This window comes from Oncorhynchus gorbuscha, unplaced genomic scaffold (assembly GCF_021184085.1).
Source record: "Oncorhynchus gorbuscha isolate QuinsamMale2020 ecotype Even-year unplaced genomic scaffold, OgorEven_v1.0 Un_scaffold_1977, whole genome shotgun sequence".
In the NCBI taxonomy this organism is placed as follows: domain Eukaryota; kingdom Metazoa; phylum Chordata; class Actinopteri; order Salmoniformes; family Salmonidae; genus Oncorhynchus; species Oncorhynchus gorbuscha.
In genome coordinates this window covers 1-62,500 of record NW_025746605.1, presented here as the reverse complement: position 1 = coordinate 62,500, position 62,500 = coordinate 1, and the positions used below count along the sequence as shown (strand labels likewise).

Below are 62,500 nucleotides of genomic sequence, written 5' to 3'. Positions count from 1 at the left end.
TGTTGATGTTAGGGACATATCAACTTGCCACCTGTTTTGGGAACAACAGATTTCTCAGATGTGTCTGTTCCTCTAGTCTTGACCTGAATTAACATCCACATCACTTCTGCCCCCTGGTGGTGAGAACTGTCCAGTGGAAACTGTTTCCAATTTCTTTTGTTTATTTATTTAGTTTTATTATAAGATGTTTAATATAAAACACAACATGTAAAGTGTTGGTCCCGTGTTTCTTGATCTGGAAAAAGAAGATTCCAAAGCTTATTCCTCACATTTTGTGCACATCCCTGTTAGATTATCTGGCCAAGAGAAATGCTCACTATCCACCTGACAGGTGCTGCATATCACGAAGCTGATTAAAACAGCATGATCATTACACAGGTGCGCCTTGTGCTTAGGACAGTAAGGCTACACAACCACATCTTTCCAAGAAGTCACACTAAATACATTACCACGTCTTTCCTACAGAGGTCCCTAAATACACTACCACATCTTTCCAACAGAGGTCACTAAATACACTACCACGTCTTTCCTACAGAGGTCCCTAAATACACTACCACATCTTTCCAACAGAGGTCACTATAAAGACTAAATCTACCAACAACCACTGAACCTCTAAATATTTTTACATAACCAATAAATGAGAGATGTGAAGAAAATAAAATGTAGATGATTTCTGTTCTACCTCGGGTCATCTCAACGTGTGGGCCTTGCTACCAAGCCTGAAAGTAGTTTACAAACATCACTCAGCTGCTGCTTATCTTCTTCAGTGGTTGAATATAGAATTAAAATAACTAGAAGAATCTTTACCAGCGGCTACAGTGGTTTAAAAACATATAATATCCCAGATGTTCTGTTTGTAAGTTTGTACAAATCTTCTAAAAAAACAGAGATAGCATTTCTTCTATAACACCATTATCCAACACCATCTACAAAAACAGCAAAATATTCTTTATTGGAAAAAATAATAATAATCTAGTCATAGCAAAAGAATTACACATGGCACGGCTCTGAGAAACCACAGGTGAAAAACAAATGAAACAGACTTAATGGGCAACGGGAAACAAAAGGCATGTGTTGGTATATAATATATAGATATATCCACTGTGCAGAATACGTCCAAATCAACTCTTGTCGTGTTGCAAAACATTTCTTTAAATGATAAAAATAAACATTTCGGGTAACTTTCCCCATTTTCCCGGGTAACTTTCCCCATTTTCCCGGGTAACTTTCCCCATTTTCCCGGGTAACTTTCCCCATTTTCCCGGGTAACTTTCCCCATTTTCCCGGGTAACTTTCCCCATTTTCCCGGGTTTTCCAGGAATCCTGGTTGGAAGATGCTAGATTTCTTCCTTGTTCCCTCCAACCTGGATTTCTAGAGAATATGGGAATTTGGGAAAAAGTTACTGGAATTTTGCAACACTAAGTCATCCACAATTCCAACAGATGACAGGAATGTTATGGTCAGGAGAGAGGACATCAACAACAATGTGATTGATGATTTTGTAATGTTTCATAACCAAGAGAATCCAGGGTTTGGACCATTGAAAATAGACAACACTCTAAATATGTAGAGTACCAATATGTATACAGAACAAAAATATAAATGCAACATGTAAAGTATTGGTCCCATGTTTCATGAGCTGAAATAAAAGATCCCTGAAATTTGCCATACGCACAAAAAGCTTATTTCTCTCATTTTGTGCACAAATTCATTTTACATCCCTGTTAGTGAGTATTTCTCCTTTGCCAAGGTAATCCATCCAGCTGGCAGGTGTGGCATATCAAGAAGCTGATTAAATCAGCATCATCACACATGTGCACCTTGTGCGAAGAAGCTGATTAAATCAGCATCATCACACATGTGCACCTTGTGCTGGGGACAATAAAAGGCTACTATAAAATGTGTGGTTTTGTCACACAACACAATGCCACAGATGTCTCAAGTTATGAGGGAGTGTGCAATTGGCATGGTGACTGCAGGAATGTCCACCACAGCTGTTGTCCGAGACTTGAATGTTAATATCTCTACCATAAGCCGCCTAAAGTATTTTTGTGTTTACATGTTGCGTTTATATTTTTTGTTCAGTAGTGTCGCAAAAGAGGAATATTTTACATTCAAACAGAAATGAGGAGAAGGAATTAATGTTCATCTTTCATCAAGGCCTTGGAAAAACCGGACAAGTGACCAAAAAGAGACGTGAGACGAGAAACAGAGGCGGTATTAGACATAACAGAAGTGATATTAACAGGAAGTCACCAAGTGCCTGAATTTCAGCCTCAGTCAGATAAATAACAATGTGATATACTGAAGGTCTAATGCAGTAGCTGGAATCATACCAGCTTAGCAGACTTAAATCAGGATTATAAATAATATACATTATGTATACATGTCAACATTCTCCACCCTACTCTAACCACCTGACAGGACATGTGTGGACGACATCCTGTCACTGTTTTTGGTTTGACTGGTGCTGAGAGCTACAGTAAGTCCCGCTGAAGGCCAGCGAAACAGGAATTCAAATGACCTCACAGGACGTGAGAGCTGCTTGCATATTTGTTTTTCCTAGGAGATTTTACGGAGTCAATTGTCTAGATCGTAAAAATTCATCAAAACAACATTTTTATTTTTGGTGTTAATTTAAGGTTAGGCATCAGGTTAGCAGTGTGGTTACGGTTAGGCATCAGGTTAGCAGTGTGGTTACGGTTAGGCTTCAGGTTAGCAGTGTGGTTACGGTTAGGCATCAGGTTAGCAGTGTGGTTACGGTTAGGCATCAGGTTAGCAGTGTGGTTACGGTTAGGCTTCAGGTTAGCAGTGTGGTTACGGTTAGGCTTCAGGTTAGCAGTGTGGTTACAGTTAGGCTTCAGGTTAGCAGTGTGGTTACGGTTAGGCATCAGGTTAGCAGTGTGGTTACGGTTAGGCATCAGGTTAGCAGTGTGGTTACGGTTAGGCATCAGGTTAGCAGTGTGGTTACGGTTAGGCATCAGGTTAGCAGTGTGGTTACGGTTAGGCATCAGGTTAGCAGTGTGGTCACGGTTAGGCATCAGGTTAGCAGTGTGGTCACGGTTAGGCATCAGGTTAGCAGTGTGGTCACGGTTAGGCATCAGGTTAGCAGTGTGGTCACGGTTAGGCATCAGGTTAGCAGTGTGGTTACGGTTAGGCATCAGGTTAGCAGTGTGGTTACGGTTAGGCATCAGGTTAGCAGTGTGGTTACAGTTAGGCATCAGGTTAGCAGTGTGGTTACAGTTAGGCATCAGGTTAGCAGTGTGGTTACGGTTAGGCATCAGGTTAGCAGTGTGGTTACAGTTAGGCATCAGGTTAGCAGTGTGGTGAAGGTTTAAAATAACATTTTACGAAGATGAATTGAAGAAATGGAGGGTTACTGACTTTATGGCTGGGATAACTAGTATCACGCCCCCAAAATTTCCTAGGAAAAACTCATTTGCGAGCTTCTTAGCTTACACTTCTGGGGCGTGTTCATTAGGGTACACCATTGAAAATAGCTTTGAACAATTTAGGTTTACGTTCCAAAAGTTATTGGACCAGTACAGTTCAGAGAACACTCAGCACCATTAGGCTGTACCAGGTCTTCAGCCCGGTTATATTTTCTACAAATGACTCAAAACCCTTCCTTCCATCCTTCCTTCCTTCATTCCTTCCATAATAATTGTTCTGATTTGAAAGGGTTTGTTGACAGAGATGTGATGGAGAGAATAAACCACACGACAGACCAGATATAAATCATCAAGAAAGGACTGAAGGAAGAATTCAACAGGATCTCTGTCTTCAGGGGGACTAGAGGAATACGGCCCTGTACACTGACCCAGGCAAACAGGGGAGTCATTTCATTGGTTCCAGCAGAATTATGAGGCGTGTCTCTACGAGGTTGCAATAAAATCGGGGTTAAGATTTGTGTTGCTACAAACTGTGAACATAAAACGGTTGATCAGATTCACTGTTTTCAATAAAACAGCACCAACTCTTTTATTGTACACATTAGACAGTCTAACAGAGAAGTCTTTGGAGACTGACTTCTGCCCTCTTTGAAGCAGAGGCCGTGCCCTCACTGTTTCCTGCCCACTTCCTGGTTACGACAATAGAATCCCAGGGCCACGTTCAGCAGCCAAAACGTTGCAGAAAGAAACACCAGAAATAGAGCCAACATGATTCCTTATTCTACAGCCCGTCTTCCTGTCACAACACCCCTCTACATACAGCCTGTCTTCCTGTCACAACGCCCCTCAATGTACAGCCTGTCTTCCTGTCACAACGCCCCTCAATGTACAGCCTGTCTTCCTGTCACAACACCCCTCTACGTACAGCCTGTCACAACACCCCTCAACGTACAGCATATAGATATATTAATTGACGAGAGTCATTCCTGACCTGGGCACAGTGTATATATGTAACTTATACAACATCCATTTCTTTCAACAGTAAAATACACAAAAACAAAAATGTACTATAATTGTGACCCAAAAATAAATTGTGCAGACAGTTGATGAATACATTAGTTGATAAATAAACACCTTATAAAAACATACAGCTCTTTCGGCTCGATCGTCCTAGAAGCACATCACTGCGAGGAGATCAAATGTTAGTTACATCAACATTTCAATAATGGAAATTCTCAGACATAAACTGAAGTGAATCTTGCAGCGTCTTAACACTCGTCTTCCTATAAACCTTTAAGGCAGCGGTGGAATAGAACATTCTGGATTTGACCTTTGACATGTTATTTTTAACCATCTGACAAGAACAGTAATGATTGTGGATAAATAAAACAGTATTTCTCTGATCTGCTCGCAAACGTGCGGTAAACACCGTTGCAGAACATGAATGACCCACGAGCCAATCGCCTTGGTTACGGTTCAAGCTTTATCTTTGTTATAGTTTTTGGAGGGGGGGTGTTCGATATGAAAATGATAGTGGTCTTTGTGAAAATATGCTATAAGCAGCCATTTCAGCTTGACGGTTTCTTTGTTAAATGAAGATGTCAGGCTCACAGAGGCCCTGTAGCAACGCTGAACAGATTTGTTCCACAAACGTTTCTCCTGCATCCCTTCCATATTTAAGTTACAACTGTGCACCAATACTGTATTTTAACAGGCCCTTTAATATAGACCACAGAATCTGACTTTTAATATGAACAGACTTGCTACAGTGACATAAAGTCAGTATTTTGGCTAGATTTGAACCCACTTAAAGCTGCAATCAGCAGTAAAAAAAAACAATAAATGAACTCCCCGCCCCTGTTTTGGTAAAAAGCTGAGGGACTGGGCTGAAGAACCAGACAGGGCTATGGATGAAAGGACTGGGCTGAAGAACCAGACAGGGCTATGGATGTAAGGACTGGGCTGAAGAACCAGACAGGGCTATGGATGAAAGGACTGGGCTGAAGAACCAGACAGGGCTATGGATGAAAGGACTGGGCTGAAGAACCAGACAGGGCTATGGATGTAAGGACTGGGCTGAAGAACCAGACAGGGCTATGGATGTAAGGACTGGGCTGAAGAACCAGACAGGGCTATGGATGAAAGGACTGGGCTGAAGAACCAGACAGGGCTATGGATGAAAGGACTGGGCTGAAGAACCAGACAGGGCTATGGATGAAAGGACTGGGCTGAAGAACCAGACAGGGCTATGGATGAAAGGACTGGGCTGAAGAACCAGACAGGGCTATGGATGTAAGGACTGGGCTGAAGAACCAGACAGGGCTATGGATGAAAGGACTGGGCTGAAGAACCAGACAGGGCTATGGATGAAAGGACTGGGCTGAAGAACCAGACAGGGCTATGGATGAAAGGACTGGGCTGAAGAACCAGACAGGGCTATGGATGAAAGGACTGGGCTGAAGAACCAGACAGGGCTATGGATGAAAGGACTGGGCTGAAGAACCAGACAGGGCTATGGATGAAAGGACTGGGCTGAAGAACCAGACAGGGCTATGGATGTAAGGACTGGGCTGAAGAACCAGACAGGGCTATGGATGAAAGGACTGGGCTGAAGAACCAGACAGGGCTATGGATGTAAGGACTGGGCTGAAGAACCAGACAGGGCTATGGATGAAAGGACTGGGCTGAAGAACCAGACAGGGCTATGGATGTAAGGACTGGGCTGAAGAACCAGACAGGGCTATGGATGAAAGGACTGGGCTGAAGAACCAGACAGGGCTATGGATGAAAGGACTGGGCTGAAGAACCAGACAGGGCTATGGATGTAAGGACTGGGCTGAAGAACCAGACAGGGCTATGGATGAAAGGACTGGGCTGAAGAACCAGACAGGGCTATGGATGAAAGGACTGGGCTGAAGAACCAGACAGGGCTATGGATGTAAGGACTGGGCTGAAGAACCAGACAGGGCTATGGATGAAAGGACTGGGCTGAAGAACCAGACAGGGCTATGGATGAAAGGACTGGGCTGAAGAACCAGACAGGGCTATGGATGAAAGGACTGGGCTGAAGAACCAGACAGGGCTATGGATGAAAGGACTGGGCTGAAGAACCAGACAGGGCTATGGATGAAAGGACTGGGCTGAAGAACCAGACAGGGCTATGGATGAAAGGACTGGGCTGAAGAACCAGACAGGGCTATGGATGTAAGGACTGGGCTGAAGAACCAGACAGGGCTATGGATGAAAGGACTGGGCTGAAGAACCAGACAGGGCTATGGATGTAAGGACTGGGCTGAAGAACCAGACAGGGCTATGGATGAAAGGACTGGGCTGAAGAACCAGACAGGGCTATGGATGTAAGGACTGGGCTGAAGAACCAGACAGGGCTATGGATGAAAGGACTGGGCTGAAGAACCAGACAGGGCTATGGATGAAAGGACTGGGCTGAAGAACCAGACAGGGCTATGGATGTAAGGACTGGGCTGAAGAACCAGACAGGGCTATGGATGAAAGACTGGACTGGGACTGGAAGAACCAGACAGGGCTATGGATGAAAGGACTGGGCTGAAGAACCAGACAGGGCTATGGATGTAAGGACTGGGCTGAAGAACCAGACAGGGCTATGGATGTAAGGACTGGGCTGAAGAACCAGACAGGGCTATGGATGTAAGGACTGGGCTGAAGAACCAGACAGGGCTATGGATGAAAGGACTGGGCTGAAGAACCAGACAGGGCTATGGATGAAAGGACTGGGCTGAAGAACCAGACAGGGCTATGGATGAAAGGACTGGGCTGAAGAACCAGACAGGGCTATGGATGAAAGGACTGGGCTGAAGGACCAGACAGGGCTATGGATGTAAGGACTGGGCTGAAGAACCGATGTGGTGACAGTTGAGCTCATGAGGTATTTATCAGTTACATTTTTTCAAGAATCAAAACTGGATGCAGCAACTGTTGACGGACACTTCAACCCCAAAAGGTTTTTCACCAACAATGTAAAGACCTAGTTATTTTTGTTACTTTGACAAATTCATTTCTAGAGATTAATTCATTTAATGTGATTAGTGAATTATAAAAAATAAAAAAAACCTGTCCCTGATTTTAAGGTCAACCCTGTTACATGAACTGAACTCTCGTTTGAATATGTTGAAACTATTCCAGTCAACCCTGTTACAGTCAACCCTGTTACAGTCAACCCTGTTACAGTCAACCCTGTTACAGTCAACCCTGTTACTTTATTTGGCTCTTACTACAGTCACTGTTTTCCAGCATTTTGAAAGCTCTTTGTGCAGTCAGACACACAGTGTTAAAGTGTTTTCATTAAGGTCCATCAGTCAGATCTCTTCAGACTGGGAAACCTGTTTGTTTTTAAAGTTGAACATGTGCTCTTTTTTATTTGATTTATTTTCCCAAGTTACATTCTCCAACAGGGACTCATTTCGTGGAACGACCAAACATCTTTATCTAGCACGGCCCAGACCAGCTGAGCACTCATACATTAGCCTGGTTCCAGATCAGTTTGTGCCAACTCTTACGGTCATTTTCACACAAAAACAGATCTGGGATCAGACTCCTCTGTCTCCAACTCCTCATAATACAACATGGTACAGACTCTTTGTGCAGTCAGACACACAGCAGAGAATCATGGAAGATCCATCAGACTTGACCATCATAACGCCATGACGACCATTTAGAAAGCTCAGAGACACGTTGACCATCATAACGCCATGACGACCATTTAGAAAGCTCAGAGACACGTTGACCATCATAACGCCATGACGACCATTTAGAAAGCTCAGAGACACGTTGACCATCATAACGCCATGACGACCATTTAGAAAGCTCAGAGACACGTTGACCATCATAACGCCATGACGACCATTTAGAAAGCTCAGAGACACGTTGACCATCATAACGCCATGACGACCATTTAGAAAGCTCAGAGACACGTTGACCATCGTACCGCCATGACGACCATTTAGAAAGCTCAGAGACACGTTGGTCTGCCATCGTACCGCCATGACGACCATTTAGAAATCTCAGAGACACGTTGGTCTGCCATCGTACCGCCATGTCGACCATTTAGAAAGCTCAGAGACACGTTGGTCTGCCATTGTACCGCCACGACGACCATTTAGAAAGCTCAGAGACACGTTGACCATCATAACGCCATGACGACCATTTAGAACGCTCAGAGACACGTTGGTCTGCCATCGTACCGCCTTCACAATCACACCCTCTTTATCTTGGGATTCAAAACCTGAAATGTTCATCCAAGATTTAACTTTGAAGACCGTTAACTAACATCAACAAACATGATAATAACAACATTAAAGCTGCCAATGTTCGACTGATCCTCCAAGAGTAATAATCCTTCCCTAAAAAATACAAAAATAAAAAAAAGTCTCAAAATTGTGTCTGACCTTTAGAATGTTAACAACCCTACCAAGTGTCACAAAACAGTGGCCACTGACCTCTCACAGAGTTACTATAACAACCAGCATAACAAAATGGCCGCCTGTCGTGGTGTCTGGTCCAGGCAGTTACCGACAGTTTAAGTCACCTTCCCTGGTTACTGACAGCTCAAATCATAAATGGCCACCGACACCTGTTGTCCCCGGTTTCTGAAGTCAAAATGGCCACCGACACCTGTTGTCCCCGGTTTCTGAAATCAAAATGGAGACGGGCTGGGAAGTTACTGACAGGTCAAGTTGGGGTCATTGAGCCAGGCCCAGATCTGGATCATCTCCTGCGGTGTCCGGCTGTGTACCAGCATCAGACCCTTATAGGCACACGGGTTCCTCCTGTACTTCTCTTCAATGTCAAACGTCTTGAAGCCTTTATGCTTCTCCGGGCCCAGCCCCAGTTTCCTCAGACACATCCCTGTGTAGACGTCGTCGATGGGGTAGAGAGGTACGTGCTGCGAGGCTCCGTGCAGCCGCCTGGCCAGGTCCCCGGAGTACAGATACCCCCCTCCGCCTGCGTATGGCGGGTACTTGCCAACGAACAAACTCTCTGGGATGAAGTACTTCACCTTTTTATCCCTGTTCGGCCCCGCGTTGGTGATCACATCCCCTACAAACAGGTCCCTTGCCCGGGGCCCCGTGAGGCCCTTGAGGAAGGCCAGGATCCTCAACGTATTGACAAAGACGTCATCGTCCCCTTTAAAGACGAACTGAACTCCAGGACAGCGTGTGGTCATCCAGTCCAGGAAGAGCACCTCCTTGACGGTCAGGTTGAAGAACGAGTCCCGGTAGTCCCACTGGGGGTAGAGTTAAAACTATTATTATGCAACAACAAAATATACTACATACAGATTTGAGTATTTGGTTCATTATTCCACTGTTTATCCCATTGTATATGTCAGCACACTAAGAGTCTGAGTATCCCTGTGTCACACCAATACTGCAACATTAGACAAGACGTACAGTTGAAGTCAGAAGTTTACATACTTAGGTTGGAGTCATTAAAACTCGTTTCTCAAATTTCTTGTTAACAAAATATAGTTTTGGCGGTTAGGACATCTACTTTGTGCATGACAAGTAATTTTTACAACAATTGTTTACAGACAGATTATTTCACTGTATCACAATTCCAGTGGGTCAGAAGTTTACATACACTAAGTTGACTGTGCCTTTAAACTGCTTGGAAAATTCCAGAAAATTATGGCATGGCTTTAGAAGCTTCTGATAAGCGAATTGACACAATTTGAGTCAATTGGAGGTGTACCTGTGGATGTATTTCAAGGCCTACTTTCAAACTCAGTGCCTCTTGGCTTGACATCATAGGAAAATCCAGAAATCAGCCAAGACCTCAGAAAAAAAATTGTAGACCTCCACAAGTCTGGTTCATCCTTCGGATCAATTTCCAAACACCTGAAGGTACCACGTTCACCTGTACAAACAATAGTACGCAAGCATAAACACCATGGGACCACGCAGCCGTCATACCACTCAGGAAGGACACGCGTTCTGTCTTGTTGAGATCTACGTACTTTGGTGCAAAAAGTGCAAATCAATCCCAGAACAACAGCAAAGGACCTTGTGAAGATGCTGGAGGAAACAGGTACAAAAGTATCTATATCCACAGAAAAGCGAGTCCTATATCGACATAACTTGAAAGGCAGCTCAGCAAGGAAGAAGCCACTGCTCCACAACCGCCATAAAAAAGCCAGACTACGGTTTGCAACTGCACATGGGGATAAAGATCGTACTTTTTGGAGAAATGTCCTCTGGTCTGATGAAACAAAAAAATAAAACTGTTTGTGGGCAGAAGAGGCCTACAAACCTGACTCAGTTATACCCTTTCTGTCAAGAGGAATGGGCCAACATTCACCCAACTTATCGTGGGAAGCTTGTGGAAGGCTCCCCGAAGCGTTCGACCCAAGTTAAACAAATTAAAAAGGCAACACTACCAAATACTAATTGAATGTATGTAAACTTCTGACCCACTGGGAATGTGATGAAAGAAATAAAAAGCTGAAATAAATCATTTCTCTCTGATATTATTCTGACATTTCACATTCTTAAAATAAAATGGTGATCCTAAATGACCTAAGACAGGGAATTTTTACTAGGATTAAAATGTCAGGAATTGTGAAAAACTGAGTTTAAATGTATTTGGCGAAGGTGTATGTAAACGTCTGAGTTCCAACTGTATTACAGATCAAAACCAACATTATGGACCACAACATCACCACACAAATACCATATATTTAAACACCCCCCCCTTGTCGACTGATGAAGCGGTGTGTCAATCTAAGTAACATAATAACATGAACCCCCATCAAAATCTGCCAGTTTCAGGTATTAGGGGGGGGGGGGGTTCAAAATGTAAAAGATAACACATCTAACATTTCCTGAGCGTCTTCTAGCTCCTTGATATGGGACCGACACTGAGCGTCTTCTAGCTCCTTGATATGGGACCGACACTGAGCGTCTTATAGCTCCTTGATATGGGACCGACACTGAGCGTCTTCTAGCTCCTTGATATGGGACCGACACTGAGCGTCTTATAGCTCCTTGATATGGGACCGACACTTCAAAACCTTGTTCGTTAGGATTTGTTCTTTGCCCGTCTTCTCTGGTATTTATCAATGTGTTATGGGATTTGGGAGTAAAAGGACAAATTCAATATTTTATCAAATCATTTTAAAAATGTATATATTTTTTTATACCTATGACCAACTTAAAACAATTCTATGTCAGCTTATAACCCCCACCCCCTCCCAACATTTTAGGGTGTTTTTCCATAAAGTCCTCTTTAAAGTAACCGATCTCGGTCCTCTTTAAAGTAACCAATCTCGGTCCTCTTTAAAGTAACCAATCTCGGTCCTCTTTAAAGTAACCAATCTCGGTCCTCTTTAAAGTAACCAATCTCGGTCCTCTTTAAAGTAACCAATCTCGGTCCTCTTTAAAGTAACCAATCTCGGTCCTCTTTAAAGTAACCAATCTCGGTCCTCTTTAAAGTAACCAATCTCGGTCCTCTTTAAAGTAACCAATCTCGGTCCTCTTTAAAGTAACCAATCTCGGTCCTCTTTAAAGTAACCAATCTCGGTCCTCTTTAAAGTAACCAATCTCGGTCCTCTTTAAAGTAACCAATCTCGGTCCTCTTTAAAGTAACCAATCTCGGTCCTCTTTAAAGTAACCAATCTCGGTCCTCTTTAAAGTAACCAATCTCGGTCCTCTTTAAAGTAACCAATCTCAGTCCTCTTTAAAGTAACCAATCTCAGTCCTCTTTAAAGTAACCAATCTCAGTCCTCTTTAAAGTAACCAATCTCAGTCCTCTTTAAAGTAACCAATCTCAGTCCTCTTTAAAGTAACCAATCTCAGTCCTCTTTAAAGTAACCAATCTCAGTCCTCTTTAAAGTAACCAATCTCAGTCCTCTTTAAAGTAAATATATATATAAAAAATACTTTGCCCTTGTATGAGGATGCCACTGGGAAAGAAATTGCACAAGGCACACCTGTTCATTGAAATGCATTCCAGGTGACTACCTCATGAAACTGGTTGAGAGAATCCCAAGAGTGTGCAAAGCTGTCATCAAGGCAAAGGGTGGCTACTTTGAAGAATCTAAAATATATTTTGAGATGTTAAACACTTTTTTGGTTACTACATGATTCCATATTTGTTATTTCATAGTTTGTGTCGTCACTATTATTCTACAATGTAGAACATAGGAAAAGTAAATAAAAACCCTGGAATGAGTAGGTGTTCCCAAACTTTTGACGTTAACATGTCTATTATTGACACCCTGAGGACATTAACATGTCTATTATTGACACCCTGAGGACATTAACGTGTCTATTATTGGCACCCCGAGGACATTAACGTGTATATTATTGACACCCTAAGGACATTAACGTGTATATTATTGACACCCTGAGGACATTAACGTGTATATTATTGACACCCTGAGGACATTAACATGTATATTATTGACACCCTGAGGACATTAACGTGTCTATTATTGACACCCTGAGGACATTAACGTGTATATTATTGACACCCTGAGGACATTAACGTGTCTATTATTGACACCCTGAGGACATTAACGTGTCTATTATTGACACCCTGAGGACATTAACGTGTATATTATTGACACCCTGAGGACATTAACGTGTATATTATTGACACCCTGAGGACATTAACGTGTATATTATTGACACCCTGAGGACATTAACGTGTATATTATTGACACCCTGAGGACATTAATTTGTATATTATTGACACCCTGAGGACATTAACGTGTCTATTATTGACACCCTGAGGACATTAACGTGTCTATTATTGACACCCTGAGGACATTAACGTGTCTATTATTGACACCCTGAGGACATTAACGTGTATATTATTGACACCCTGAGGACATTAACGTGTATATTATTGATACCTGCAAGATGTCGCGGTGGTGAGCGTTCTCATAGCGCAGCATCTCCGACAGATCTGGGTGGTGGTCCACGGCCGTGGTGTTGCCGAGCAGGAACACCGTGACAACCGTCCGGTTGGCGAGGACGCCGGCTCGACCCCACGACTGGCGGATGGCCTGGCGGCGGTCAAAGTGAGGAGCGAGGGATTTGACAGCCAGTAGGAGGAAGGGCGGCTCCCCTCTCCGGGTCTTTTGGCAGACGTGAGGCTGGTCCACCACTAGAGGGTACGACCGACAGCGCATGTAGAGCAGGAAGTCTTTAAAACGAGGAGGTAGGGAATTGTAGTCTTTCACGTGAGTGGTGACTCTGTAATCCGGTTGGCACGGGTCAGGGTTCAGCCCCGTGTCGTTGAGCCAATCAGGGACAGGTCTGACATCATCATCGCTAGTGTTGTTACTATTGGAGGAGGCGAGGATGGGGTTGTGTTGGAGGTCCAGTCTCTGTTGCTGACGGTTCCAGTAGGCCTGACTAGGAGCCAGTTTGGACCAGAAGCGCTTGGAGGGGACAAGGACCTTGAATGGAGGAAGGAAGGACGAAATTAATAAATAAATTGAATATCCTAAACCGAGAACAACAAAACATACCTTTAAAAAAAGAGGATTAAAAAAGGCAATTCAACACTGATTTAATAGAAAGATGATTCAACACGTTTCAACAATTAAAGCCCTGTGCAGTCCTTTTAATTTCATATTTAAAATCACAGGTTTAATAAATCACGGTTAATTTCTGGAAAATAACTCCAAATATATTTTATTATTTATTTCCCCCCGAGCCTCCTCTTGCTAGGGGAATGCTGAGTCTGATCGTGTGGGCGTGTCCCTACAAGGAGGAGGATACATATGCAAATAAGAGATGACTGGTGATAGGTCAGAATAATCAGATCAGATTGTGATGCCATGCTGAGGGCCAAAAACTCCATCCCACCTGAACATGCAAAAACAATCCAAGCGTTTAATTTTACAAGCTTTTACACTAAAAGGGCATTATCATCATTTTCACAGTTTCAGTGTTATTTCATCCTCCAAGTGAAACATGGTTTGTGTGGAAATATTATTAAAAACACAAAAAAAAGTCAACAGGCCCCGACATGTTCGCAAAGCGTAGAATGAGGGACTCCCAGCCATTCCATCACAGGAGGTTGGTGGCACCTTAATTGGGGAGGACAGGCTCCTGGTAACGGCTGGAGCAGAATGATTTCAAATACATGGTTTCCATGGTTTCCAAGTGTTTGATGCCATTCCATTTGCTCCATTCCAGCCATTAGTATGAGCCGTCCTCCCCTCAGCAGCCTCCACTGTATTCCACGTATGATTGTGTCTAGACTTGACACTTAGATGTGACTTCTGCTATCAGAATACAAGGATCACATTGAAAAGACGGGTCTAAACGAGTGGCTTTGTGGTCTGACTGTGTTCCGATCTGGCTGACCACTTCAGGAGGTTTTGGACGTTGGAGGAGGGAACGCAACACCCTGCTTACATCTCAGCCCCCAATGGAGTGAAACGCAACACCCTGCTACATCTCAGCCCCCAGTGGAGTGAAACACAACACCCTGCTACATCTCAGCCCCCAGTGGAGTGAAACACAACACCCTGCTACATCTCAGCCCCCAGTGGAGTGAAACACAACACCCTGCTACATCTCAGCTCCCAGTGGAGTGAAACACAACACCCTGCTACATCTCAGCTCCCAGTGGAGTGAAACACAACACCCTGCTACATCTCAGCTCCCAGTGGAGTGAAACACAACACCCTGCTACATCTCAGCCCCCAGTGGAGTGAAACACAACACCCTGCTACATCTCAGCCCCCAGTGGAGTGAAACACAACACCCTGCTACATCTCAGCTCCCAGTGGAGTGAAACGCAACACCCTGCTACATCTCAGCCCCCAGTGGAGTGAAACAACACCCTGCTACATCTCAGCCCCCAGTGGAGTGAAACACAACACCCTGCTACATCTCAGCTCCCAGTGGAGTGAAACACAACACCCTGCTACATCTCAGCTCCCAGTGGAGTGAAACACAACACCCTGCTACATCTCAGCCCCCAGTGGAGTGAAACACAACACCCTGCTACATCTCAGCTCCCAGTGGAGTGAAACAACACCCTGCTACATCTCAGCTCCCAGTGGAGTGAAACACAACACCCTGCTACATCTCAGCTCCCAGTGGAGTGAAACACAACACCCTGCTACATCTCAGCCCCCAGTGGAGTGAAACACAACACCCTGCTACATCTCAGCCCCCAGTGGAGTGAAACACAACACCCTGCTACATCTCAGCCCCCAGTGGAGTGAAACAACACCCTGCTACATCTCAGCTCCCAGTGGAGTGAAACACAACACCCTGCTACATCTCAGCTCCCAGTGGAGGGTAACAGTATGGTGATTAACACAACACCCCCGCCTCCCCACCTCTGACCCCGCCTCTGACCCCGCCTCCCCACCTCTGACCTAACCTTCAGCACCGCCTGGCGCGCTAACCAGAATACATGTGGTGGTCCACCCAGGTCTTATCTCGTGTGCATAGACAGATTCAATACTACGGGTCACGTATGCCTGCAGGCCTCTTGCCTAAACGTTCCCAAGGTGTCCCCTCCTCACCTTGTTGTGTCCATTGTCCTGTCCCCTCCTCACCTTGTTGTGTCCCTTGTCCTGTCCCTCCTCACCTTGTTGTGTCCCTTGTCCTGTCCCCTCCTCACCTTGTTGTGTCCATTGTCCTGTCCCTCCTCACCTTGTTGTGTCCATTGTCCTGTCCCCTCCTCACCTTATCGTGTCCCTTGTCCTGTCCCCTCTCACCTTGTCGTGTCCCTTGTCCTGTCCCCTCTCACCTTGTCGTGTCCCTTGTCCTGTCCCTTCTCACCTTGTCATATCCCTTGTCCTGTCCCCTCCTCACCTTGTCCTGTCCCCTCTCACCTTGTTGTGTCCCTTGTCCTGTCCCCTCCTCACCTTGCCGTGTCCCCTCCTCACCTTATCGTGTCCCTTGTCCTGTCCCCTCTCACCTTGTCGTGTCCCTTGTCCTGTCCCCTCCTCACCTTATCGTGTCCCTTGTCCTGTCCCCTCCTCACCTTATCGTGTCCCTTGTCCTGTCCCCTCTCACCTTGTCGTGTCCCTTGTCCTGTCCCCTCTCACCTTGTCGTGTCCCTTGTCCTGTCCCTTCTCACCTTGTCATATCCCTTGTCCTGTCCACTCCTCACCTTGTCCTGTCCCCTCTCACCTTGTTGTGTCCCTTGTCCTGTCCCCTCCTCACCTTGCCGTGTCCCCTCCTCACCTTATCGTGTCCCTTGTCCTGTCCCCTCTCACCTTGTCGTGTCCCTTGTCCTGTCCCCTCTCACCTTGTCGTGTCCCTTGTCCTGTCCCTTCTCACCTTGTCGTGTCCCTTGTCCTGTCCCTTCTCACCTTGTCATATCCCTTGTCCTGTCCCCTCCTCACCTTGTCCTGTCCCCTCTCACCTTGTCGTGTCCCTTGACAAGGTGAGAGGGGACAGGACAAGGGACACGACAAGGTGAGAGGGGACAGGACATGTCCCTTGTCCTGTCCCCTCCTCACCTTGTCCTGTCCCCTCCTCACCTTGTCCTGTCCCTTGTCCTGTCCCCTTCTCACCTTGTCGTGTCTCTTGTCCTGTCCCCTTCTCACCTTGTCGTGTCTCTTGTCCTGTCCCCTCCTCACCTTGTCGTGTCTCTTGTCCCGTCCCCTCCTCACCTTGTCGTGTCTCTTGTCCCGTCCCCTCCTCACCTTGTCGTGTCTCTTGTCCCGTCCCCTCCTCACCTTATCGTGTCCCTTGTCCTGTCCCCTCTCACCTTGTCGTGTCCCTTGTCCTGTCCCCTCTCACCTTGTCATATCCCTTGTCCTGTCCCCTCCTCACCTTGTCCTGTCCCCTCTCACCTTGTCGTGTCCCTTGACAAGGTGAGAGGGGACAGGACAAGGACACGACAAGGTGAGAGGGGACAGGACATGTCCCTTGTCCTGTCCCCTCCTCACCTTGTCCTGTCCCCTCCTCACCTTGTCCTGTCCCTTGTCCCGTCCCCTCCTCACCTTGTCGTGTCTCTTGTCCCGTCCCCTCCTCACCTTGTCGTGTCTCTTGTCCCGTCCCCTCCTCACCTTGTCGTGTCTCTTGTCCCGTCCCCTCCTCACCTTGTCGTGTCTCTTGTCCCGTCCCCTCCTCACCTTGTCGTGTCTCTTGTCCCGTCCCCTCCTCACCTTGTCGTGTCTCTTGTCCCGTCCCCTCCTCACCTTGTCGTGTCTCTTGTCCCGTCCCCTCCTCACCTTGTCGTGTCTCTTGTCCCGTCCCCTCCTCACCTTGTCGTGTCTCTTGTCCCGTCCCCTCCTCACCTTGTCGTGTCTCTTGTCCCGTCCCCTCCTCACCTTGTCGTGTCTCTTGTCCCGTCCCCTCCTCACCTTGTCGTGTCTCTTGTCCCGTCCCCTCCTCACCTTGTCGTGTCTCTTGTCCCGTCCCCTCCTCACCTTGTCGTGTCTCTTGTCCCGTCCCCTCCTCACCTTGTCGTGTCTCTTGTCCCGTCCCCTCCTCACCTTGTCGTGTCTCTTGTCCCGTCCCCTCCTCACCTTGTCGTGTCTCTTGTCCCGTCCCCTCCTCACCTTGTCGTGTCTCTTGTCCCGTCCCCTCCTCACCTTGTCGTGTCTCTTGTCCCGTCCCCTCCTCACCTTGTCGTGTCTCTTGTCCCGTCCCCTCCTCACCTTGTCGTGTCTCTTGTCCCGTCCCCTCCTCACCTTGTCGTGTCTCTTGTCCCGTCCCCTCCTCACCTTGTCGTGTCTCTTGTCCCGTCCCCTCCTCACCTTGTCGTGTCTCTTGTCCTGTCCCCTCCTCACCTTGTCGTGTCTCTTGTCCTGTCCCCTCCTCACCTTGTCGTGTCTCTTGTCCTGTCCCCTTCTCACCTTGTCATATCCCTTGTCCTGTCCCCTCCTCACCTTGACCTGTCCCCTCTCACCTTGTCGTGTCCCTTGACAAGGTGAGAGGGGACAGGACAAGGGACACGACAAGGTGAGAGGGGACAGGACATGTCCCTTGTCCTGTCCCCTCCTCACCTTGTCCTGTCCCCTCCTCACCTTGTCCTGTCCCCTCCTCACCTTGTCGTGTCTCTTGTCCTGTCCCCTCCTCACCTTGTCGTGTCTCTTGTCCTGTCCCCTCCTCACCTTGTCGTGTCTCTTGTCCTGTCCCCTCCTCACCTTGTCCTGTCCCTTGTCCTGTCCCCTCCTCACCTTGTCGTGTCTCTTGTCCTGTCCCCTCCTCACCTTGTCCTGTCCCTTGTCCTGTCCCCTCCTCACCTTGTCCTGTCCCTTGTCCCGTCCCCTCCTCACCTTGTCGTGTCTCTTGTCCCGTCCCCTCCTCACCTTGTCGTGTCTCTTGTCCCGTCCCCTCCTCACCTTGTCGTGTCTCTTGTCCCGTCCCCTCCTCACCTTGTCGTGTCTCTTGTCCCGTCCCCTCCTCACCTTGTCGTGTCTCTTGTCCCGTCCCCTCCTCACCTTGTCGTGTCTCTTGTCCTGTCCCCTTCTCACCTTGTCATATCCCTTGTCCTGTCCCCTCCTCACCTTGTCCTGTCCCCTCTCACCTTGTCGTGTCCCTTGACAAGGTGAGAGGGGACAGGACAAGGGACACGACAAGGTGAGAGGGGACAGGACATGTCCCTTGTCCTGTCCCCTCCTCACCTTGTCCTGTCCCCTCCTCACCTTGTCCTGTCCCCTCCTCACCTTGTCCTGTCCCTTGTCCTGTCCCCTCCTCACCTTGTCGTGTCTCTTGTCCTGTCCCCTCCTCACCTTGTCCTGTCCCTTGTCCCGTCCCCTCCTCACCTTGTCCTGTCCCTTGTCCCGTCCCCTCCTCACCTTGTCGTGTCTCTTGTCCCGTCCCCTCCTCACCTTGTCGTGTCTCTTGTCCCGTCCCCTCCTCACCTTGTCGTGTCTCTTGTCCCGTCCCCTCCTCACCTTGTCGTGTCTCTTGTCCCGTCCCCTCCTCACCTTGTCGTGTCTCTTGTCCCGTCCCCTCCTCACCTTGTCGTGTCCCTTGTCCCGTCCCCTCCTCACCTTGTCGTGTCTCTTGTCCCGTCCCCTCCTCACCTTGTCGTGTCCCTTGTCCCGTCCCCTCCTCACCTTGTCGTGTCCCTTGTCCCGTCCCCTCCTCACCTTGTCGTGTCCCTTGTCCCGTCCCCTCCTCACCTTGTCGTGTCCCTTGTCCCGTCCCCTCCTCACCTTGTCGTGTCTCTTGTCCCGTCCCCTCCTCACCTTGTCGTGTCTCTTGTCCCGTCCCCTCCTCACCTTGTCGTGTCTCTTGTCCTGTACCCTCCTCACCTTGTCGTGTCTCTTGTCCCGTCCCCTCCTCACCTTGTCGTGTCCCTTGTCCCGTCCCCTCCTCACCTTGTCCTGTCCCCTCCTCACCTTGTCCCGTCCCCTCCTCACCTTGTCCCGTCCCCTCCTCACCTTGTCCTGTCCCCTCCTCACCTTGTCCTGTCCCCTCCTCACCTTGTCCTGTCCCCTCCTCACCTTGTCCTGTCCCCTCCTCACCTTGTCCTGTCCCCTCCTCACCTTGTCCTGTCCCCTCCTCACCTTGTCCTGTCCCCTCCTCACCTTGTCCTGTCCCCTCCTCACCTTGTCCTGTCCCCTCCTCACCTTGTCCTGTCCCCTCCTCACCTTGTCCTGTCCTCCTCCTCACCTTGTTGTGTCCCTTGTCCTGTCCTCCTCCTCCTCCGTGGAACACTAGGATGAAGATGAAGAGATTGACCGTCATCAACGTCACCAGAAACTTCAGCTTCCTCCTCAGGCCCGCCATGACCTCTAGAGGGAGATGAGAGAGAGAGACGAGGGAGAGGAGAGAGAGAGACGAGGGAGAGGAGAGAGAGACGAGACACAGACGAGGAGAGAGAGAGAGACGAGGGAGAGGAGAGAGAGAGAGACGAGGGAGAGGAGAGAGAGAGAGACGAGGGAGAGGAGAGAGAGAGAGACGAGGGAGAGGAGAGAGAGAGAGACGAGGGAGAGGAGAGAGAGAGAGACGAGGGAGAGGAGAGAGAGACGAGGGAGAGGAGAGAGACGAGGGAGAGGAGAGAGAGAGACAGACGAGGGAGAGGAGAGAGAGACGAGGGAGAGGAGAGAGAGACAGACGAGGGAGAGGAGAGAGAGACACAGACGAGGGAGAGGAGAGAGAGACACAGACGAGGGAGAGGAGAGAGAGACACAGACGAGGGAGAGGAGAGAGAGACACAGACGAGGGAGAGGAGAGAGAGACACAGACGAGGGAGAGGAGAGAGAGAGGGAGAGGAGAGAGAGAGAGAGAGAGAGACGAGGGAGAGGAGAGAGAGAGAGACGAGGGAGAGGAGAGAGACGAGGGAGAGGAGAGAGACGAGGGAGAGGAGAGAGACGAGGGAGAGGAGAGAGACGAGGGAGAGGAGAGAGACGAGGGAGAGGAGAGAGACGAGGGAGAGGAGAGAGAGAGAGGAGAGAGAGAGAGACGAGGGAGAGAGACGAGGGAGAGGAGAGAGAGAGAGACGAGGGAGAGGAGAGAGAGAGAGACGAGGGAGAGGAGAGAGACGAGGGAGAGGAGAGAGAGAGAGAGACGAGGGAGAGGAGAGAGACGAGGGAGAGGAGAGAGACGAGGGAGAGGAGAGAGAGAGAGAGACGAGGGAGAGGAGAGAGAGAGAGAGACGAGGGAGAGGAGAGAGAGAGAGAGACGAGGGAGAGGAGAGAGAGAGAGAGAGACGAGGGAGAGAGAGAGAGACGAGGGAGAGGAGAGAGAGAGAGACGAGGGAGAGGAGAGAGACACAGACGAGGGAGAGGAGAGAGACACAGACGAGGGAGAGGAGAGAGACACAGACGAGGGAGAGGAGAGAGACACAGACGAGGGAGAGGAGAGAGACACAGACGAGGGAGAGGAGAGAGACACAGACGAGGGAGAGGAGAGAGAGAGAGACACAGACGAGGGAGAGGAGAGAGAGAGAGACACAGACGAGGGAGAGAGAGAGAGAGAGACACAGACGAGGGAGAGGAGAGAGAGAGAGACACAGACGAGGGAGAGAGAGAGAGACGAGGGAGAGGAGAGAGAGAGACGAGGGAGAGGAGAGAGACGAGGGAGAGGAGAGAGAGAGACACAGACGAGGGAGAGGAGAGAGAGAGACACAGACGAGGGAGAGGAGAGAGAGAGACACAGACGAGGGAGAGGAGAGAGAGAGACAGACGAGGGAGAGGAGAGAGAGAGACAGACGAGGGAGAGGAGAGAGAGAGACAGACGAGGGAGAGGAGAGAGACGAGGGAGAGGAGACAGACGAGGGAGAGGAGACAGACGAGGGAGAGGAGAGAGAGAGAGACATAGACGAGGGAGAGGAGAGACACATAGACGAGGGAGAGGAGAGACACATAGACGAGGGAGAGGAGAGAGACATAGACGAGGGAGAGGAGAGAGACATAGACGAGGGAGAGGAGAGAGAGAGAGACATAGACGAGGGAGAGGAGAGAGAGACACATAGACGAGGGAGAGGAGAGAGAGACACATAGACGAGGGAGAGGAGAGAGAGACACATAGACGAGGGAGAGGAGAGAGAGACACATAGACGAGGGAGAGGAGAGAGAGACACATAGACGAGGGAGAGGAGAGAGAGACACATAGACGAGCGAGAGGAGAGAGAGAGAGACATAGACGAGGGAGAGGAGAGAGAGAGACACAGACGAGGGAGAGGAGAGAGAGAGACACAGACGAGGGAGAGGAGAGAGAGAGACACATAGACGAGGGAGAGGAGAGAGAGAGAGACACATAGACGAGGGAGAGGAGAGAGACATAGACGAGGGAGAGGAGAGAGACATAGACGAGGGAGAGGAGAGAGAGACACATAGACGAGGGAGAGGAGAGAGAGACACATAGACGAGGGAGAGGAGAGAGAGACACATAGACGAGGGAGAGGAGAGAGAGACACATAGACGAGGGAGAGGAGAGAGGGAGAGACATAGACGAGGGAGAGGAGAGAGGGAGAGACATAGACGAGGGAGAGGAGAGAGAGACACACACAGACGAGGGAGAGGAGAGAGAGAGACACACAGACGAGGGAGAGGAGAGAGAGACACACAGACGAGGGAGAGGAGAGAGAGACACATAGACGAGGGAGAGGAGAGAGAGACACATAGACGAGGGAGAGGAAAGAGAGAGAGATAGACGAGGGAGAGGAAAGAGAGAGAGAGACAGACGAGGGAGAGGAAAGAGAGAGAGAGACAGACGAGGGAGAGGAAAGAGAGAGACAGACGAGGGAGAGGAGAGAGAGAGATAGACGAGGGAGAGGAGAGAGAGAGATAGACGAGGGAGAGGAGAGAGAGAGACACAGACGAGGGAGAGGAAAGAGAGAGAGACGAGGGAGAGGAAAGAGAGAGATAGACGAGGGAGAGGAGAGAGAGAGACAGACAGACGAGGGAGAGGAGAGAGAGAGACAGACAGACGAGGGAGAGGAGAGAGAGAGACAGACGAGGGAGAGGAGAGAGAGAGACACAGACGAGGGAGAGGAAAGAGAGAGAGACGAGGGAGAGGAAAGAGAGAGATAGACGAGGGAGAGGAGAGAGAGAGACAGACAGACGAGGGAGAGGAGAGAGAGAGACAGACAGACGAGGGAGAGGAGAGAGAGAGAGAGACAGACGAGGGAGAGGAGAGAGAGAGAGAGACAGACGAGGGAGAGGAGAGAGAGAGACAGACGAGGGAGAGGAGAGAGAGAGACAGACGAGGGAGAGGAGAGAGAGAGATAGACGAGGGAGAGGAGAGAGACACATAGACGAGGGAGAGGAGAGAGAGAGAGAGATAGACGAGGGAGAGGAGAGAGACACATAGACGAGGGAGAGGAGAGAGAGAGAGAGATAGACGAGGGAGAGGAAAGAGAGAGATAGACGAGGGAGAGGAAAGAGAGAGATAGACGAGGGAGAGGAAAGAGAGAGATAGACGAGGGAGAGGAGAGAGAGAGATAGACGAGGGAGAGGAGAGAGATGAGGGGACACATTCAAGTTAGTTTATTTGTCATATGCACAATGCAACAAAATGCTTTACACACAAATTAGTGGTCAACTAGCCTAGTGGTTAGTTAAATCCCCGAGCTGACAAGGTACAAATCTGTCGTTCTGCCCCTGAACAGGCAGTTAACCCACTGTTCCTAGGCAGCCATTGAAAATAAGAATTAGTTCTTAACTGACTTGCCTGGTTAAATAAAATCAACATTAAATAAGATGGAAATCTCCCCTGAGTTAATATGGCAGTTCAAAAACACATGACTACAAACAGCCCACATGTTCATTCTACTTTAAGGGGGGAGGGTGTAATGTCTTCACTTCAAGAGAACACAGGTCTCTAAGAAACAATGCTGCAGAATAATGCCCCCACAGAATGCATCAGCAATTTCAGATGAATGGTAATCAGACTGCTAATCTACAATCTATTCAAATCTACAATTTATTCAAATCTACAATTTATTCAAAAACTCTGCTCGACTCTAAGATGGAGACCTTCGGGTCAGTTTGAACATTTGAAATATTTATTTTGAAATGGCCAGAAAGTCTTTCAGGAAAGTTGGAAAGGTTATTTAGGGAAAATCAATGTTTCTAGGCAGCGAATCACTGATCATGTGCTTTCTATTCCAGAGAGCCCTCGTGATCCTAATCTGGGGTCCTGGTCTGACTGATGACAACTGCACAACCTAGGAGAGATATTGGCTGTGCAGGTTTGGCTTCCGACCCTGCAAGAGCACAGCTGATACAGCCAACCAAGGTGGAATCATAACCACAAGGATGTGGGTGTGGGGGCACAAACATACACCCCTCCTCCTCAACACACCCACCTCCCTCCCTAAACCCCCTCAGTAATCTGGACCTCATCTCAGATTGACTCAACAGATTGAATAAGAGCGGATGGGATCCTGAAGATTTTGGCTTTTCAAAACAGAGTTTATAAAACCTTTATAGACTCACTCCCTTTTCACTGGGTGACTTCATTTACTAGTTATTGTCTCTACTGACACCATCCCTGGGTGACTTCATTTACTAGTTATTGTCTCTACTGACACCATCCCTGGGTTACTTCATTTACTAGTTATTGTCTGACACCATCCCTGGGTGACTTCATTTACTAGTTATTGTCTGACACCATCCCTGGGTTACTTCATTTACTAGTTATTGTCTGACACCATCCCTGGGTTACTTCATTTACTAGTTATTGTCTGACACCATCCCTGGGTTACTTCATTTACTAGTTATTGTCTGACACCATCCCTGGGTGACTTCATTTACTAGTTATTGTCTGACACCATCCCTGGGTTACTTCATTTACTAGTTATTGTCTGACACCATCCCTGGGTGACTTCATTTACTAGTTATTGTCCGACACCATCCCTGGGTTACTTCATTTACTAGTTATTGTCTGACACCATCCCTGGGTTACTTCATTTACTAGTTATTGTCTGACACCATCCCTGGGTTACTTCATTTACTAGTTATTGTCTGACACCATCCCTGGGTTACTTCATTTACTAGTTATTGTCTGACACCATCCCTGGGTTACTTCATTTACTAGTTATTGTCTGACACCATCCCTGGGTTACTTCATTTACTAGTTATTGTCTCTACTGGCATCATCCCTGGGTTACTTCATTTACTAGTTATTGTCTGACACCATCCCTGGGTGACTTCATTTACTAGTTATTGTCTCTACTGACACCATCCCTGGGTTACTTCATTTACTAGTTATTGTCTGACACCATCCCTGGGTTACTTCATTTACTAGTTATTGTCTCTGCTGACACCATCCCTGGGTTACTTCATTTACTAGTTATTGTCTGACACCATCCCTGGGTTACTTCATTTACTAGTTATTGTCTCTACTGGCACCATCCCTGGGTTACTTCATTTACTAGTTATTGTCTGACACCATCCCTGGGTGACTTCATTTACTAGTTATTGTCTCTACTGACACCATCCCTGGGTTACTTCATTTACTAGTTATTGTCTGACACCATCCCTGGGTGACTTCATTTACTAGTTATTGTCTGACACCATCCCTGGGTTACTTCATTTACTAGTTATTGTCTGACACCATCCCTGGGTTACTTCATTTACTAGTTATTGTCTGACACCATCCCTGGGTTACTTCATTTACTAGTTATTGTCTGACACCATCCCTGGGTGACTTCATTTACTAGTTATTGTCCGACACCATCCCTGGGTGACTTCATTTACTAGTTATTGTCTGACACCATCCCTGGGTTACTTCATTTACTAGTTATTGTCTCTACTGACACCATCCCTGGGTTACTTCATTTACTAGTTATTGTCTCTACTGACACCATCCCTGGGTGACTTCATTTACTAGCTATAGTCTGACACCATCCCTGGGTGACTTCATTTACTAGTTATTGTCTGACACCATCCCTGGGTTACTTCATTTACTAGTTATTGTCTCTACTGACACCATCCCTGGGTGACTTCATTTACTAGCTATAGTCTGACACCATCCCTGGGTGACTTCATTTACTAGTTATTGTCTGACACCATCCCTGGGTTACTTCATTTACTAGTTATTGTCTGACACCATCCCTGGGTTACTTCATTTACTAGTTATTGTCTGACACCATCCCTGGGTGACTTCATTTACTAGTTATTGTCTGACACCATCCCTGGGTGACTTCATTTACTAATTATTGTCTCTACTGACACCATCCCTGGGTTACTTCATTTACTAGTTATTGTCTGACACCATCCCTGGGTGACTTCATTTACTAATTATTGTCTCTACTGACACCATCCCTGGGTTACTTCATTTACTAGTTATTGTCTGACACCATCCCTGGGTTACTTCATTTACTAGTTATTGTCTGACACCATCCCTGGGTTACTTCATTTACTAGTTATTGTCTGACACCATCCCTGGGTTACTTCATTTACTAGTTATTGTCTCTACTGACACCATCCCTGGGTTACTTCATTTACTAGTTATTGTCTGACACCATCCCTGGGTGACTTCATTTACTAGTTATTGTCTGACACCATCCCTGGGTTACTTCATTTACTAGTTATTGTCTGACACCATCCCTGGGTTACTTCATTTACTAGTTATTGTCTGACACCATCCCTGGGTTACTTCATTTACTAGTTATTGTCTCTACTGACACCATCCCTGGGTTACTTCATTTACTAGTTATTGTCTGACACCATCCCTGGGTGACTTCATTTACTAATTATTGTCTCTACTGGCATCATCCCTGGGTTACTTCATTTACTAGTTATTGTCTGACACCATCCCTGGGTTACTTCATTTACTAGTTATTGTCTGACACCATCCCTGGGTGACTTCATTTACTAGTTATTGTCTCTACTGACACCATCCCTGGGTTACTTCATTTACTAGTTATTGTCTCTGCTGACATCATTGACATGCAAAAATTGGGCGGCTCATTTGCATTTAAGCTGAGGCTAAACATTTGCTTTGATTTAGTTGATAAGAACATAGTAGAACACAGCAGCAGTTCAATACAACACTAAGACCTGGTCACCATCACACACAAAAAGACAGGATTCCTGTTCGGACAAAATCAAATATTTACATTCTTCTCTTGCTATTGGAGTTGGAATGAGCAGAACAACCCATCTGAGCAAGGCTGAACGCAGCTCTCTCCCTCCCTCCCCCACTAACCCTTCTCAGAGTACTTCCCTCATTGAAACACAATGACCTCTTACCCACCATAACCCTCCCCCACTATTTCGGATTTCTTCCTCTCACTACTTCCAGGTGTCCTTTATCTTTCTTCCTCATCTCTCCCTCGTTCTACCCTTTCGCTGTCTTGTGTTTCAGTTTCACTGTCTCCTAGCAACAATTCTGCCCCAGTGCCTTCAGGCCCCTGTGTCCTCTCATCCTCCCTCTTCTTCATTCTCTCCCTCTTCTTCATTCTCTCCCTCTCAGCCATCCTCCCCTCACACCTATAGTACACAAGCAATCTTTATTGCATTGACTGTCTACTCTTCTTTTACCTGTGAGCATAACAGTTGGTTTTACCTGTGTAGGTGGAGTGTGTTTCAGACAGTATGTGTGTGAGTGAGCATAACAGTTGGTTTTACCTGTGTAGGTGGAGTGTGTTTCAGGCAGTATGTGTGTGAGTGAGCATAACAGTTGGTCTTACCTGTGTAGGTGGAGTGTGTTTCAGACAGTATGTGTGTGAGTGAGTATAACATTTGGTCTTACCTGTGTAGGTGGAGTGTGTTTCAGGCAGTATGTGTGTGAGTGAGTATAACAGTTGGTCTTACCTGTGTAGGTGGAGTGTGTTTCAGGCAGTATGTGTGTGAGTGAGTATAACAGTTGGTCTTACCTGTGTAGGTGGAGTGTGTTTCAGACAGTATGTGTGTGAGTGAGTATAACATTTGGTCTTACCTGTGTAGGTGGAGTGTGTTTCAGGCAGTATGTGTGTGAGTGAGTATAACAGTTGGTCTTACCTGTGTAGGTGGAGTGTGTTTCAGACAGTATGTGTGTGAGTGAGTATAACAGTTGGTCTTACCTGTGTAGGTGGAGCGTGTTTCAGGCAGTATGTGTGTGAGTGAGTATAACAGTTGGTCTTACCTGTGTAGGTGGAGTGTGTTTCAGACAGTATGTGTGTGAGTGAGTATAACAGTTGGTCTTACCTGTGTAGGTGGAGTGTGTTTCAGACAGTATGTGTGTGAGTGAGTATAACATTTGGTCTTACCTGTGTAGGTGGAGTGTGTTTCAGGCAGTATGTGTGTGAGTGAGTATAACAGTTGGTCTTACCTGTGTAGGTGGAATGTGTTTCAGACAGTATGTGTGTGAGTGAGCATAACAGTTGGTTTTACCTGTGTAGGTGGGTGGAGTCTCTCTCTCTCTGTGTGTGTGTGTGTGTCTAACAGGAGTTGGTCTTACCTGTGCGGCGGGTGGAGTGTGTCAGGCTTCACTGTCCTCTCAGTCTGGCCTCACAGCTCTTAACCCATACTGAGTCCCACCCCCTGGGGAACAGCAGCCAATGGGACACAGAGGGGGGAGGGGTGTGGCTGCAACCTGTAGGCAAGAAAGACCAACTGTGTGTCAACACCACGATAGAGATGACCAGGAACAGTACGAGACACTGTTCAGAACTAAGGTGTTCTCAAACACACAGAACGAGAAAGAAGCAAATATTATTCTCAGACGAGTCTAAATTCTTGCCTTGTGATTTGTTGCGTCATTTCGTTCATTCTACCACTGCTGAGGGCTTCTGTTATCTACAATCAATCAGACATTCTGTGGACTCTCATTTCAGTGCCACCTAGACATGTTGTTGCATGATGGTCCTGCTCTCATGCTCGACAGCAGGGTACAGAGAACTGTGATAATCATTAACTTATTGGCTTTCTGAGCCAACCAGAGGGGTCAGTAACAAGAAAAGGCAGGCAGCCACTCACACACTGTGGGACATGTGAAAAGTGATCACAGAACAGTCCGTGATCCTGGTTACCCATGTTAATCCCTACTAGGCTTGGGAGGTATCCAGAATGTCATACCGACCTTGTGCCATAATGGGATATCCGGTAATACCGGCACTGAACACTAGGGGGTGCTACTGTAATCCAAAGGTTAGCAATGCTAACAAGTACATGTAAAATCCCATAGAGGATGCTAACTAAATGCTAATGAGCACATTGATTAGCAGGACAGACATCCCAGCTCAAAGTTCTACAAGGAACTCAAAAATGATACTCACAGATTGCTGCACAAACACAAAACAAATAAACAGGAAGGCTTTTGATCCAGGAGGGAATTATCAGCTGTTACCAAGCAAAACTTGATTTTGGAAGAAGATTAACCACTTCGCTAACTAGCTACTAAATTAGCTGCAGAGTATTTAGCACATTTTAGACAGTTATCAACTAAGGTATCTAGCTGGCAAACATTTAGTTGTGAATTGCGTAATGTAACTACATCACCTGACTCCGGTCTCTCGTTATGTGCTTGTAAACAAACACCACATGACGGGGACTAGCGTTATGCTTCATAATGAAAAATGGTGATCGGTGAAATGAAGGACACAATCTTCTTTATCTCCTAACCTATTTCACAAGGTGACTTCAGGTATTTACTTAAAAAGTATTCACATTTATAAAAATAAAAAACTTTAAAAGAAATACTTAACATTGACGGTATTGGAAAAAATATTCCTTTGGCTCTTTCCAAATATCCCGGTATACCGCCCTGGTCTAAAGCCTACTACACACGTGGATATATGTACCCCCACTCTACATGTGTTAATATGTAACCCCCACTCTACACGCACGTGTAACCCCACTCTACACGTGGATATATGTAACCCTACTCTACACGTGGATATATGTAACCCCACTCTACACGTGGATATATGTAACCCCACTCTACACGTGGATATATGTAACCCCACTCTACACGTGGATATATGTAACCCCACTCTACACGTGGATATATGTAACCCTACTCTACACGTGTACATATGTAACCCCACTCTACACGTGGACATATGTAACCCCACTCTACACGTGCACATATGTAACCCCACTCTACACGATATATGTAACCCCACTCTACACGTGGATATATGTAACCCCACTCTACACGTGTAACCCCACTCTACACGTAACCCCACTCTAACGTGGATATATGTAACCCCACTCTACACGTGTAACCCCCACTCTACACGTGACATAACCCCCACTCTACACGTGTAACCCCACTCTACACGTGTAACCCCTACACGTCTACACGTGTAACCCCCACTAACCCCTACTCACGTGTAACCCCCACTCTACACGTGTAACCCCACTCTACACGTGTAACCCCCACTCTACACGTGTAACCCCCACTCTACACGTGTAACCCCACTCTACACGTGTAACCCCCACTCTACACGTGTAACCCCCACTCTACACGTGTAACCCCCACTCTACACGTGTAACCCCCCCCACTCTACACGTGTAACCCCCACTCTACACGTGTAACCCCACTCTACACGTGTAACCCCCACTCTACACGTGTAACCCCCACTCTACACGTGTAACCCCACTCTACACGTGTAACCCCCACTCTACACGTGTAACCCCCACTCTACACGTGTATGTGTATGGTGTGAAGAGATGTGAGGTCCAAAAATGACGAGGGGTGACAGAGAGACCGAGGTCGAGGTCTAGGTTTGTGTCAGCACACCAACACTAATAACAACACACACAATAAACCTTTTTTTTTAAAGAGTCCTCTGTGATTTGTCTGGCTGCAGTGAACCATGTAAAACAGCTGATGTCACCTCACACCGAATTACCCACGTTTTCAGTCAGAGTTTACTTTGTCATATGTAATGACTTGAATGATATGGATCAAAATGAAGCCTGGTTTGTTCTACTGTTGTAAGGTGGGCCTACTCTACTTTATATTTGTATGGGGGGGGTTAATATCCTGTGGCGGATTTCAATAAGCATTTCTCAACGGCTGGCCATGCCTTCCTCCGGCTTCCGAGCCGGTCACGGGTGCACCTCAGCCACGCTCAAGGTACTAAACGATATCATAACCGCCATCTATAAAAGACAGTACTGTGCAGCTGTCTTCATCGACCTGGCCAAGGCTTTCGACTCTGTCAATCACCACATTCTTATCGGCAGACTCAATAGCCTTGGTTTTTCTGATGACTGCCTCACCTGATTCACCAACTACTTTGTAGACAGAGTGTCAAATCGGAGGGTATGTTGTACGGACCTCTGGCAGTCTCTATGGGGGTACCACAGGCTTCAATTCTCAGGCTGACTCTATTCCCTGTATACATCAATGATGTCGCTCTTGCTGCGGGCGATTCCCTGATCCACCTCTACGCAAATGACACCATTCTGTATACTTCTGGCCCTTCCTTGAACACTGTGCTAACTAACCTCCAAACGAGCTTCAATGCCATACAACACTCCTTCCGTGGCCTCCAACTGCTCTTAAACGCTAGCAAAACCAAATGCATGCTTTTCAACCATTTGCTGCCCGTACCTGCCCACCTGACTAGCATCACCACCCTGGACGGTTCCGACCTAGAATATGTGGTGGACAACTATAAATACTTAGGTGTCTGGCTATACTGTAAACTCTCCTTCCAGACTCATATTAAACATCTCCAATCCAAAATCAAATCTAGAATCAGCTTTATATTTCACAACAAAGCCTTCTTCACTCACGCCGCCAAACTTACCCTAGTAAAACTGACTATCCTACCGATCCTCGACTCGGCGATGTCTTCTACAAAATAGCTTCCAACACTCTACTCAGTAAACTGCATGCAGTCTATCACAGTGCCATCCGTTTTGTTACCAAATCACCTTATACCACCCACCACTGCGACCTGTATGCTCTACTCGGCTGGCCCTCGCTACATATTCGTCGCCAGACCCACTGGCTCCAGGTCATCTATAAGTCTATGCTAGGTAAAGCTCTGCCTTATCGCAGTTCACCAGTCACGATAACAACACCGTCCTGTAGCGCCCGTTCCAGCAGGTATATGTCACTGATCAACCCCAAAGTCAACACCTCATTTGGCCGCCTTTCCTTCCAGTTCTCTGCTGCCAGTGACTGGAACGAATTGCAAAAAAAAAAAAAAAAAATGTTTTTTTTAAAATTCAAAATAAATAAATAAAATATATATTCATTTTTAAAATAGCTGAAGTTGGAGACTTCTATTTCCCTCATCAACTATCTGAGCAGCTAACTGATCACTGCAGCTGTACATAGTCCATCCGTAAATAGCCCACCCAATCTATCTACCTCATCCCCACACTGTTTTTATTTTATTTACTTTTCTGCTCTTTTGCACACCAGTATCTCTACCTGCACATCATCATCTGATCATTTATCACTCCAGTGTTAATCTGCTAAATTGTAATTATTCACTCCTATGGCCTATTTATTGCCTTCCCTCCTCATGCCTTTTGCACACACTGTATATAGACTTTATTTTCTGTGTCCTTGACTTGTTTGTGTTATTGGCTTGTTTATTGTTTATTCCATGTATAACTCTGTGTTGTTGTTTGTGTCGAACTGCTTTGCTTTAACTTGGCCAGGTCGCAGTTGTAAATGAGAACTTGTTCTCAACTGACCTACCTGGTTAAATAAAGGTGAAATTTAAAATTAAAAAAAATAAATATATGGTTGAGATGAAAAGTTGCTTGCATAGTGGAATAATTTGTTGTAAGCATGCTTAGCTGCTGGTAGTTACCTACGTTACTGGGATATTTACAGAACATTTTGAAACTACAGCGCAAGAACGTCCGTTGCCCAGCCCCCAAACGCTCTCTCGGCAGGCACAGGAGAGTCCGATGCCCAGCCCCCAAACTCTCTCTCGGCAGGCACAGGAGAGTCCGTTGCCCAGCCCCCAAACTCTCTCTCGGCAGGCACAGGAGAGTCCGTCGCCCTACCCCCAAACTCTCTCTCGGCAGGCACAGGACAGTCCGTTGCCCTGCCCCCAAACTCTCTCTCGGCAGGCACAGGACAGTCCGTTGCCCTGCCCCCAAACTCTCTCTCGGCAGGCACAGGACAGTCCGTTGCCCAGCCCCCAAACTCTCTCTCGGCAGGCACAGGACAGTCCGTTGCCCAGCCCCCAAACCCTCTCTCGGCAGGCACAGGACAGTCCGTTGCTAATGTAAATTGAAAAGTTAAGTCAATATTATGTACATTTGAATCTCATCACGGTGCCTCTGCTAGAACTCTCTTCAACTTGAATAAGCCCTAAATCAGTCTCTGAAGACTGGAGTCGCAGCTAAAGTCCTCATTAAACAATTATACAAGATAATAGCAGGAAGGAAGTCTAACTCAAACACACACCCTCATTACCTCGGACCAGAATACTGCTCTGGCTGTTGGCTGATGAAGAATAATAAAATGGATTAGTTTCAAATGCAAAATATCATTTTTCATAGTGTGCAATACAAGTGGAGTCTAAGCAGAAGGATGTCATGCTGAATGAAGCTTGTGAGGAGAGTTGTCCAGCCAGACAATGGGAGAATCTCAATTAGATACTCCTCGTGTCCTCTCTCCTCCTCAAAAACCCATTGGATGAGAAAGCCAGATGTCTCTCCCCTCTGACCTTCTCCTCCAATGGGTTTTGAGAAGGAAGCGAGGAGGGAGATTACGAGAGGATGTGAGGAGTATGCAATTGAGATTCTCCCATTGTGCATCATCTCTTCTCCATCTGGACATATTGGAAATCATGTGACTGTCTCAGCAATATGGTGGACGTATCCAGGAAGTGAATCATGTGACTGTCTCAGCAATATGGTGGACGTATCCAGGAAGTGAATCATGTGACGGTCTCAGCAATATGGTGGACGTATCCAAGAAGTGAATCATGTGACAGTCTCAGCAATATGGTGGACGTATCCAGGAAGTGAATCATGTGACAGTCTCAGCAATATGGTGGACGTATCCAAGAAGTGAATCATGTGACAGTCTCAGCAATATGGTGGACGTATCCAGGAAGTGAATCATGTGACGGTCTCAGCAATATGGTGGACGTATCCAGGAAGTGAATCACGAAATAATTCTGACAAAATCCTTTCACTAGTTCTTCAAAGTAGATCCAGGAGGTATATTTTTTCAAAAACTGTATTCTCAGTCCCTCGTTAATGATCATTGTGTTCATTGCTCTCTCAAAGTCTGTGTAAATAACATAACGTAGCAGGCATAAATAAAGTGTAGGCCTATCCATCCAGAGAAGTGTATACCATGAGATGCTCATAGGCCTATCCATCCAGAGAAGTGTTTACCATGAGGAGATGCTCATAGGCCTATCCATCCAGAGAAGTGTTTACCATGAGGAGATGCTCATAGGCCTATCCATCCAGAGAAGTGTTTACCACGAGGAGATGCTCATAGGCCTATCCATCCAGAGAAGTGTTTACCATGAGGAGATGCTCATAGGCCTATCCATCCAGAAGTGTTTACCATGAGGAGATGCTCATAGGCCTATCCATCCAGAGAAGTGTATACCATGAGGAGATGCTCATGTCTCTGCTCTAACAATGGGAGTCGTTCTCCCAAAGGCAGGAAGGAAGGTGACCAATCCGTGTTCAATATAAACCAATATAAACGCATTGGGCTTATTTAGGACAGAGGAGATGCTCATAGGTCACCTCTTCCTCTCTGAGCTGGGAAAAACTCCCGCAATGGATTATGGTCATTGTATTGAGTTACAAGGTTTCTACACTGAACTAGGGTGAATACTATATAGTGCACTACTTTAGACCAGAGCCCTATGGCACCCTATTCCCTATATAGTGTGCTACTTTAGACGAGAGCCCTATGGCACCCTATTCCCTATATAGTGTACTACTTTAGACCAGAGCCCTATGGCACCCTATTCCCTATATAGTGCACTACTTTGACCAGAGCCCTATGGCCTATTCCCTATATAGTGCACTACTTTAGACCAGAGCCCTATGGCACCCTATTCCCTATATAGTGTACTACTTTAGACCAGAGACCTATGGCACCCTATTCCCTATATAGTGTACTACTTTAGACGAGAGCCCTATGGCACACTATTCCCTATATAGTGTGCTACTTTATACCAGAGCCCTATGGCACCCTATTCCCTATATAGTGCACTACTTTAGACCAGAGCCCTATGGCACCCTATTCCCTATATAGTGCACTACTTTAGACCAGAGCCCTATGGCACCCTATTCCCTATATAGTGCACTACTTTAGACCAGAGCCCTATGGCACCCTATTCCCTATATAGTGCACTACTTTAGACCAGAGCCCTATGGCACCCTATTCCCTATATAGTGCACTACTTTAGACCAGAGCCCTATGGCACCCTATTCCCTATATAGTGTGCTACTTTAGACGAGAGCCCTATGGCACCCTATTCCCTATATAGTGTGCTACTTTAGACCAGAGCCCTATGGCACGCTATTCCCTATATAGAGCACTACTTTAGACCAGAGCCCTATGGCACCCTATTCCCTATATGGAGCACTGCTTTGGGCCGGAGCCCTGTGGCGCCCTATTCCCTATATGGAGCACTACTTTAGACCAGAGCCCTATGGCACCCTATTCCCTATATAGTGCACTACTTTAGACCAGAGCCCTATGGCACCCTATTCCCTATATAGTGCGTTCCATACATCATTGGGCTCTGGTCAAGCGAAGTGTTTACCATGAGTGGGGTGCCATAGGGCCTATCCAACCAGTGCACTATGTAGAGTATATAGTGCAACTGGTAACACAGCGTCTTCTCCAGAAAATAAATAGGCATAGCGAAGATGCTCAAACGTGTTTCTCTGCCAATTTCTCTTCAAATTAGGATGCTTTCGTTGCCATAGGCCGAATCCATCATAAACATGGTTTGCATGAGTTAAAATCTAAAAAATGAACTTCTCTATTCATTAAAAAACATAAAACCTTTGACAGGGAGATGTTCAATATTCACACACTGAAAAAACTGTTTTTGACAACTTTAGCCATCCCAAATGGAACACAAAAGCCCTATGGCCCCTGGTTAAAAGTGGTGCACTATATAGGGAATAGGGTGCTATTTGGGACATATATATCATAATAAAGTTTTAGTTTTTTTTAATTTTACACTTTTTCCTCCCCAATTTCGTGGTTTCCAATTGTTTGTAAGTCGCTCTGGATAAGAGCGTCTGCTAAATGACTTAAATGTAAATGTTAAATGTAAATATTTTCTTAATGAAAACAGCTCCCTTCAGCCCGGCGTCTCACATCATTCTTGACTTGATTTCTCTGGTGAATGAAATCTAGCGCTGGACTCACACAAAAAACTCAAATGGAATTCAAGTAACTGAACCGATGTCGGTTAATTAGTTGTTTAATAACCCCTCCCCGCCCAAAAAAAGAAGAGTTTGGTTAATCACTCAGCACTACGAGACTAACGTACAAATCAACAACAGAAACGTGTTCGCTGACATGACTAACTGAGTGACTGACAGACATAAGAGAACCACTGCTGATGGACAAACACTTCAAAATGGCACTTGGTCTATTCTACTATTCTGAGTTCCAAAAGGTCGGGGGCCCGTTTCTGGAAATTGATCCGTGGGCCTATAAAAGTTGACCTCCCTGATTTAGAGGCTATAATAAATAAATATAAATATATATAAACACTTAAATCAAGCGTTTTATGTTTTCAGAACTTAGTACTCCGTCAACAAATGTCCTCATCCTAGACCATCCATTTTGTAGATCCAGCTGTATGTCAACAATCCTAAATGATTAGAAAAGATAAGCACCAAGTCATTTCCTGATGTGTGGCGCTCATCTTATCCCTCATTGGATGTTGAGGCATTTAGCACAATGTTGTAATTGTTGACCTGCGAAGTGGACTCTTCCTGACACTAAAGACTCCATCATGGAGACTCTGACCGTTGTGGCTGCTCTGCATGATGTAATGTCTTTACCTTCTGGCCCTTTGTGTCGTTGTCTGGGCCCAATAATGTCTGTACCTTCTGGCCCTTTGTGTCGTTGTCTGGGCCCAATAATGTCTCTACCTTCTTCCCTTTGTGTCGTTGTCTGGGCCCAATAATGTCTCGACCTTCTTCCCTTTGTGTCGTTGTCTGGGCCCAATAATGTCTCTACCTTCTGGCCCTTTGTGTCGTTGTCTGGGCCCAATAATGTCTGTACCTTCTGGCCCTTTGTGTCGTTGTCTGGGCCCAATAATGTCTCGACCTTCTTCCCTTTGTGTCGTTGTCTGGGCCCAATAATGTCTGTACCTTCTGGCCCTTTGTGTCGTTGTCTGGGCCCAATAATGTCTCTACCTTCTTCCCTTTGTGTCGTTGTCTGGGCCCAATAATGTCTCTACCTTCTGGCCCTTTGTGTCGTTGTCTGGGCCCAATAATGTCTGTACCTTCTGGCCCTTTGTGTCGTTGTCTGGGCCCAATAATGTCTCTACCTTCTTCCCTTTGTGTCGTTGTCTGGGCCCAATAATGTCTGTACCTTCTGGCCCTTTGTGTCGTTGTCTGGGCCCAATAATGTCTGTACCTTCTGGCCCTTTGTGTCGTTGTCTGGGCCCAATAATGTCTGTACCCTGTTCTGTGCCGATACCATGTTGTGTTGCTGCCATGATGCCGTGTTGTCATGCGTTTCTCTTCATGTTGTGTTGTCATGTGTTGTTGTCATGATGCAGTGTTGTCATGTTGTTGTCATGATGCAGTGTTGTCATGTTGTTGTCATGATGCAGTGTTGTCATGTTGTTGTCATGATGCAGTGTTGTCATGTTTTGTTGTCATGATGCAGTGTTGTCATGGGTTGTTGTCATGATGCAGTGTTGTCATGGGTTGTTGTCATGATGCAGTGTTGTCATGGGTTGTTGTCATGATGCAGTGTTGTCATGGGTTTCTCTTCATGTTGTGTTGTCTCGTCGTGATGTGTATTTTGTCCTATATTTTTAGCAGGCCTTTTGCCTTTTTCGTAGGCCGTCATTGTCAATAAGTATTTGTTCTTAACCGACTTGCCTAGTTAAAACGTTGAAATAAAAACACTACTGTTGAGGTCGGAGAACATCTGACAAGACGTTGATATAAACTGTGTTAACGGGGACATTACACAGACATGTAAGAAGATGAAAAAGATGAATACAAGATGCTGAAACACTGGTGATTTAGCCAACAAATGAGTGGCAGCTGATACAGTTGACTCTGTTGGGCTCTATTTTAATAGCCTACAGTTAGTTGACTCTGTTGGGCTCTATTTTAATAGCCTACAGTTAGTTGACTCTGTTGGGCTCTCTTTTAATAGCCTACAGTTAGTTGACTCTGTTGGGCTCTCTTTTAATAGCCTACAGTTAGTTGACTCTGTTGGGCTCTATTTTAATAGCCTACAGTTAGTTGACTCTGTTGGGCTCTATTTTAATAGCCTACAGTTAGTTGACTCTGTTGGGCTCTATTTTAATAGCCTACAGTTAGTTGACTCTGTTGGGCTCTATTTTAATAGCCTACAGTTAGTTGACTCTGTTGGGCTCTATTTTAATAGCCTACAGTTAGTTGACTCTGTTGGGCTCTATTTTAATAGCCTACAGTTAGTTGACTCTGTTGGGCTCTATTTTAATAGCCTACAGTTAGTTGACTCTGTTGGGCTCTATTTTAATAGCCTACAGTTAGTTGACTCTGTTGGGCTCTATTTTAATAGCCTACAGTTAGTTGACTCTGTTGGGCTCTATTTTAATAGCCTACAGTTAGTTGACTCTGTTGGGCTCTATTTTAATAGCCTACAGTTAGTTGACTCTGTTGGGCTCTATTTTAATAGCCTACAGTTAGTTGACTCTGTTGGGCTCTATTTTAATAGCCTACAGTTAGTTGACTCTGTTGGGCTCTATTTTAATAGCCTACAGTTAGTTGACTCTGTTGGGCTCTATTTTAATAGCCTACAGTTAGTTGACTCTGTTGGGCTCTATTTTAATAGCCTACAGTTAGTTGACTCTGTTGGGCTCTATTTTAATAGCCTACAGTTAGTTGACTCTGTTGGGCTCTATTTTAATAGCCTACAGTTAGTTGACTCTGTTGGGCTCTATTTTAATAGCCTACAGTTAGTTGACTCTGTTGGGCTCTATTTTAATAGCCTACAGTTAGTTGACTCTGTTGGGCTCTATTTTAATAGCCTACAGTTAGTTGACTCTGTTGGGCTCTATTTTAATAGCCTACAGTTAGTTGACTCTGTTGGGCTCTATTTTAATAGCCTACAGTTAGTTGACTCTGTTGGGCTCTATTTTAATAGCCTACAGTTAGTTGACTCTGTTGGGCTCTATTTTAATAGCCTACAGTTAGTTGACTCTGTTGGGCTCTATTTTAATAGCCTACAGTTAGTTGACTCTGTTGGGCTCTATTTTAATAGCCTACAGTTAGTTGACTCTGTTGGGCTCTATTTTAATAGCCTACAGTTAGTTGACTCTGTTGGGCTCTATTTTAATAGCCTACAGTTAGTTGACTCTGTTGGGCTCTATTTTAATAGCCTACAGTTAGTTGACTCTGTTGGGCTCTATTTTTTAATAGCTCTATTTTACAGTTAGTTGACTCTGTTGGGCTCTATTTTAATAGCCTACAGTTAGTTGACTCTGTTGGGCTCTATTTTAATAGCCTACAGTTAGTTGACTCTGTTGGGCTCTATTTTAATAGCCTACAGTTAGTTGACTCTGTTGGGCTCTATTTTAATAGCCTACAGTTAGTTGACTCTGTTGGGCTCTATTTTAATAGCCTACAGTTAGTTGACTCTGTTGGGCTCTATTTTAATAGCCTACAGTTAGTTGACTCTGTTGGGCTCTATTTTAATAGCCTACAGTTAGTTGACTCTGTTGGGCTCTATTTTAATAGCCTACAGTTAGTTGACTCTGTTGGGCTCTATTTTAATAGCCTACAGTTAGTTGACTCTGTTGGGCTCTATTTTAATAGCCTACAGTTAGTTGACTCTGTTGGGCTCTATTTCAATAGCCTACAGTTAGTTGACTCTGTTGGGCTCTATTTTAATAGCCTACAGTTAGTTGACTCTGTTGGGCTCTATTTCAATAGCCTACAGTTAGTTGACTCTGTTGGGCTCTATTTCAATAGCCTACAGTTAGTTGACTCTGTTGGGCTCTATTTCAATAGCCTACAGTTAGTTGACTCTGTTGGGCTCTATTTCAATAGCCTACAGTTAGTTGACTCTGTTGGGCTCTATTTCAATAGCCTACAGTTAGTTGACTCTGTTGGGCTCTATTTCAATAGCCTACAGTTAGTTGACTCTGTTGGGCTCTATTTCAATAGCCTACAGTTGACTCTGTTGGGCTCTATTTCAATAGCCTACAGTTGACTCTGTTGGGCTCTATTTCAATAGCCTACAGTTGACTCTGTTGGGCTCTATTTAGCCTACAGTTGACTCTGTTGCTCTATTTCAATAGCCTACAGTTTCTGTTGGGCTCTATTTCAATAGCCTACAGTTGACTCTGTTGGGCTCTATTTCAATAGTACAGTTGACTCTGTTGGGCTCTATTTCAATAGCCTACAGTTGACTCTGTTGGGCTCTATTTCAATTACAGTTGACTCTGTTGGGCTCTATTTCAATAGCCTACAGTTGACTCTGTTGGGCTCTATTTCAATAGCCTACAGTTGAGTTGGGACTCTGTTGGGCTCTATTTCAATAGCCTACAGTTGACTCTGTTGGGCTCTATTTCAATAGCCTACAGTTGACTCTGTTGGGCTCTATTTCAATAGCCTACAGTTGACTCTGTTGGGCTCTATTTCAATAGCCTACAGTTGACTCTGTTGGGCTCTATTTCAATAGCCTACAGTTGACTCTGTTGGGCTCTATTTCAATAGCCTACAGTTGACTCTGTTGGGCTCTATTTCAATAGCCTACAGTTGACTCTGTTGGGCTCTATTTCAATAGCCTACAGTTGACTCTGTTGGGCTCTATTTCAATAGCCTACAGTTGACTCTGTTGGGCTCTATTTCAATAGCCTACAGTTGACTCTGTTGGGCTCTATTTCAATAGCCTACAGTTGACTCTGTTGGGCTCTATTTCAATAGCCTACAGTTGACTCTGTTGGGCTCTATTTCAATAGCCTACAGTTAGTTGACTCTGTTGGGCTCTATTTCAATAGCCTACAGTTGACTCTGTTGGGCTCTATTTCAATAGCCTACAGTTGACTCTGTTGGGCTCTATTTCAATAGCCTACAGTTGACTCTGTTGGGCTCTATTTCAATAGCCTACAGTTGACTCTGTTGGGCTCTATTTCAATAGCCTACAGTTGACTCTGTTGGGCTCTATTTCAGTTACAGTTGACTCTGTTGGGCTCTATTTCAATAGCCTACAGTTGACTCTGTTGGGCTCTATTTCAATAGCCTACAGTTGACTCTTTTGGGCTCTATTTTAATAGCCTACAGTTGTATCTGTTAGTCAGCACCTGGAACTGTTTGGGTCACACAAAGGACATATTGGTTTACAGAAATCCATGCTGAGGTGTTGTTTACCTGGTCACGGTCTCCAGCTCTGTTGCATTTACAGCACAAAACCAATATAAGTAAATATCTGTGATAATGGCATTTCAGGATAAAATCATCTTAAAGTAACTTCACTGATCTAGAAAATCCATTTAACCCTTTGGGAGAATTCCGACATGGAACGTAAAAATATTTACACGACCAGTCAAACGTTTAGACACCTACTCATTCCTGGGTTTTAAATAATTTTTTACTATTTTCTACATTGTAAAAACGTGAAGACATCAAAGCTATTAAATAATATATGGAATCATGTAACCAAAAAGATGTTAAACAAATCAAAACATATTTTATATTTGAGATTCTTCAAAAAGTAGCCACCCTTTGCACACTCTTGGCATTCTCTCAACCAGCTTCATGAGGTAGTCACCTGGAGTGATTTTCAATTAACAGGTGTGCCTTGTTAAAAGTTAATTTGTGGAATGTCTTTCCTTCTTAATGTGTTTGGGCCAATCAGTTGTGTTGTGACAAGGTAGGGGGCGTGTACAGCAGATAACCAATCAGTTGTGTTGTGACAAGGTAGGGGGCGTGTACAGCAGATAACCAATCAGTTGTGTTGTGACAAGGTAGGGGGCGTGTACAGCAGATAACCAATCAGTTGTGTTGCGACAAGGTAGGGGGCGTGTACAGAAGAGCCCTATTTGGTAGAAGACCCTGTCCATATTAAAGAACAGCTCAAATTAGAAAAGAGAAACGACAGTCCGTCATTACCTTGAGACATGAAGGTCAGTCAATCCGGATGAGTACATTCACCGGACAATCTTTCTTTATGTGAATAATAGTTTAAAACAGAAATAATTTACAAATTAAATCCAGGTTATGAACATGTTACAGTAATGAGAACTCGTTATGATAAAAATGTTCATGTCTTGTAATGTTTAAAAAAAACGTTTTCCATGTGAACAGTTATGATTAAGAGGGACAATAATTTGATGGTATTTTATCCATTACAAAATAAAAAGAAGGTTTGTCGTTTTATTTATTTTTTACCAAGAGTGACACACACACTTAGCCATAATATTATACGTACATGGCCCAATGGTATTCCTAGAAACACAGACCACAACAAGCAGTCATACAGTCCTGGAATGTGCTAGAAAGCCTCTGCCCATCAGCTCCGGGAAAGAGAGCAGGTGATGTCCCAGAAATGGTTTTAACGTTAAATACTTAAATCAAATCGTTATGTCACATACGCCGTAAACAACAGGTGTAAACCTTACAGGGAAATGCTCCCTTTACAAGCCCTTAACACAGTTTTCTTAACTGCATTGTAGGTTAAGTAAAACATATATATAATTATTAACAAATAAATAAAACAATTACACGGGCTCATAAATTATGTTAGTATAGACGTAGTATACAATATAAAATGACATAAGGCTGAAGTTTTCTGACCATGAAACCTGAGCAGGAAACCCTCTAACTCAATATTAGGAATGCGTTAATGTGTTGTACACTCAGTGGAAGTGTTCTAGGGAACTGGGTGAGAGCCCAAGTCAAAAGTAGTGCACTATTTTAGGGAATAGGATGCCATTTGGGACGAAGCCTGGGACACACACAATACATCTATCACACTTCAGATACAGCTGACACGTCTCCGCTCCAAAAGTATGTGTGGCCTGATCTTCCAAGTGTTTGTGCCACATGTCTGACCATTCTAAAAGTGGGTGTGGCCTGATCTTCCAAGTGTTTGTGCCACATGTCTGACCATTATAAAAGTGGGTGTGGCCTGATCTTCCAAGTGTTTGTGCCACATGTCTGACCATTCTAAAAGTGGGTGTGGCCTGATCTTCCAAGTGTTTGTGCCACATGTCTGACCATTCTAAAAGTGACCATTCTAAAAGTGGGTGTGGCCTGATCTTCCAAGTGTTTGTGCCACATGTCTGACCATTCTAAAAGTGGGTGTGGCCTGATCTTCCAAGTGTTTGTGCCACATGTCTGACCATTCTAAAAGTGGGTGTGGCCTGATCTTCCAAGTGTTTGTGCCACATGTCTGACCATTCTAAAAGTGGGTGTGGCCTGATCTTCCAAGTGTTTGTGCCACATGTCTGACCATTCTAAAAGTGGGTGTGGCCTGATCTTCCAAGTGTTTGTGCCACATGTCTGACCATTCTAAAAGTGGGTGTGGCCTGATCTTCCAAGTGTTTGTGCCACATGTCTGACCATTATAAAAGTGGGTGTGGCCTGATCTTCCAAGTGTTTGTGCATCATCATTATAAAAGTGGGTGTGGCCTGCTCTTCCAAGTGTTTGTGCCACGGTTTGTACAACAAATCTGACCATTATTAACGGGTGTGTGAACTGCACTTGCTCATGGGTTTGTGTTTTCCCAAAACACTCTCCCTCCCCAAAGCCCAATATCCTGCTGCCTCAACCCAGCCCCAGAAGTAGTAAGAGTGAGTGAGTAGAAGGCCGGTCAAACAAGACACTGAACAGCCACTGGATAAAACCTGTTAGTAGAAGGTAGTGGGACTAACGCAACAATCACGTTTCAAATGAACATTTACAAGACATGTTACTGAAAGTTACTCCCCCACGCCCTCTCTACCAGAACACACGGAAGCAGGATTTCCTACCATCATCTCTCTCCTTAAAGGTGTCTGTGTTTTATGACTCTAGACGAGACAGAGCTCATATAAAAGTCATCTCTAAGAACAATAAGGATGGTTGGCTCTAGTAGAACGGACACCAAACATCCTGTTCTAACGGTTCCTACTTCCTGTGTGTCTGCACGCGTGTATAAAAGAGGAACGACATGGGGCTTTATAACGATGATGATATTGACCAGGCGTTTTAACACTTCCCTGTTCCTTTAGTCTGGTATGATGGAACTAAAAACGGGTCACACGATGTTCCTCAAAAAGGTCTTCATTAGGATACTCTGCCTGACTGATGCAGAAATCCAGTTTGATCCAGTTAGCATCTCTCTCAATCTAGTGCAGTACAGCCAAAGCTTTGTATGGATGGCAGTCAGATATGTGCTGTGTGCTCCTATTGGTGGTTAGATCTTGACGATATATTAAATGTAATTAAAAAATGGTATTTGTGGTGAATGTAAAGGGTTTAGACATCAGGGAGAAATGCTTTCCTTACGAGTCCTTTCCCAAAGTAATAACAGGAAGGATAAAATACACATGAATGAAGACACATACAAGGACCATGTATCACGAGTCCCAGTATACAGGTATGGATCGGTACAATACCCTCTATAATAAAAAAAATAAGGTATTTTTATACCGTGTTAAATAACTGAAAAGTTCAACTCTAATTGGACTACATAGCTGTCAGTTCTGTCCTGGCTGGGTTGAGTGGGAAACCCATCCGCATGGAGAAAGACCATTTAAACACACATATAATTCATGTGTTGCCGGTCTAGGGTCCATGCACTCGTCATAAAACTCATTCAGAAACATATCGCCATACAATCAAAATAAAGACAAATATAGAAATATGATATTTGGGCCAAATCGCCCCGCCCTATTGGTGGTACTCATGTGGTTCTGAGTGGCGCTAGCAGCCAAAGGTCAAGGGTTCAATTCCCTCATGTGACCACATACACATGACAAAAAATGGACACAGTCACTACTGTATTTTAAGTATGTTTTGGATTAAAAACATCTGACCAAAGTCCTACTGTGGTGTTTTACACAGATACCTGCATAAGAGCAACCTCTACTGGACAACATGTTAGACACTAGGTCAGTCGTCTCTATAAAAGGAGTGTGTGTGTGTGTGTGTGTGTGTGTGTGTGTCTCTGCTGGTTCTGGGACATTAAAATCCCCTAAAGTCCCCACAAGGATAGTAAAATAAGGAAAATTAACCCTCGTGCTGACAATTCCCACAGCCCCTGAGGACAAAGGCAGTTAGGTTTTAAATTTAGTGTTAGGATTAGGATTTGGTGGTTAGGGTTAGAATTAGTGTAAAGTGTTAGGATTAGGGTTTAGTGGTTAGGGTTAGAATTAGTGTAAGGGATTAGGGTTTAGTGGTTAGGGTTAGAATTAGTGTAAAGTGTTAGGATTAGTGGTTTAGTGGTTAGGGTTAGAATTAGTGTAAGGGATTAGGTTAGTGGTTAGGGATTAGTGGTGTTAGATTGGTTTTAGGGTTAGAATTAGTGTAAGGGATTAGGGTTTAGTGGTTAGGGTTAGAATTAGTTAAGTGTTAGGATTAGGTTTAGTGGTTAGGGTTAGAATTAGTGTAAGGGATTAGGGTTTAGTGGTTAGGGTTAGAATTAGTGTAAGGGGATTAGGGTTTAGTGGTTAGGGTTAGAATTAGTGTAAGGGATTAGGATTAGGTTTAGTGGTTAGGGTTAGAATTAGTGTAAGGGGTTAGGATTAGGGTTTAGTGGTTAGGGTTAGAATTAGTGTAAGGGGTTAGGGTTAGGAATTAGTGGTTAGGGGTTAGAATTAGAGTTTAGTGGTTAGGGTTAGAATTAGTGTAAGGGGTTAGGATTAGGTTTAGTGGGTTTAGTGAGGGGTTAGGGTTTAGAATTAGTGTAAGGGATTAGGGTTTAGTGGTTAGGATTAGAATTAGTGTAAGGGGTTAGGATTAGTGTTTAGTGGTTAGGGTTAGAACTTGTGTAAAGGGTTAGTTTTAAGAGTTATGTTTATGGGTTAAGGTTATGGTAAGGATTAGGGAAAATAGGATTTAGAATGGAAATATATTTGAGGTCCCCACGAGGATAGAAGAACATAACGTGTGTGTGTGTGTGTGTGTGTGTGTGTGTGTGTGTGTGTGTGTGTGTGTGTGTGTGTGTGTGTGTGTGTGTGTGTGTGTGTGTGTGTGTGTGTGTGTGTGTGTGTGTGTGAACCCTGACAATATTCTCTCTGGGTCAGGTGTTAATTGCCTTTGCGTCATCATGTTAAATTCCTGAATTTGAGAGTCAGTTGACCATGAAAGTGCAGCCAGCTACCCCGACCTAAAAGACACTACTCCAGCTGCATGAGGACACGAGGGCTGTTGTAACTACCTGTCCCCGGCTGTATGAGGACACGAGGGCTGTTGTAACTACCTGTCCCCGGCTGTATGAGGACACGAGGGCTGTTGTAACTACCTGTCCCCGGCTGTATGAGGACACGAGGGCTGTTGTAACTACCTGTCCCCGGCTGTATGAGGACACGAGGGCTGTTGTAACTACCTGTCCCTGTCTGTATGAGGACACGAGGGCTGTTGTAACTACCTGTCCCCAGCTGTATGAGGACACTGAGGGCTGTTGTAACTACCTGTCCCGGCTGTATGAGGACACGAGGGCTGTTGTAACTACCTGTCCCCGGCTGTATGAGGACACGGGGCTGTTGTAACTACCTGTCCCTGGCTGTATGAGGACACTGGGGCTGTTGTAACTACCTGTCCCGGCTGTATGAGGACACTGGGGCTGTTGTAACTACCTGTCCCCGGCTGTATGAGGACACTGGGGCTGTTGTAACTACCTGTCCCCGGCTGTATGAGGACACGAGGGCTGTTGTAACTACCTGTCCCGGCTGTATGAGGACACGAGGGCTGTTGTAACTACCTGTCCCTGTCTGTATGAGGACACGGGGCTGTTGTAACTACCTGTCCCCGGCTATATGAGGACACGGGGGGCTGTTGTAACTACCTGTCCCTGGCTGTATGAGGACACGGGGGCTGTTGTAACTACCTGTCCCCGGCTGTATGAGGACACGGGCTGTTGTAACTACTGTTGTAACTACCTGTTGTAACTACCTGTTGTAACTACCTGTCCCCCGGCTGTATGAGGACACGGGGGCTGTTGTAACTACCTGTTGTAACTACCTGTTGTAACTACCTGTTGTAACTACCTGTCCCCCGGCTGTATGAGGACACGGGGGGGGGCTGTTGTAACTACCTGTTGTAACTACCTGTTGTAACTACCTGTCCCCAGCTGTATGAGGACACGGGGGCTGTTGTAACTACCTGTTGTAACTACCTGTCCCCGGCTGTATGAGAACACGAGGGCTGTTGTAACTACCTGTTGTAACTACCTGTCCCCGGCTGTATGAGGACACTGGGGCTGTTGTAACTACCTGTCCCCGGCTGTATGAGGACACGGGGCTGTTGTAACTACCTGTTGTAACTACCTGTTGTAACTACCTGTTGTAACTACCTGTCCCCCGGCTGTATGAGGACACGGGGGCTGTTGTAACTGCCTGTTGTAACTACCTGTCCCCGGCTGCATGAGGACACGGGGCTGTTGTAACTACCTGTCCCGGCTGTATGAGGACACGGGGGCTGTTGTAACTACCTGTCCCGGCTGTATGAGGACACGGGGGCTGTTGTAACTACCTGTCCCCGGCTGTATGAGGACACGGGGGCTGTTGTAACTACCTGTCCCCGGCTGTATGAGGACACGAGGGCTGTTGTAACTACCTGTTGTAACTACCTGTTGTAACTACCTGTCCCCGGCTGTATGAGGACACGGGGGCTGTTGTAACTACCTGTCCCCGGCTGTATGAGGACACGAGGGCTGTTGTAACTACCTGTCCCCGGCTGTATGAGGACACGAGGGCTGTTGTAACTACCTGTCCCCGGCTGTATGAGGACACGAGGGCTGTTGTAACTACCTGTCCCCGGCTGTATGAGGACACGAGGGCTGTTGTAACTACCTGTCCCCGGCTGTATGAGGACACTGGGGCTGTTGTAACTACCTGTTGTAACTACCTGTTGTAACTACCTGTCTCCGGCTGTGGTCAGCCCGTCACTGACAAATTACCCTGGAAACACGAGATAAACAAACTAAGGACGAACTAAATATGAATAATACCAGGTTATTTACATAAAACACAACATCAGTCAGGGTGCATCTCCTCAGCCTTAAACAGACCAGACTAGTACATAACTGCTACATCCAGCTGGGTCTGCCTTTGTAACAGAGATAACAACATACTGTAAGACCACTTCACAGCTAACTTGAAATGTTGCTAAAGGAACTAGCAAATTGGGTCCTTTTCCTAGAGCACAACATGTTGATACGTTGTGGGGGAGGGCAGTCAGAGGACGACTGGTTTGATCCCACTAAGGGGGACAGTGGAGGAAGCTGTTAGCAGAGCAGCGACGTGGGTTTCACCTCCAGCGTATTTGGGTCTTCCCAGGTTATCCTTGTTTGGGAACCCTGGTTCACAGCTTGTGTATCTGTGTTAGCTTCAGGCTCCTCCCTCTACCTCTGTATCAGATCAGTCTTCCTGTCTGTTTCCTTCTACCAGTATACACAGCTCCCTTCATGATCAGTCTCCCTCTGTCTGTCTGGATCCTTCTACTGGTCTCTGTCTACCAGTATACACAGCTCCCTTCATGATCAGTCTTCCTACATTACATTTTACATTTAAGTCATTTAGCAGACGCTCTTATCCAGAGCGACTTACAAATTGGTGCATTCACCTTATGACATCCAGTGGAACAGTCACTTTACAATAGTGCATCTAAATCTTAAAGGGGGGGGGGATTACTTATCCTATCCTAGGTATTCCTTAAAGAGGTGGGGTTTCAGGTGTCTCCGGAAGGTGGTGATTGACTCCGCTGTCCTGGCGTCGTGAGGGAGTTTGTTCCACCATTGGGGGCCATGAACAGTTTTGACTGGGCTGTCTGTCTGGATCCTTCTACTGGTCCCTGTCTACCAGTATACACAGCTCCCTTCACGATCAGTCTTCCTCTGTCTGGATCCTTCTACTGGCCTCTGTCTACCAGTATACACAGCTCCCTTCATGATCAGTCTTCCTCTGTCTGTCTGGATCCTTCTCCTGGTCCCCGTCTACCAATATACACAGCTCCCTTCATGATCAGTCTTCCTCTGTCTGGATCCTTCTACTGGCCTCTGTCTACCAGTATACACAGCTCCCTTCATGATCAGTCTTCCTCTGTCTGTCTGGATCCTTCTCCTGGTCCCTGTCTACCAGTATACACAGCTCCCTTCACGCAGCACAGTCACTCTATTGGACATCTCCACTCTGGGTTGGTAACTAGGTACATGTGTCAAGTCTATTCCAACCTGGATACTGTTGCTAGACACTCCCCCAAACAGCCAGGCATTTCCAGTTGTAATGGTTGACTCAAAAGTTTTAAAATGACCTTGGTTGTAAAAATGTCACCAAAAGACAATACTAGCAGGGTTTATTTAACTATGTTATCTCAAAAAACTTAACTTGTACAGCACATGAAAAACAGACCATATGTTTTTCAACAGACCATATGGGTGTTAAACTGTGGCAATGGGGTGCACATTTTAGGAGATGTGCCTGTTTATACAACAAAAATATGTGAGAGTGCTGTACTCACTGCACCAGAGACACTCAGTCTACTACAGTAACGTCATTTCATGATACTGAACTCTGGAAACTACTACTCCTTATTCTGTGTGGGATGCAACACTCTGACGGTAGAAATGTAGCCTATAGAGCTGTCTGTCTGGTCTCTCCTGTTGTTTATGTATAGAGTAGTTCTCAGCTATTCTGTAAGTTTGTTTTCTATCTGAGCGTTCTGTATCCTACTCGCTGCCCTCTGAACTGTCCATCTGGTGAGTGACTGTTGATAATCCACTATCTCTACAGCCGGTTTCGACAGTATTTTAGAAGCATAGACTACTTATTGTCGGGAAGGAATTTCCACTACGGGTTTCATTATGCTCCTCCTCCTCTGTATCGTACTTAGTCAAATAAACGTGCAATGTGCCCATGAAGACAACGAGACGTCTGCGTATTAACCTAGGAAAATATTTGACCATATGAATGATTTCCACAGATAACATGTTTGAGTTGCAACCACTACGCACAAGCGAACTCCGAATTTCAAGAGAAATGGACGGAGGGAGCAAAGACGTGCGTCAAGAGATCAGAAATACGTTTGACGAGAACGAAATATTCAGACTGGATATGGGAGAAACTAGATTAGTAAATTCTCAATATGGCTAATAAAATCACATTAATAATCGTAAACAATCATAGCTACCTTGTCTTTGAATCCTAAACCCAGGTTCGTTCTCTCATCATGAAGTTAATTGTCTCCAAGTCGCCCCCCCCAAAAAAAAAACTCTCCTTCAGAAAACTGCAACCCTGTCGCGCATGGAGATGGCGCATCTGACATCGGTGCTGTAAAGGTAGCGTACAAACTCTCCGTAGACGTATCGTCCAATGATTAATAGGCTACAAGCCCGCCGTTGATTACTTCACTTTTTGTTAAGCGAAATGTTCACTAATAACTTGAGGACAAACGAGGTTTATTCCAGTTTAGAGTTGAGATTCTGTTATCGGGAGTTCCTTATCCTTCCTCCTCGCACCGGTGACACAACTTTGATGATTGACGGCTGGAAGACTCCTCCTAAAAAGGTATGACGTTGCCTTTGTTAGGCCGATGTACCCCGCTCAGGAGTTGAAAACAAATCGTTTTTTCTAATTCAAAAGGCAGTAAAACAAAAATGATGGAGTGAGTTTTAGTAAAAAAATACCTTGATGTAATAATTTGTTATAGGGACAGGCTAATGCTACATGCACACAGGTTATCGTCATAAACTACATTTTACATACACCTTGATCACACCGACAGTGTTATTGCGCCAAATGGTATGCAGCGTCATCTGGATATGTGGGACATTCACCTTCTGCTACCATTTCTGTCAATTTGATGCATACGTTAGATAAATCCAATGTATGCACCACACAGAAACTGCCTCTGCAATGCAACGCTGCAAGGCTAACACAGCGTTCCATTGGAAATGAATGTACTTCTGATGTACCAAAACGCAAGGACACTGTAGGTGTGATCTAGGCGTTAGTATTCACACTCCGTGGCCTGCATCTCAACAAAAAGAATGAAGCTACACATTAGCAACTTCTTCTGTGGTTTTACTACATGAACCTCACCGTAATGCCCAAGTAGAACAAGTCCAAAGCATCACACTGCACAGGGATTTAGAACAGCACCAAATAAAGCTGTAGGCCCCTTTCTCCCCCCCACCTCTCCCTTCTCCTCCCACCTCTCCCTTCTCCTCCCACCTCTCCCTTCTCCCTCCCCCCCACCTCTCCCAACTCTCCCCCCCACCTCTCCCCTCTCCTCCCTCCCCCACCTCCCTCCCTCCTTCTCTCCCCCTCCCCTCCACCCACCTCCTCCCTCCCTCCTCTCTCTCCCCCACCTCTTCCAACTCTCCCACCCCACCTCTCCCTCCCTCTCCCCCACCTCTCCCAACCTCCCCCCCACCTCTCCCCCCCTCCCACCCCCCCCTCTCCCCCTCCCCACCTCCCTCTCTCCCTCCCCCCACCTCCTTCACCTCCCTCTCTCCCTCCCCCCACCTCCCCCCCCCCCCTCCACCTCCCTCCCCCCTCCTCCACCTCCCTCTCCCTCCCCCTCCACCTCCCTCTCTCCCTCCCCCACCTCCCCTCCCTCTCCCCCCACTCTCCCTTTGCTCTCTTTTCACCCCCCCCCTCTCCTCTCTCTCTGAACAGGGACATGTTGAAATTCACGTGGCTGTGCTCAGTGTGCTACGATGACTATCTCTGCCATGCTAATGTGGTGGTGGGGGAACACATGGGTCGTGGGTCCCTATATAGTGCACTACCTTTGACCAGGTCACATAGGGCTCTGGTCAAAAGTAGTGCACTAATTAGGGAATAGGGTGAAGGGCTCTGGTCAAAAGGTGCCTAATTAGGGAATAGGGTGCCATAGGGCTCTGGTCAAAAGTCGTGCACTAATTTAGGGAATAGGGTGCCATAGGGCTCTGGTCAAAAGTAGTGCACTAATTAGGCAATAGGGTGCCATTTGAGAAGCAGTCCTAACCCGCAGGTGTACTGCTGTATCAAAAGTAAGTATGTGTTATTGTCAGTTAGACAACAACGCCTCTGTAAAAACCACACTGACTGACTGGAAGATCACATCTCTCTACTAGACCCTTTCTCTTCAAACTATTTGTTGGCCTTTATGAATGTGTCTATAAAAAATACGATGCCTTTATTATCCCTGTGGGGAAATGTTGGTTGTGTCTCATACATAAATACACATCACCTAACATATACAACACTAACCACTAGGCTACCTGCTGGTTACTAGCCCAACAATCTAACCACTAGGCTACCTGCTGGTTACTAGCCCAACAATCTAACCACTAGGCTACCTGCTGGTTACTAGCCCAACAATCTAACCACTAGGCTACCTGCTGGTTACTAGCCCAACAATCTAACCACTAGGCTACCTGCTGGTTACTAGCCCAACAATCTAACCACTAGGCTACCTGCTGGTTACTGGCCCAACCACTAGGCTACCTGCTGGTTACTAGCCCAACAATCTAACCACTAGGCTACCTGCTGGTTACTGGCCCAACACTCTAAACACTAGGCTACCTGCTGGTTACTGGCCCAACACTCTAACCACTAGGCTACCTGCTGGTTACTGGCCCAATGCTCTAACACTAGGCTACCTGCTGGTTACTGGCCCAATGCTCTAAACCTACTGGTTACTGGCTAACCACTAGGCTACCTGCTGGTTACTGGCCCAACACTCTAACCACTAGGCTACCTGCCTGGCCCAACACTCTAACCACTAGGCTACCTGCTGGTTACTGGCCCAACACTCTAACCACTAGGCTACCTGCTGGTTACTGGCCCAACACTCTAACCACTAGGCTACCTGCTGGTTACTGGCTACCCACTGGCCCAACACTCTAACCACTAGGCTACCTGCTGGTTACTGGCCCAACACTCTAACCACTAGGCTACCTGCTGGTTACTGGCCCAACACTCTAACCACTAGGCTACCTGCTGGTTACTGGCTAACCACCAACTGGCCCAACACTCTAACCACTAGGCTACCTGCTGGTTACTGGCCCAACACTCTAACCACTAGGCTACCTGCTGGTTACTGGCCCAACACTCTAGGCTACCTGCTGGTTACTGGCCCAACACTCTAACCACTAGGCTACCTGCTGGTTACTGGCCCAACACTCTAACCACTAGGCTACCTGCTGGTTACTGGCCCAACACTCTAACCACTAGGCTACCTGCTGGTTACTGGCCCAACACTCTAACCACTAGGCTACCTGCTGGTTACTGGCCCAACACTCTAACCACTAGGCTACCTACCACCCCATCTTGTTTTGAGGTGTTTTGGTTCATGGCTAAAATTCGCTCGCTAGCTAACCAACAACTGTAACGATGTATCTGAGAGACAACAAGTGCTCATTGTGCAACTTGATTTATGTTTTCAATGAACATAGGAGACTAAATATAGTTGACATGTTGTCAGCAGTCTAAGCCAACCCCGTCTGTTGCTAAACAACCAACCCCTCTATGTGTGGGTGTTTGTATTAGTTGTGTATTTACAGTAGACCTACTCTCAGTACTCTTTTCTCTCTCTCTGTGTGTGTGTGTGTGTGTGTGTGTGTGTGTGTGTGTGTGTGTGTGTGTGTGTGTGTGTGTGTGTGTGTGTGTGTGTGTGTGTGTGTGTGTGTGTGTGTGTGTGTGTGTGTGTGTGTGTGTGTGTGTGTGTGTGTGTGTTTGGGCATGCATGTCTGTGTTTGTGTGTTTTGAGGGAGTTTCTCCTTGAGGCAGATGGGTTTTTCCTTTAGGCAGATGGGTCTCTCTCTCTCATTCATCATGTGTAGTAGGCAGCACCACAGCATGCGAGGGGGGGGGGGGGAAACCCCGCTCTGCTTCCCCAACCAGAGAGCACCTCGTGGGGGAAGAAGTCTGTGCTGAGGGCACACTCCCTTCTGGGTCTCTGAGCCACAGCTGCACAACACGAGGGCAACAACAGACCTTTCTTGTGAATTTGATTTCATAACTACTGTCTTTAATTTCAGAGACAAATCCCTCTCCAAGGATTTCACACTTTTTCAGTTTTTAAGCACAGTTTTTTTTCCAAGACATCCTTTTCAATTTCTTAAGGCCTTATATTAAACAATATATTTTGGCAATATGCACAAACTCTGTCTATTTAGTTGTTTATTTACGGTAAGACTGTTGAACAATCATCTCAGCCTGTGTTATTTTCACAACAAAAACAATATCAGTTGCAAAATAGAAAGCAAATACTTTGGATAAAGCTCAAGACCACTCACAGTAAGGTCTGCCCCCGGCCCTCACGGTAAGGTCTGCCCCCGGCCCTCACGGTAAGGTCTGCCCCCGGCCCTCACGGTAAGGTCTGCCCCCGGCCCTCACGGTAAGGTCTGCCCCCGGCCCTCACGGTAAGGTCTGCCCCCGGCCCTCACGGTAAGGTCTGCCCCCGGCCCTCACGGTAAGGTCTGCCCCCGGCCCTCACGGTAAGGTCTGCCCCGGCTCTCACGGTAAGGTCTGCCCTATCAAGGCTGAGTGGCTTCAAGTGTGAGGTGTGGAGAGCCAGAAATCTTGCTTGTTTGTAGGTGACCAAATACTTATTTTCCACCATAATTTGCAAATAAATTCATTAAAAATCCTACAATGTGATTTTCTGGATTTTTTTTCTAATTTTGTCTGTCATTGTTGAAGTGTACCTATGATGAAAATTACAGGCCTCTCATCTTTTTAAGTGGGAGAACTTGCACAATTGGTGGCTGATTAAATACTTTTTGCCCCACTGTGTATATATATATATATATATATATATATATATATTCGGCTCTATTTACACACAGATTTGCTACGTGAGGCTTATTTGATTGAATATAAAGATGTTACAAATGCACTGATATAAGTGGACACATGTCATAAAAAAACTGTCAATGGAAACACTCCCACACACAGGGGATAAACTTAAAGCCATAGAGGGCTTCCACCATTTTGAAGTAGTCAACTGGGTGGGGATTCCTGAGTTGGGAGCAATCAACCAATGAAGAAAATGTACTACTTGGCACTGCCCATGCTGCCTAATGGCACTGCCCATGCTGTCAGACACTATAATGGCACAGATACAAAGATGAATGTGCCATCTCTATGGCCTGTTTACATGTACATCTGCTCTCACATTGGCTAGAATGGTCCCACCTCTTCCCTTCCATCTTTGAGGACATGCATTTCCATTGTTTAGAGCGGTCACTTGACCATCTTGTCAATATGATAAACAATCTTTGTGAACAATGACAAGAGGTACAACACAGAACCACGTCTTAAATCAAGCTAGGCTGCCTTCGTTATACAACTAAAAGGGTTCACAAAAAGGATGATAAAAAACTGGAAACACTCCCACACACAGGGGATAAACTTAACTTAGGCTGGAACACTAAACAGCTGGGCTGATATCCAACCGACTGTCCTTTACGGCTTTTCTGCAGTCAGAAGTCCATGCCCATGTGCTTCCGCCAAATGTCAGGCAAGATCAGCATCCAGCCAAGAGCTTCTCCTGTGCTGAACTGAAGCATCCCCTTATAAGCCCCAGGTCTATTGCAGCCTAACAAGGCTGAGTGGCTTCAGGTATGGGGCTTGGCACAGCAGCCTAACAAGGCTGAGTGGCTTCAGGTACGAGGCGTGGCAACGCAGTCTAACAAGGCTGAGTGGCTTCAGGTACGAGGCGTGGCAACGCAGTCTAACAAGGCTGAGTGGCTTCAGGTACGAGGCGTGGCAACGCAGTCTAACAAGGCTGAGTGGCTTCAGGTACGAGGCGTGGCAACGCAGTCTAACAAGGCTGAGTGGCTTCAGGTACGGCGTGGCAACGCAACCTAACAAGGCTGAGTGACTTCAGGTGCGAGGCGTGGCACAGCAGCCTAACAAGGCTGAGTGGCTTCAGGTACGAGGCGTGGCAGCGCAGCCTAGCTTGCTGCAGCCTAAATATGCTGGTTGTGGGGCGTGGCTGATGCCTCAAACAGTGTCATTCCCGGCCACACCACAGGGGAGCACAGCACTAGGTGTTCCTCGAGTCCAGGTGGGAGAGGGAAGTGTGCAGTGAGATTGCGTAGTCCGTAAATCTATTGGGGTGGTATGCAAATTGTAGTGGGTCTAGGGTGTCGGGTAAGTTGGAGATGATATGATCCTTAACTACCCTCTCAAAGCACTTCATGATGACAGTGCTATGGGGCGATTCCTGCCAAGGCAGCAGCTACTCTTCCTGGGGTTTATTATGGATCCCCAGTAGTTCCTGCCAAGGCAGCAGCTACTCTTCCTGGGGTTTATTATGGATCCCCAGTAGTTCCTGCCAAGGCAGCAGCTACTCTTCCTGGGGTTTATTATGGATCCCCAGTAGTTCCTGCCAAGGCAGCAGCTACTCTTCCTGGGGTTTATTATGGATCCCCAGTAGTTCCTGCCAAGGCAGCAGCTACTCTTCCTGGGGTTTATTATGGATCCCCAGTAGTTCCTGCCAAGGCAGCAGCTACTCTTCCTGGGGTTTATTATGGATCCCCAGTAGTTCCTGCCAAGGCAGCTACTCTTCCTGGGGTTTATTATGGATCCCCATTAGTTCCTGATAAGGCAGAAGCTACTCTTCCGGGGGTTTATTATGGATCCCCAGTAGTTCCGGCCAAGGCAGCAGCTACTCTTCCTACGGATTCTTAGTAGTCCAGGTGCGACAAAACTATGGCCTGTAGGATATGCCTTGTAGATAGTGTTGTTAAAGCAGAGCAGAGCTTTATTATGGACAGACTTCTCCCCATCGTTGCTACTGTTGTATCAACATGTTTTGACAATGACAGTTTACAATCCAGGGTTACTCCAAGCAGTTTAATCACCTCAACTTGCTCAATTTCCACATGATTTATCACAAGATTTAGTTGAGGTTTAGGGTTTAGTGAATGATTTGTCCCATATACAATGCTTTTAGTTTTTGGAATATGTATTGCCACCCATTCTGAAACTAACTGCTGCTCTTTGTTAAGTAATGCAGTGATTTCACCCACTGTAGTAGCTGAAGTGTATAGTGTTGAGTCATCCGCATACATAGACACACTGACTTTACTTAAAGCCAGTAGCTTATCATTAGTAAAGTTTGAAAAAGTAAGGGGCCTAGACAGCTGCCCTGGGGAATACCTGGTTCTACCTGGATTATGTTGGAGAGGCTTCCATTAAGAACACCTTCTGTGTTCTGTTAGACAGGTAACTCTTTATCCACTGAAAGTCTATTGTCAATTTGTTTACAGTAAAATAGCATTGTATCTGGTCAAACAATTATTTCCCAAAGTTTACTAAGGGTTGGTAACAAGCTGATTGGTTGTCTATTTGAGCCAGTAAAGGGGCTTTAATATTCTTTGGTAGCGGTTTTACTTTTGCTTCCCTCCAGGCCTGAGGGCACACATTTTCTAGTAGGCTTAGATTGAATATATGGAAAATAGGAGTGGCAATATCGTCCACTATTATCCTCAGTAATTTTAATTCCAAGTTGTCAGACCCCGTGGCTTGTCATTGTTGACAGACAACAATTGTTGAACCTCTTCCACACTCACTTTACGGAATTCAAAAGTGCTATGCTTGTCTTTCATAATTTGATCAGTTATACTTGGATGTGGAGTGTCAGCGTTTGCTGTTGCCATATTATGCCTACATTTTCCAATCTTGCCAATGAAAAATAATTAAAGTAATTGGCAATATCAGTGGGTTTTGCGATGAATATTCTTTACATCAACAACATAGGAATCACTAGAAAACTTATTGTCTGACCTCTTCTACACTATATTTGTAAGGAACAATGCTGAAGACAAGAAGAAGGTACAGGGAGTGAACATTTAATGTAATACAGACATGAAACAGAACATGAGCAGTGTCTGGACAGGGAACAAATAACGACATCAATGCTGACACAGGGAACAAACTGAGGAGCAGACAGAAATAGAGGGGGTAATCAAAGTAATGGAATCCAGGTGAGTCCAATATTGACAGCTGCGTGTAATCATGGTGACAGGTGTGTGTAATGAAGGGCAGCCTGGCGCACTCGAGCACCAGAGAGGGAGAGCGGGAGCAGGCATGACAGTACCCCCCCCCTCTAGGGGCGTCACCCGGGGTCCCACCTGGGCAAGCCTGACGGGCCGGCCGAGGCATGGGCAAGCCGGCAGAGGCGTGGGAGCCTGGCGAGCCGGCTGAGGTGTTGGAGTCTTGGTGAGCCGGCTGAATCATGATGTGGGGTGGGTGCCTGCCGAGCCCACCAAGACAAGAAGACCTCTCGACCCAGCTAAGGCATGGAAGCCTGACGAGCCAGCTAAGGCATGGAAAACCGATGAGCAGCAGCACGGCCAGGTGGACTGGGGACAGCAAGGAGTCATCATGCCAGGTAGTCTTGAGGCATGGTCCTAGGGCTCAGGTACTCCAAGGGAGAGAAAGAGAGAATTAGAGAGAGCATACTTAAATTCACACAGGACACCGGATAAGACAGGAGAAGTACTCCAGATATAACAGACTGATTCTAGCCCCCGACACAAACTACTACAGCATAAATACTGGAGGCTGATGTGGTGTCAGCATTCTTTACGGATCGACGCTGGAGACGAGAAGCGGGTACAGGGAGTGAACATTTAATGAAACATGGACATGAAACAGAACAGGAACAGCGTCTGGACAGGGGAAAAATAACCACATCAATGCTGACACAGGAAACAAACTGAGGAGCAGACAGAAATAGAGGGTGTAATCAATAAAGTAATGGAATCCAGGTGAGTCCAATATTGCACAGCTGAACGTAATGATGGTGACAGGTGTGTGTAATGAAGGGCAGCCTGGCGCCCTCGCGTGCCAGAGAGGGAGAGCGGGGGTAGGCGTGACAATATTAGGCCCAGCCTTTGGAACTTTGGTCTTCCTAGATATGGCTACTATATCACTACATCCGATGGATTTGGATACTGCTTTAAAGCTAATTTTTGCAGCATTAGTAAAGATGTGATCAATACCTGTTGAGGATTTCATTCCTGTGCTGTTTGTAACTACCCTGGTAGGTTGAACCAACCTGAACCAGGTTGTAGGCACTGGATACAGGTTGAAGCTTTTTCCTTGAGTGGGCAGCTTGATGAAAGCCAGTCAATATTTCAATCACCCACAAAATATACCTCTGTTTATATCACATACATTTTCAAGCATTTCACACATGTTATCCAGATACTGACTGTTAGCACTTGGGGGTCTACAGCATCTTCCCACAAGAATGAGCTTTAGGTGAGCCAGATGAACCTTTAGCCATATTACTTCAACAGTATTTAATAACATGATATCTGTCACGCCTTGGTCATTGTATCTTGTGTTTTTGTTATATGTTTGGGTAGGCCAGGGTGTGACATGGGTTTATATGTTGTATTTTCGTATTAGGGTTTGTATTAATTGGGAGTGTGTATTATTAGGGGTGTGTCTAGTTAGGCTTGGCTGCCTGAGGCGATTCCTAATTGGAGTCAGGTGATTCTAGTTGTCTCGGATTGGGAACCATATTTAGGCAGCCTGAGTGCGCGTTGTATTTCGTGGGTGATTGTACCTGTCTTTGTGTTAGTCACCAGATAGGCTGTAATGTTTCACTTGTTTGTTGTTTTTGTATTTTCAATTATTTCATGTACCGTTTTATCTTTATTAAAGGTCATGAGTAACCTACACGCTGCATTTCGGTCTGCCTCTCTTCTAACAGCAGACGAAGTTCATTACAATATCCTCTCTAAACGTTACAGGAATGTGGTCCTGAATAAAAACAACACCTCCGCCATTGGTATTTCTGTATTTTCTGTAGATGTTATAACCAGGTATTGCTACCACTGTATCAAAGGTATTTATCTAACTGAGTTTGAGATTGTCAGAATATGAATGTCATCTGTTTCTAGATAGTAATTGGTTGTGGGCTATTTGTTGCACTTTTCTGGGATACTTTTTTTGTTGCTTTACTGGGAAGCATAGCAGAAGTAGACATGCTCATGTTATTTATGTTAGTGTCGGGTGAGCTGCACACAGTGGACTTCCTACTAGGGCACACCGCCTTAGTGCTAACAGTATAACGCTGCATCATAGGCACATGATACTGTATACTATAGCTGTGGGATCAGCAGAGGCATTCAGGGCAGTAAGAGGGACATAAATGAGGTTACTAACATAGTGTCTTCCAACGCCCCTGGGATAATATACATTTGTTGAAGCATTATGACAACTCAGTGACACAATGGTAGGGATGAACTGAGCTGGGCTTTGGTCATTGATAAGCCATTGTTTCAACGCACCCTTATAATGTTGTGAAAGGATCCAGGAAACCAAATTATTTGGGTGGATCCCATCCTCTTTATAAAATGTGTTTTGTTTCCAAAGGTATCGAAATTGTCAACAAAAGTTACACCAATTAAACTGCAATAATCACGTAGCCGTTGTGAAGAGAAAGAATCATCCTGCTAAAGCGTTCAATGCCACGATTCAGACATGGCACAGGATGGGTCTTTTATTAGTTTCTAGCAGAGAATCAATCACCTCTTTAAAATCCAATTTTAACTGTTCAGAGGCCCTTCATAATGTCATTAAAACCCACATGGACTACGATAGAATCGATTTACATGGGGCTGTAACGATCAATGTTGGAAGGATGGTCGGACCAAGATGCAGCTTTTTATTTATGATAATAACCGGCACAAAACAACAGAGTAAGCAGCGAAACGTTCAGCTTTGTGTAACGGCGTTCGTCTGTCGAAAGAGAAGCGGACCAAAATGCAGCGTGGTGGTTACTCATGTTCTTTAATGAAATAGAACGATACATGAAATAACTATATATATATAACAAAACAACAAACGGAACGTGAAAACCTATACAGCCTGTCTGGTGAAACAACTACAGAGACAGGAACAATCACCCAAGAAAACACTCACAGAATATGGCTGCTAAATATGGTTCCCAATCAGAGACAACGAAAATCACCTGACTCTGATTGAGAACCGCCTCAGGCAGCCATAGACTAATTAGTCACCCCACAAAACCCTAAGACAAAAACACACCACAATAACCTGTCACACCCTGGCCTGACCAAATAAAGAAAGAAAACACAAAATACTAAGACCAAGGCGTGACACTTTGTAGGTCTAAAAGCAACAATACAAAATCAAGATCCCACACATATGGAAAAAATAGGATCCCCAATCAGAGACAACGATAGACAGCTGCCTCTGATTGGGAACCATACCAAGGCCAACATAGAAAATAAAAACTAGACTATCCACCCAAGTCACATCCTGACCTAACCAATATAGAGAAATAAAAGGTTCTAAGGTCAGTGTGACAGGGACGTAGAACATTTTGGAGCAGCTTAGTAATGTAATTTCCTCAAGCTCCTGGATAGGACAATGTTTTTGGACCAGGAACAGTGACATTTCTTACCATGGAGCTGCCTAAAATAATGGCTGGCGAGAAGGACAAGAAAATCGGCCCACTCCCATGCTTCACAGGATTCAAAGAAATCTTTAAGGACGGGCGATGGGCAGGATAACTTGAGCCTGTAGCTCCCAGCGCCCACATCAATGAATATGCAGGAAGATCAGGCTCCAGGGCAGCGAAACTATTCGTTGTTTCCTATCTGCTCCAGGCCCTCATTGGAAGTGTAGCCTGCTTTGTGGGAGGCCGCTGTCTTCGGCTTCCACTGCTCATGAAATGTGCCCATCATGGATTAGCATGCTCTTCTTGCTGTGCTCCTTTGATTCCGCTATCAGATGGGGGAGGAGAGGAAGGAGATGGCTCCCCTGGTGAACAGACTCTGGGCAACACCGGACAGTTGGACATTGACAAATGGCAAGGCGGAGATGCATCCAACAAGCGTGAACGCTGTCCAGCCACCGGCGTAGAAAATGTACACATTCCACTCTGCGTTTTACCCAGTTTGTTACGAGACTGGCGACCTGCTTGATCAAGGAAGCCACTTAAATCCTATAATCGTCTGCAAACAAACAATTGCCGCATTGGAACTCAGAGTGATCCAGCTAGTCCCCGAAACAAAGCACCGTAGATACAGCTCCTACAGCGTTGGAAGCGTTCATTTACTTCTCCAGACAAAAAGGGCTCCATTGAAAAACACATCTGGGACTAACTTTGTTAGCTTGATGGCTAGCTTAACTAGCGGGGACTCTGTCAAGCCAGCATCTAAGTGGGATCCCTGGACAAGAAATAACGGTCCTAGCTGTTAAAAGCTAACCGGGTTGCGGAATTCATGCAAAAACAAGTTCACTGTTAAGGTTTTCTGCCTCTTGGAGGTAAAACAGGGATCGGACCAAAATGCAGCGTGGTTATTATTAAACATCTTTGTAAAGATGATAACAAACAATACAAAAACAGTAAACGTAACGTGAAAAACCTAAACAGCCTTTTATTTGTATAAAAAAAATTGTATAAAAAATAATAAA

General features: G+C 45.9%; 1 protein-coding gene across 1 annotated transcript; it reads right to left on the bottom strand.

Annotated features, from left to right (window-relative positions):
- Positions 1 to 8,889: 8,889 nt before the first annotated feature.
- On the bottom strand, positions 8,890 to 50,301 carry LOC124024628 (N-acetyllactosaminide beta-1,3-N-acetylglucosaminyltransferase 2-like). Its single transcript, XM_046338521.1, has 6 exons — positions 50,232 to 50,301; positions 28,203 to 28,337; positions 19,983 to 20,104; positions 13,286 to 13,834; positions 9,043 to 9,655; positions 8,890 to 9,001 (listed from the first exon to the last, which is right to left on the bottom strand). Exons 3-5 carry the CDS (start codon positions 20,097 to 20,099, stop codon positions 9,089 to 9,091), a joined length of 1,233 nt encoding a protein of 410 aa, XP_046194477.1. The 5' UTR covers positions 20,100 to 20,104; positions 28,203 to 28,337; positions 50,232 to 50,301; the 3' UTR covers positions 8,890 to 9,001; positions 9,043 to 9,088.
- Positions 50,302 to 62,500: the final 12,199 nt, after the last annotated feature.

Excerpts from the sequence above, each read along its gene's own strand:
- LOC124024628 (XM_046338521.1), bottom strand. The coding sequence starts at position 20,099 with ATGGCGGGCCTGAGGAGGAAGCTGAAGTTTCTGGTGACGTTGATGACG. Across the intron at positions 13,835-19,982 it reads AGGACAAGGGACACAACAAG|GTCCTTGTCCCCTCCAAGCG; the intron begins GTGAGGAGGAGG and ends CCTCCATTCAAG. Across the intron at positions 9,656-13,285 it reads ACCACCGCGACATCTTGCAG|TGGGACTACCGGGACTCGTT; the intron begins GTATCAATAATA and ends CTCTACCCCCAG.